The sequence below is a fragment of the Rhinopithecus roxellana genome, chromosome 8 (genome assembly GCF_007565055.1).
Source record: "Rhinopithecus roxellana isolate Shanxi Qingling chromosome 8, ASM756505v1, whole genome shotgun sequence".
Lineage (NCBI taxonomy): Eukaryota > Metazoa > Chordata > Mammalia > Primates > Cercopithecidae > Rhinopithecus > Rhinopithecus roxellana.
This window is the reverse complement of record NC_044556.1, coordinates 626,197-693,927: the sequence shown is the minus strand read 5'-3', so window position 1 is coordinate 693,927 and position 67,731 is coordinate 626,197. Positions and strand designations below refer to the sequence as shown.

Sequence of the window (67,731 nt, the reverse complement as noted above, 5' to 3'; positions counted from 1 at the left end):
TGGATGAGTGTGTAGTTTTCATTGGTGTGGTGTTGGATGTAGGCTGTGTTTCTATTGGTGTGTGTGTGGATGAGGGTGCTTCAATTGGTGTGTGGATGAGTGTGTGTTTCTATTGGTGTATGTGATGGTGTTGTGTGTTTCTATTGGTGTGTGTGGATGAGGTGTGTGTTTCTATTGGTGTTGTGGATGAGTGTGTGTTTCTATTGGTGTGTGTGTGGATGAGTGTGTGTTTCTATTGGTGTGTGTGTGGATGAGGTGCCTTGCTATTTTTGTTTATGAGTGGTGTTTTCTCTTTTGTATGTGTATGAGTGTGTGTTTCTATTGGTTGTGTTTGTGTATGATGTGTTTTGTGTTTTTCTACTTTTGTGGATGATTTTCCTTGTGTACTGAGTGGGTGTTTCTCTTGGTGTGTGTGGATGTGTTTTTCTATTGGGCTGTATGTGTGTGGATGAGTGTTTCTGTCGGAGTGTGTGTGTCAGTGACTGTTTCTGCTGGCGTGTGTGTGTGGATGTGAGGGGGGCTGTGCAGACCTGGGTGTGCGTGTAGGTGACGCTATGCCCCTGGATCAGGAAGCCTCCACTGTGACAGGAGCCCACAGTCTCATGGGCAGCTGCGCAGGAGATTGGCAGGGTGCTTGTGTGTGTGGTGGGATCCCAGGGCGGTGACCTGCTGCAGGGGTGACTGGGTGGGCTCTGGGGACTGGGATGGCAGTAGAGTTGACAGTGAGTCTGAGAATCTCAATATGTATGTGGGGTTGTCCCTGCTACAAGCCTGGAGGCCGGGGGAGATGGGCTGCCCATGGCAGACAGAGGACAGGGAGGCCATTTCTCATCTCCTGGCAGCCAAGAGCCCACACAGACCCAGAGCATTGGAGACAAGAGTCCTGGGAACCCTGGGAACGAGAGTGCATTGCAGTCCCAAGGCCATGGCCATGGTTTGGAGGAGAGCGGACATGAGCAGTGGGTGGGAGGAAGGAAGGGAGTCCCCTCCCACAGAGCCATGTTCCCCACAAAGCTTATCCACACGCCGAAGTCAACTGCCAAGCCCTGGGGAGCGTCCAGGTCTCCGATAAGCCCTGGGAGATGCCTAAGACCATGGCACCGAGTGCCCAGCCCCACCCAGGCTAGGAGCCAGGCCAGCCCAGCAGCTAAAGCGAAAGCCCAGAGCTCAGACTGGCCATGTTTGAGTAATGGCTTAGTCGCTGGGTGTCCCGGACGGCTGCCTGAGTGAGATCTGGAAGTGACAGTAGGGCCTCCCTCGCCGCCCCGTGACAGGATTAGAGGTGACTGTACAGGTGGAACCATTGGCCCAGTGCCTAGCTCAGAGTAAGCATTCAATAAATGTGGGTTGATTTCCTGCCCCACCCTACTTCCCCTTTGGGCCTCCCCAGCCCCCAGTGCCCTGGGGCTGCCCTAAGAGTCTGTGGCACATTCGCTTAGGCCAAGCCCCACCCCAGTGTTCCCTGCCACAAGCTCTCTCTGACTTTTCTGTGCCCCTCCCTGGCAAACACAGACATTCATCCTGTGCTGGGCCAGCTTCTAGCCATCATTTAGCTCTCACCATGAGGGACTTAGCCAGAGATTCAGAGAGAAACAAGTTTATGGCTCTAATTCTTACTAAGGTGTGAGTGGCTGTCTCCCAAGGCAGCCACAAGTTCAAAAGGGAAGGATCCTCAAAGCCTCCAGCCAGCTGCATGGCCAAGGAGGTGAGGACAGGTTCTTTTCATTATGTCTTTTTTGTCCCACAAAAATGCCCATTGGAGTAGACTTGGCTCAAAGCCAGTCTTCACAGACTGGCTTTGAGGTAACGCTCCATAGACTAGCACTTACTTCGTGTATGTCAGTCTTCAAATGTATTTTAATTTTTTAGAGATGAGGCTCTCACTCTGTTGCCCAGGCTGTAGTGCAGTGGTGCAATCAGCTCACTGCAATCTGAAACTCCCAGGCTCAAGTGATCCTCCCACCTCAGCCTCATTTTTCAGAGATAGGGGTCTCACTCTGTTGCCCAGGCTGTAGTACAGTGGTGCAATCACAGTTCACTGCAGTCTCAAACTCCCAGGCTCAAGTGATCCTCCCACCTCAGCCTCCCCAGTAGCTGGGACTATAGGTGCACGCCTCCACGCCGAGCTAGTTATTTTATTTTTTTGTAGAAACAGGGTCTCACTATGTTGCCCAGGCTAGTCTTGAACTCCTGGGCTCAAGATGATCCTTCTACCTCAACCTCCCAAAGTGCTGGGATCACAGACTTGAGCCACAGAGCCTGGTCTTTGTGACTCTCCTAGCTTCATGACTGAGGACACATTCCTGCACATCTCTGGGCCCTCAGTGTCCTCATCTGTGAAATGGGAACACATGAGGCCTTCTGAAGTTCAGGTGTGGAACCCAAGATCCCAGAATTCCCAAGCAGAAGCCACAGCCCCATGGGAGCTGATGGCCAGTCCTACTGAGGAATAGAGGCACTTAAGAGTGCCTGATGCTGCAGGAGGCCAGAGAGAGCGGCTCTCGGGCTCTCGGGCCAGCCTGATCCCAGTAGCCAAGCACTGATTTCTGGCCCTGCTTCCCCAGTGTGGGAACAGGACAAAGAGGCCCAGCCTGGCCGCTTCCTGCCCACTCCCCTCCCAGGGCAGCAACATCCTCCACCACTGGCCTTTGACCCCACATCCTGCCTCAGCCCCACCCCAAGGCCACATTTGCAGGGACTAAGGTAATCCTATGACAGGCTGGGAAACTGAGGCTCACAGAGGGACAGTGACGGGCACGTGCCACCACGCCCGGTTAATTTTTGTATTTTTAGTAAAGACGGGATTTCACCATGTTGGTGAGGCTGGTCTCGAACTCCTGACTTCGTGATCCACCCACCTCGACCTCCCAAAGTGCTGGGATTACAGGCATGAGCCACCACGCCCAGCTCTCATTTATTTTTTATACTCACTGCCTACCACTGAAGGATTTGGGGCTGTGTCATCGATTCATCCCAAACACTTCCTACAGTGTTCTGATGCTGGGGCCCATCGTGGCCCCAGACCTGACCCCCAAGGAACTCCAAGCTGAGGGAGACAGACCGTGAATGCCTCCAACTCAGAGGTCAGGGCCGGACCAGAGGGAGGGACAGAGGCTGGGAGGGCCGTAGGGGCGATGAAAGTTCTGCTCAGGGCAGCAGAGCAGGCCACCAGAGTTGGGGAGCCTTGGGACTGAGCACGGAGGGACAGTAGAAGACCTACCAGTGAAAAGCAGAAAGTCATTCTTAGCAGTGGGTCCAGCATGGTCTAGAAGTCGAGCAAACCAGCTTTGGAATCAGACTAACAAAGATTCAAATCCCCCATCTGTGTGGCATCAGGCAAGTCCCTTCCCCTTTCAGAGACTCAGTTTGCCCTTCTGTAGTATGGGGCTTCCCTGGGACAATATTTGTAACACGCCCTGGCCGGGCACAGGGCTCACATCTGTAATCCCAGCACTTTGGGAGGCTGAGGTGGGCGGATCACCTGAGGTCAGGAGTTTGAGACCAGACTGGCAAAACCTTGTCTCTACAAAAAATACAAAAATTAGCTGGGCTTGGTGGCATAAGCCTGTAATCCCAGCCACTAGGGAGGTTGAGGCAGGAGAATCACTTGAGTCCGGGAGGTGGAAGTTGCAGAGAGCCGAGATCACACCACTACACTCCAGCCTGGGCAACAGAGCAAGACTTCGTCTCAAAAAATATTTCAAAAAAAATTCGTAACATGCCCAATACATTCTAAATGCCAGATAGCCCCCTGCCGGCCTTATCTCCATCCTCACCTGTTCGTGCCCAAACATTGCCCCCAAAAAAGTAGTCAAAACCCCAAACCAAACAAACAAAAAACCCCAAACCAGCCAGGTGGGGTGGCTCACGCCTGTTGTCCCAGCTACTCAAGAGGCTGAAGTGGGAGGATCCCTTGAGCCCAGGAGTTCGAGACCAGCCTGGACAACACGGCGAGATCCTATCTCAAAAAAACAAAAACAAAACAAAACAAAACAAAACAAAACACCCAAACCACCTTCATACCCCGATGAGCTCAATGCTGTCAGATTTGCTCTCACTCTTCCTACATGTTAGGAGAGTCCTGTGCCGGGCACACAGTTGGCACCTAATAAAGGCTGTGATCCACAGATCTAGAAGGAAGTCAGGTGGACAGTATAGGTCAAGATTGACCTATGAAACGTCTTTAAGGAAACTGGCTCATTTTCTCAGTCAAGGCAGAAGTTCAAAAGCAGCTGCCGGAATGCTCAGAGACCAGCATGTCAAGGTTTCTGTTCTGCAGATGGAGAAACCAAGGCCAGAAAAGGGGATGGGGTGGTAGAGCTTGGATTTGGAGTCAGGCTTCCAGGCTCCCCACCTGGAGGTCAAGGTCACGCCCTATAGACTCTGACCTTGCCCTGATCAGCTGGCCGCCCTGGGTTGGGCCCTGTCACCTCCCCATAGCTTGGGATGCTCCTGAGGACTTCAGACAGGATAGCCCTACTTGCTCTCTGTGGCATCTCGGTTAGAGACCCTTGCAGGTCACCTCAGTGACTTCAGCTGAACCCCCAGCTGCCAGCCTCCACCCCCATCCTCCAGCTGACACCCAGCAGGCTGCAAGATGGGAAGCCTGGAGTTCACACTTCCCAGCTGCTCAGGAGGCTGAGGCGGGAGGATCACTTGAGCCCAGGGGGTCAAGGGAGTAGTAAGCTATGATCACACCACTGCACTCCAACCTGGGAGACACAGCAAGACCGTGTAAAAAAAAAAAAAAGGAAAAAAAAGCACACACACACACACACACACACACGGAGCACCTGGTACATTTTGCACATTCACTCAGGAGTGAGCATGTAACCCAGATAGGATTCAGAGCTCGGTCTAGAAGCCACGGGCACAGCAGCTTTTTTTTTTAACATACCCTCTTCAGGAAAAAAGAGAAGAGAAGCAAGTCAGAGAGGGAGGAATGGAAGCTGGCCTGGTGTGAGGAACAGGGCCAAGGGCTTTGTCTTTGTCAGCTCAGGCAGTTACAACAAAATACCATAGACTGGGTGGCTTCAATAATAGACGTTTGTTGTTTACAGTCTGGAGGCTAGATGTCCAGGATCAAGATGCTGGCGGATTAAATGTCTGGTGAGGGCTCTCTAGCTAGCTTACAGACAGCCGCCTTCTTGCTGTGTCCCCACACTGGAAGAGGATAACCAGGTTCTGGTCTTTTCTCATAAGGGCCCTAATCCCATCGTGGCAGGTCAACCCTCATGACTTCACCCAAACCTCATCATCTTCCAAAGGCCCCATCACCAATTGCCATCACATGGAGATGAGGGCTTCAACATACGAATTGGAGAGGGGGCAGAAGCAAACATTCAGTTCATAACATTCAGAAGACCTGGGCTCAAACCCTGTGCTGTGTGACCTAGGGAAAGTCATTCCACCTCTCTGAGCCTCCTGCTGTGGGGAGGAAGCAGGAGAACGAAGCTGGGCTCAGTGGGGGCTACCTGCCCACCCTGGGAGCAGGAACAAGATCAGTGTCAAACCATCTGAGGCAAAAGTCAGACCCAAGCCAGATGTGGTGACTCACACCTGCAGTTCCAGCAATTTGGGAGGCCAAGGCGGGCAGATCACTTGAGGTCAGGAGTTTGAGACCAGCCTGGCCAATATTGTGAAACCCCATCTCTACTGAAAATACAAAAATCAGCCAGGCGTGCTGGTATGCACCTGTAATACCAGCTACCAGGGAGGCTGAAGCAGGAGAATCACTTGAACCCAGGAGGCAGAGGTTGCAGTGAGCTGAGATAGTGCCACTGCACTCCAGCCTGGGCGACAGAGTGAGACTCTCCAAAAAAACAAAGGAAAGAAAGTCAAATCCAGGCATGAGCTGGATATAATCACCCTAATCCAAAGAGTTGGGGGCCCAGGGAAGGAGCTGCAGCCTGGAGGTGACAGGAAAGACTTCTTGAGCCAACTCTAGACCGGTGTGGCAGGGGGTGACAAAGACAGAGAGGTGATGGGGTCTGTGGTTTGTATCCCATAGATCTGAGCTTCTCAGACTAGGACTGGTGGGAGAATGGGGGCAGACTCTTGGGATAAACAGAGGACTGAACATTTAGGGAAAGTAGGGGACATTTTTATTAAAATGAACATGGCCTACATGCAAAAATTTTAAAGATTTAACCCAAGTCTTCAAAGAAAATGATCCTGTAGGGGCGAGTCTCTTCTAGCCAAGCCCCCAAAGCCCAGAAAAGAGGCACTAGGTCTGAGCCCTTCAGCCCTGCAGAGTATTTTGGTAAGACAGTCTAAGAACCACTGCCTTGGGCCATAGGGAGCCATAGCAGGTTCTAGGCAGAAGGAGGGCAGGCGTATTTGTTAGAAAGTTTCTCTGACCCCGTGTTGGGGTCAGAACCAGAGGGAGTAAGGCTGGGGACAGGGATGGGCGGGGGGATCCAGGCACGGAGAATGAGACTCTGCTTCACTCCAGATTGTGGTGAGGCTGCACCCCTGAAACTGGAATGTGTATTTCTGGAAAACATTAGGGGTCTTCAGTTTCCCAAAAACTGCTATCGATCTCCCTAGAGTACTGGGGGTCCCAATAAGGCTAAAACAGCTGGTCCTCAGGACGAATGTGAAAATCCTATTATCAAGTAGTTTGAATGGCCTGGTGCCTGCTATTGTAACCCCTGTTTTACAGATGAGGAAACTGAGGCCCAGAGAGAGCCGAAGGACTCTTGTGAATATTGGGGGCGGGACCACCCCTGCACCTCTGGGACGTGCCCGCCCCCAGGCTGACCCGTTCCCCGCTCTGTCGTCCCCAGGTGGAGGATGAGCTGACGCACCTCCAGAAGAAACTAAAAGGGACAGAGGACGAGCTGGATAAATATTCCGAGGACTTGAAGGACGCGCAGGAGAAGTTGGAGCTCACAGAGAAGAAAGCCTCCGACGTACGTGTGCAGCGATGCGGGAGCCTGCGGCGGGGCCAGGCCGGAGCCTTGGGGCCGGGCGGGCGGGGAGAGCCGCAGGGGGAGGAGGAAGAGGAGGAGGAGAAGGCGGTGCCTCCCAGCGCTTTCTCCAAATAAGTCCCGAAAAGGGGCACTTTCCAGCAGCTGTGGCCAGCGGTGCCGACGTCAGGCCCTCCCCCAGCGGTGCTGACGTCGGCGGCCCGGCCAGGTGACCTCATCGCCCCGACGGCAGCCGGCCCGGGGGGCGGGGAGAGGCGGGGGCGGCCCCCGCGCAGGCAAAGGCTTGGGGGGCCGGGGCGCGGCCGTGCAGCTCTCGCCGGAGCGGAGTCCAGCCGAGCGCCCGCCGCTGCCCGTGCGCCTCTGCGCCTCCGCGCCATGGCCGGCCTCAACTCCCTGGAGGCGGTGAAACGCAAGATCCAGGCCCTGCAGCAGCAGGCGGACGAGGCGGAAGACCGCGCGCAGGGCCTGCAGCGGGAGCTGGACGGCGAGCGCGAGCGGCGCGAGAAAGTGAGCGCCCCGGCCCCGGGCCCCGCGCCCCGCGCCCGCAGCCTCCTCCCCCGCGCGCCCTCTTTTCTTCCCGGCTTCCCGCGCTGCCCGCCCGCGCGCAGTCCTCGGGCCTCCTTTTTACGCCCTCGGACGCCGATCGCAGACCCACATCCCTGCGCTCGCAACCAGAACCCCCTTCTTCCTCCGCGGTCCTCCTTCCTGGGCCTGGGACAGGGGAGGGGGCGCCGCCTCCGGGTCGGGCGGAGCCGGCTGAGCGGGAAATGGGGGGATGGGGTGGAGGGGGTGCGCGATCTCCGAGTGGAGAAGTGGAGCGGCGGGAGGGGGCGCTTCGTGCAGGCTCCGACTCGGGGCTGCCTCCGGGGTCCCAGGCCGAGGGGAACCCGCTACCGGGCTTGTGGGCGGGAAGTGAGGATGGAAACGTGGAGCTTCCATTGTCTGGGATTTGACCGGCCGACAGGGATTTCGACGGGGGTCCGGGGATCTGGGGAGGGGGTCGCACTTTCTCGCCTCTTTCGCGGCTTTGCGGCTCCTCCTTGGACTTCCCTGACCGTTCCCAGGGGCGCGGCGGCGACGTGTCTTCTCCAGGCGGCGAGGGGGTGGGGATGGGGGGTGGCGGAAGTTCAGCCCCGAGCCGCCCGCCTTTCTCTCTCCAGCTGATTCCTGCGGGAACCGGGGCGGCGGGACCCTGCCTTCCTCCAGAAGGCTCCGGGAACGCAAGCGCGGGGCCCTGGACCCACGGTCGTTTGAGTGCCTGCTGTGCGCCTCCGCCGCGAGTCTCGGGCAGCGCCCGAGATAGACAATGGGTCTGAAGAAGGAGGGATTTTCACCATCCCCTCTGCATCATCCCCCTGGCTGTCCCTTGGGACAGATGGTGGCACCGCCGGGGGCTGGGGACAGATTTGGATTCTGGTCCCATCTCTTGCCACCCACCAGCTGCATGACTTGGTATTTTACTCTCTAGGAGCTGTTTCCCCATCTGTGAGTAGGACTGATAAGAATCCCGACCCCCAGAGTAGCAGGGAGGGTCCCAGGAGTGAAATCTCAGGCGTGGAGCCTGGCGCTTTGTAAATGCTCAATTGTGTTTTGTTTTTTGTTTTTTTGTTTTGTTTCTGAGACAGTCTCACTCTGTCGCCCAGGCTGGAGTGCAGTGCCGCGATCTCGGCTCACTGCAACCTCTACCTCCCGAGTTAAAGCGATTCTCCTGCCTCAACCTCCCGAGTAGCTGGGATTACAGGCGCCTGCCACCACACCCAGCTAATTTTTTTTTTTTTTTTTTTTTTTTTTTTTTTGTATTTTTAGTAGAGGCGATGTTTCACCATGCTGGCCAGGCTTGTCTCGAACTCCTGACCTCGTGATCTGCCCACCTTGGCCTCCCAAAGTGCTAGGATTAAGAGTGTGAGCCACCGCGCCCAGCCTCAATTGTGTTTTCTCTGACCTGGGAAGAGCTCATAGACAAATGGAGGCAGGGGAACTGACTCACTGATCAAGCGAGGTTTGCATTCCATGGGTTTTCTGTGCAGTTATGGGAGCATGATGGGAGGCTCCAAAATGGAGATTGAGCAGGGTCTTATAGAATAAGTTTGCTGGGACCAGAGACGGGTGTGCACAGACTCAGAAGCAAGAAAGTTGTATGGTGGGGGGTGGGGATGCGGGTAGAGGTTGAAGCCCAAGAGCCCTGAAAGCTAAGTGTTGAGGCTCAGGGTGGGGACCCTAGAGGGGCAAAAGATGCCTGGCCAGATGGAATTGGTGGTGTGAATTGCCGGGTCTGGAAAGAGCCCAGATAGGGGCTGCAGCATGGTCCTGGTTGAAGCCTCTACTCCTGTAAGGGCTGCTTTGGCCCAAAGAGGCCTTAGAAACCCAAACCCGGTGTAATCCTCAATCGGTAGCCGGTCTGGCCTCTTTCTCACACGTAACCGACACAGCTCCCGCTCTGATCTCATCCCAAGTCATCTCGCTGGAGGACAATTAACTCGGCTTCAAAATGGCCCTCAGCCTCGAGCCAAGACTTAGAAGCAGGACCGTCTAGTTGGGAGGGAAGCTGTTTTTGGAGAGTTGAAGACTTCTTGAAAAACTTCAAAAAGTTCTTGAAAAAGCAAAGGATGCTTCTCTCGGTCTGGACGAGGAAAAACCTCTCCCAGGGCAAAAGGAACTAAGACCAGGGGTGGGTTTAAAAAAATAAAATAAATAAAAAAATTAAAAAAAAAAAACCCTTTCACTCTTGTAGGATAAGCCAGGAGCCGGCATGTGGTAGACTTCTGGGCCTGTTTCCCGACAGCTGGTTTCGTTTAGATTTTTGTGTGATTAACTGACATCTTCCTGTTCCTTTGCCACATGTATCTAGCAAGCCTCTTTTACCTTATAAGGGAAATCCTTTGTAGCGTGTGGAAGGCTTTGATTGCAGGAAGGGGTGGAACCCAAAATGACTCGGCAGTGACTAGCAGTTTTTCAAAAATATATATGTATGCATGTACAGATATGCGTGTATCTCCCAACTCCAGACAGTTGAAAATCTGCCAAAAGCATTGTTTGCCAGGATTCTGAATTTCCCACGTAAGGGTTACTCACTTCTTAAAAGACAACTCATGAATCAAGCACCTCTGTTTGATCTTTAAAATCAATTCCTCGACTACTAATAGCTACGCAGTTGTTTGTTTGTTTGTTTGTTTGTTTGTTTGTTTGTTTGTTTGTTTTTGGCGGGTGATGAAAATGTCCTGGAATTCAATAATGGTGTTGGTTGCAGAGCTTTTTTGCAACATCAGTTCCTGGCTCAGTGACTGAAGGTGGTAGGAGGAGTTAAGATCTATGCAATTAAAAAGAATGAAAGGCACCCATTCATGGGAAGGCCTGAGTGACGTTTCTTAAGACAGTTTCATGGGTGGTTTTCACAATTCTCTGCTTTTGGTGTTTCAGAGGACGCTGCAATATGAAACACCCCCGTCTGCCTCTAGGAATCTGAGGCTAAGAGACCTTCCTGACTCTACTTGTGTTTTTCAGCCACGTTAGCCTCATTCTATTCGTGCCCTCCCCCCGCCACCCCCCCACCCCTGCCACCCGAATGAACTTAGGGCAGGAGAGGGAGTGGCTTTCCTAGTAATTTTTGTGTTTTTGAGACAGAGTCTCGCTCTGTTGCCCAGGCTGGAGTGCAGTGGCAGGATCTCGGCTCACTGCAGCCTCCACCTCTCAGGTTCAAGCGGTTCTCCTGCCTCAGCCTCCCAAGTAGCTGGGATTACAGGCTCCCGCCACCACACCGACTAATTTTTTTTTTTTTTTTTTTTTGTAGTTTTAGTAGAGACGTGGTTTCACCATGTTGGCCAGGCTGGTCTCCAACTCCTGACCTCATGTGATCCACCCGCCTTGGCCTCCCAAAGTGCTAGGACTACGGATGTGAGCCACCACGCCCGGCCTTCCTAATAATTGTGATAGCCTTCCCCAGTTCAGGGATTCTTCATTTGTCCTGATAGGAAAAAGCTAGTGTGGCTTCCCTTTTCCTCTCGGTGGAGGCCCATTTGACCCGTTCTCAATATTCCTTCCAAAGAGCGGGCATTGCTGGAAAACTCGCCAGGCCCTGAAGCCCTGGCAGGACCTAGGGGACAGGTTCTGACAAGGAAGAGCCCTGGGTGGGTCTTAAGAGGCCATTCATTTCTTACCAATTCTGAGTCACTGAACAAAACCACTTCCCCCAGTGGGGCCCCTCAGTTTCCTCACCTGTAAAATGGGTGCAATATGTGAGGATGAAATTGCGGTAAAATAAAACCATGGCAATAAGAGATGCCTTTCTCTGGCACATCCCACCTGCTGAGGCTAAGCAGCGCCATGTCCTGGAGTTACAGCCTCAAGGCAGTCCTGTAACTGATCAGGCTTTGGGATGGAGATGGCCGGCCGGGATGATGAAGCAACCTTCCCAACACCACATGGCTATGAAAATGACAAAACGTGGCTGGGCGCAGTGGCTCATACCTGTAATCCCAGCACTTTGGGAGACCAAGGAGGGTGGATCACATGAGGCCAGGAGTTTGAGACCAGCCTGGCCAACAAGACGAAACCCCGTCTCTACTAAAAATACAAAAAGTTAGCCGGACGTGGTGGTGCCTGTCTGTAATCCCAGCTACTCAGGAGGCTGAGGCAGGAGAATTGCTTGAACCCGGGAGGCAGAGGTTGCAGTGAGCCGAGATCATGCCATTGCACTCCAGCCTGGGTGACAACGTGAGACTCCATCTCAAAAAAAAAAAAATTAAAAAGAAGGCTGGGCATGGTGGCTCTCGCCTGTAATCCCAGCACTTTGGGAGGCTGAGGCAGGTGGATCACAAGGTCAGGAGTTCAAGACCAGCCTGGGCAAGATGGTGAAACCCCGTCTCTACTAAATATACAAAAAAATTAGCCGGGCGTGGTGGCGGGCGCCTGTAATCCCAGCTACTCCAGAGGCTGAGGCAGAGAATTGCTTAAACCTGGAGGGGAGGAGGTTGCAGTGAGCCGAGATTGCACCACTGCACTCCAGCCTGGGTGACAGAGTGACACTGTCTCAGTTTAAAAAAAAAAAAATTAAAAAGAAAATGACAAAGCAGGGATTCCAACCCAGCACTTTCTGGCCCTGGAGTTCCTGCTTTAATGCTTCCCGTTGTACTTCCTTCCTTGTAGGTAAAAACCCCTTGAAAAGCCAATAACACTATTGGGGTATGTCTTCCTTGCCTGCAACCAAGTTTTCTTTCCCTTTTCGTATCTTTTTGTACTGCCATCTCTCAGCCAGGCTGATTGAAGGATGGAATTCCAACGAGGCTGCCCGATCTCGTCCCACCTTGGTAATTGCATGGCCAGCATTTAACTGAGGGCTCCATAGTCTTGCATTTATCTTGCCGTTCAGGTGAATGGGAGCGGAACTCACAGGACACCGTGAGCCAGGTCACTGATGGCCTTGCTTTCTAGGAATCTCACAGTGAGCCCTAGAACTCTCTATGTGGTAACACTGTGTGCCTTTTTCAGAGAAGAGCCTATCTTAGATCTTAGCCTAACGTTGGGTCTATTGTGTTACTGGAGAGGCCAGCACTGACATTCATCTCAAAGCACATGTGGTATGTTTGCCACCAGGCTGGAGTGCAGTGGCGCGATCTCGGTTCCTGGCAACCTCCGCCACCCGGATTCAAGCGATTCTCCTGCTCAGCCTCTCAAGCATCTGGGACAACAGGCACATGCCACCACGCTCAGCTAATTTTTCTGTTTTAAGTAGAGACAGGGTTTCACCATGCTGGCCAGGATGGTCTCGATCTCTTGACCTTGTGATACACCCGCCTCGGCCTCCCAAAGTGCTGGGATTACAGGCGTGAGCCACCGCGCCTGGCGATGCTCACCTTTTGCTATTGAGTGGTGGATGTTTTCCCGGACATTTTCCGGGAAGATCATACTGAAATTTTGGTATGAGTGTAAATTCCCTATGGCCTGGTCTCCTGGGTGGGCTTTGATGGGGAAAATCGGGTTAACAGAGGGCAGGACATGGGAGAGGCTCCCACTGGTGGCTGGCCTGATACTTCTTAACATGGCTGCACCTGACTTCCCCCAGGCTGAAGGTGATGTGGCCGCCCTCAACCGACGCATCCAGCTCGTTGAGGAGGAGTTGGACAGGGCTCAGGAACGACTGGCCACGGCCCTGCAGAAGCTGGAGGAGGCAGAAAAGGCTGCAGATGAGAGTGAGAGGTAAGGACACTTTGAATCCGGTGGCATCCATGTTTGCTTTTGGAAAATAGGGATCGTGCTGCCGACCTCGCAGAGCTGGTGTGAAAGTAAACAAGGTCACGGGGACATGCATGTGTTCACAAAGAGATGCATGACAGCACTTTGTAAACCGTCACTCTGAGGGGTAGAGATGTTTATCCTTGGCCAGGCACGGTGGCTCACGCCTGTAATCCCACCACTTTGGGAGGCCAAGGCGGGCGGATCACCTGAGGTTGGGAGTTCGAGACCAGCCTGGCCATCATGATGAAACCCCGTCTTTCCTAAAAGTACAAAAAAATTAGCCAGGCGTGGTGGCACCTGTAATCCCAGCTACTCAGGAGGCTGAGGCGAGAGAATCGCTTGAACCCAGGAGGCAGAGGCTGCAGTGAGCCGAGATTGTGCCATTGCACTCCAGCCTGGGCAACAAGAGCGAAACTCCATCTCAAAATAAAGTGGGGGGTGTTTGCCGTTATGGTAACCATGAAAAGAAACTTCTGACAGACAGAAAGGCAAACAGAATGGGCAGATGTGAGACGGCAAGTATGACTGTCCATGGTGGTCGGTTTGCAAAGTGCTGCTTCTCGTATTTTCTCTGAAAGCCACAGGTGCCTCTTCTCAGACACCAAATTTCAGGGTAGGCCAGATGCAGTGGTTCCTGCCTGTGCACCCAGCACTTTGGGAGGCGGAGGTGGGCAAACCGCCTGAGCTAAGGAGTTCGAGACCAACTGGGGCAACCTGGTGAGACCCTGTCTCTACAAAAAATACAAAAATTAGGCGGGTGTGGTGGTGCATGCCTGTACTCCCGGCTCCTCAAGAGGCTGAGGTGGGAGGATCACTTGAGCCCAAGAGTTTGAAGCTGCAATGAGGCAAGATTGTGCCACTGCACTCCAGCCTCAGTGACACAGTGAGATTCTATCTCAAAAAAAAAAAAAATTCAGAGTACCGTGGAAAGGAAGAAAGGAAACTTGGAATGCATAGGTGATTTGCATAGGTGATTGTTAGCAGAGCTGTCAGGTAGGCTTCAGACTTTTGGACGATGACAGCTTTTTCAGGGACAGTTGCAAACCAGCATGGTTAATGTACTTGAAACTGACCATGGGCCGGGTGCGGTGGCTCACGCCTGTAATCCCAGCACTTTGCGAGGCCAAGGTGGGTGGATCACCTGAGGTCAGGAGTTCGAGACCAGCCTGGCCAACATGGTGAAACCCATCTCTACTAAAAATACACAAATTAGGGGGGCGTGGTGGCGGGCACCTGTAATCCCAATTACTCGGTAGGCTAAGGCAAGATCCCCCAGCTTGAACCCAGGAGGCAGAGGTTGCAGTGAGCCGAGATCGCACCACTGCACTCCAGCCTGGGTGACAGAGTGAGACTCCATCTCAAAAAAAAAAAGAAAGAAAGAAAGAAACTGTTCCTCGCCCCTCCATGGCATCTGTGCTGCATCCCAGCCACCAGTAGGGTGCCTTCTCCTCGGGAGCCGGATCATTCTCTGGCACACCTTAGCACAGGCTCTCTGGAAGACTGAGGGTAGATTGTGTAATTCACAGAAGCAGCAGTCTCTGTGTGATGGAAAAGGAGTTCCTTGTGTGGCGATGGTGTGGGCCTAACCAATGACCATCGCGTCTGCCCCTCACTTACACCGGAGTTCTCACTTGAGCCAGCCACCACATGCTTTTGCAATATAAACGCCTCCCAAAGATTCATTTCATTTTTTTTTTTGACACAGGGTCTCACTCTGTCACCCAGGCTAGAATGCAGTGGTGCGATCACAGCTCACTGCAGCCTCAATGTCCTGGGCTCAAGTGATCCTCCTACCACAGCCTCCAGCGCTCCAGAGTAAAGCTGGGACTACAGGCATATGCCATCATGCCTGGCTAATTTAAGATGCATTTCTGATTCTGCTGTTGTGACCACTAACCAGAGATTAGAAACCAGCTAGGGAATCTAGGAGATCGCATGTTGCCCAAGCTGGAAATTTCTTCCCAAGTAGTGGAACAGCCAGGGCAGAGGGAACAGACGCCACTGCAGACTCTGCTTCAGCCACTGAATTGAGGGAGAGAGGGGCAGTTCGGGCAGCCACGGGGCAGAGGAAGGATCCAGTCACGAGGGCTCCTGGCTGTGCCTGTGGCCTGAGTTAGCTGCTGTTCACAGTCAGACCAGCCTGGCTGGATGCTGACGTAGAGGGCTCCCATATTGGCAAACCAAGAGAGGCTGCGAAGGCCAGTCTCTTGTTTGCACCATGTCCCCAGAGGCCTTTGGTGACACCCCTGTTAGAGACTGCTGTGTCTCAGTAGAAAGAATTCTATACTTGAAGCTGGGGGATCTAGAGTCAGCTTCTTCCACTGGCACTTTCTATGGAGGCTTGGGCAAGTCACTTTGATCTCTTGGGTGCTACAAGGGGTTTGGGAACAATAAATATCCCAGCAAGCTTGCTCACATGCTGAGGGTGAGACCTCGTACAGGTGGGGAAGGGTGTTTTTAGACTTAGCTGAGAATGGGTGATACCCCATATGGACATATTTATTGGACAGCAAGAAGCATATGGTCTCTGTGCTGAGTGGGAATGATACATAGCAATGACACGTTACCCCAGGCTGGCCTCTTCTTTTCTTTTTTTAAATACACAAGGTCTTGGCAGGGTGCAGTGGCTCACGCCTGTAATCCCAGCACTTTGGGAGGCGGGTGGATCGCTTGAGCCCGGGAGTTTGAGACCAGCCTGGACAACATAGTGAGACCCCATCTCTACAAAAACATATTAAAAGTTAGCCAGGCATGGTAGTGCATGCTGGTAGTCCCAGCCACTCAAGGGGCTGAGGTGAGAGAATCACCTGATCCCAGGAAGTCAAGGCTGCATTCAGCTATGACTACACCACTACACTCCAGCCTGGGCAACAGAGTGAGAACCTGTCTCAAGGAAAAAAAAATAAAATACACAGCGTCTTGCTCTGTCACCCAGGCTGGAGTGCAGTGGTGCGATCACAACTCACCGGAACCTTGAACTCCTAGGCTCAAGTGATCCTCCTACCTCAGCAACATAGCAAAACCCCCACCTCCACAAAAAAATTATTTTTAGTTTAACCGAGTGCGGTGGTGCACACCTATAGTCCCAGCTACTCAGGAAGCTGAGGCAACAGGATCGCTTGAGCCTGAAAGGGCAAGGCTGCTGTGAGCTCTCAGGGCACACCTGCACTCCAGCCTGGGCAACAGAGTGAGATGCCATCAGTCAAAAGAAAAAGAAAGGGGACACTGACTCAGGAGTCAGACTGCCAAGGGCTACACCCCAGCTCTAACACTTACCAGCTCTGTAACCTTAAGGTACTTAACCTCTCTCTACGCCTCGGTTGTTTCATTTGTAAAATGTGGATAATGCACCTGCTCCATAGGGCAGTTGTGAAAGTAAAGGCACTTAGAAAAGTGCCTGCTAGTCAGTAAAGATGAAGGGAGGCTGTGCGCGGTGGCTCACACCTGTAATCCCAGCAGTCTGGGAGGCCGAGGCGGGCAGATCACTTGAGGTCAGGAGTTTGAGACCAGCCTGGCCAACATGGTGAAACACGCCCCCCCCTACTAAAAATATAAGTTAGCCGGGCATGGTGATGCATGCCTGTAGTCCCAGCTACTCTGGAGGCTGAGACAGGAGAATCGCTTGAACCTGGGAGATGGAGGCTGCAGTGAGCTGAGATCACGCTACTGCACTCCAGCCTGGGTGACAGAGCGAGACTTCATCTCAAAAAAAAAAAAAAAACAAGATGAAGGAAATGTGTGCACAGAGTTTTCATCTTCGCACTATGTTACAGTGCTTAGTAGATTTAGAGACTCAATTAGATGAGAGATGGCACCAAGGTGGTGTCTCACGCCTGTAATCCCAACGGTTTGGAAGGCCGAGGCAGTAGGATCACTTGAGCCCAGGCATTTGCAACCGGCCTGGACAATATAGTGAGATCCCATCTCTGCAAAAAAATTTTTAAAAAAAGATAGGCGGGGCACGGTGGCTCACTCCTGTAATCCTGGCACTTTGGGAGGCCGAGGTGGATGGGTCATTTGAGGTCAGGAGTTTGAGACCAGCCTGACCAACATGGTGAAACTCCATCTCTACTAAAAATACAAAAATTAGCCAGACATGGTGATGGGTGCCTGTAATTCCAGCTACTCAGGAAGCTGAGGCAGGAGAATCGCTTGAACCCAGGAGTCGGAGGTTGCGGTGAGCTGAGATCGTGCCACTGCACTCCAACCTGGACAACAGAACGAGACTCTGTCTCAAAAAAAAAAAAAAGATAGATAAGACGAGGGTGGATGAGTGAACAGCAGTCCTGATGAGATTGCTCCTTGCAGAGGAATGAAGGTGATAGAAAACCGGGCCATGAAGGATGAGGAGAAGATGGAAATTCAGGAGATGCAGCTCAAAGAGGCCAAGCACATTGCGGAAGAGGCTGACCGCAAATACGAGGAGGTGAGTGAGGCTGACAGATGGCGCAGCAGCAGGAAGTGGGAGGAAATGCATCTGCTGAGATAGGGAGGACGCCGGGGCCAACAAAAGGAAGTTCTTGGTTAGGTCAGCTGTCCTCCTGCGTGAACATATGTTTGTCCAGAGACAGCCACTTGGCTAGGAAGCTATCTCCCACGATGCCAGAAAGTCCGGCGGACGCTTGTCTAGTGTAATGGGAAAACCAAATGATCAGCTCACTTGTGTCGTTAGCTGGGAGTTTTGGCACAGTTGGGCAAAAATGGAGGACTGTGGTCCCAAGCCGTGGATTTTCAGACCATGCAAGCTCAGGCCCTCCTTTGCCTCCCTCGATGGCTCGGCTCTTCCTTCCCGCCTCTTGTCTGCTTCACTCCTCGGGCCTGAGGAAAAGAATCAGGATTCCCTCCAGGCCCCAGGATAACTCTTTCAGTTGAAGCGCCAGCAAAAGGCCAGGCGTGGTGGCTCGTACCTGTAACCCCAGCACTTTGACCCAGGCAGGAGCATCACCTGAGGCCAGGAGTTTGAGACCAGCCTGGGCAACATAGCGAGACCCCATTTCTAAACATAATAATAATGATAATTAGCTGGGCGTGGTGGCATGCACCTGTGATCCCAGCTACTTGGGAGGCTGAGGCAGGAGGATCGCTTGAGCCTGGGAAATCAAGGCTGCAGTGAGCTCCGACCATGCCACTGCTCTCCAGCCTTGGAGACAGAGCATGACCCTGTGTCAAAAACATAAAAAAGAGCTGGGCATGTAGCTCACGCCGGTAATCCCAGCAATTTGGGAGGTCGAGGCAGGCAGATCACCTGAGGTCAGGAGTTCATGACCAGTCTGGCCAACATGGTGAAATCCTGTCTCTACAAAAACTACAAAAATTAGCCAGGGGTGTGGCGCACGCCTGTAAGCCCAGCTGTTTGGGAGACTGAGACAGGGGAATCACCTGAACCCAGGAGGCGGAGGTTGCTGTGAGTCAAGATTGCTCCACTGTATTTCAGCCTGGGTGATACAGCAAGACTCTGTCTCAAAAAAATAAGAAAGAGGCGGGGGGTGGTGGCTCATGCCTGTAATCCCAGCACTCTGGGAGGCTGAGGCAGGTGGATCACGAGGTCAGGAATTCAAGACCAACCTGGCCAATATGGTAAAACCCCATCTCTACTGAAAATACAAAAATTAGCTGGGCATGGTGGCACGTGCCTGTGGTCCCAGCTACTTGGAAGGCTGAGGCAGGAGAATCGCTGGAACCCAGGAGGTGAGGTTGCAGTGAGCCAAGATTGTGCCACTGCACTCCAGCCTGGGCAGCAGAGGGAGACTGTCCCAAAAAAAAAAAAAAGAAACGCCAGAAAAACCCATGTTGCAGCTGGTCTGGGGGTCTGGGTGGGGCATCACTGGGGACTATCTGCAGTGGGTGGGAGAAGACACGGCTGGTGGGGATCGGGCTCAGCTGCGCCTTTCTGTCTCTGCAGGTAGCTCGTAAGCTGGTCATCCTGGAGGGTGAGCTGGAGAGGGCAGAGGAGCGTGCGGAGGTGTCTGAACTGTGAGTGGCAGAACAGGACTGAGCGAGGCTGGCTCAGTTCCTGGGAAGGAGTGGGAGGGAGCTGGCTGTGTTGGGAATTGCTCTGACAGGGCCTCTGCTGAAGTGGATGGGCGTCGGGGGCTCATGGCTCATCCTTTCTTTCTCTTGGCTTCCATGACAAAGAGAGGTGGTGACTTGTTCTTACTGCCATGGGAAGCGCTGCCCATGTGTTGACTCTTTCTGCAAAGATATGAGGAAATAGGAGTGAGACAGGAGGCAGCAGGGAAGCCCAGAAGTCCCAGAAAGGATATATCAGGGGGCTGTGCCGTCTTAACAGAACACTGACCTGCTCCAGAAGGCAGGCTTCCCCCCCAACTCCCCCATCAGTATGTAAATGCTTTGCTCCTACTGTCAGTGTTTGGCTGTGACACATTTCTGGGGGGAAGGTGAGAAGCTTAACCAGAATCCCACAAGCACGAAAACCAAAACGCCTGTCCTCTTGGCCCCGGGTAAGGAATTCAGCCCCACAGAGCATCCTGGAATGCTGAGAGAGATCTGGTTTCACAAATCCGCTCCGGGCTTCCTTCCCGGAGTGTCCCATGCAAACTCTCATTGCTGTCTGCCTGCCTCCTGCCTCGGTCCCATTCTTACACCTTCCGGAGTCGGCCTCATCAATCATAGATTTCACAAGTCCTTGTAGCCTCACCCTTGGCAGAAGACCAGAAGTGCTTTCCAAGCCCTCCAAATACTCCTTGGGCGCGCCTTGCCTCTGCCTGGTATGATAAGGCTTTGATAAGCCCATAGTATCGTACTACAGAAAAATCCATTAACATTCTCCCCCCACATTCCTTCTGGGGCCTGCCCCGGGGCTGTGTAGGTTTCTCCTTTTGAAAATTTATTGTAGGGGACGATTGCTATATTGCCGGCTGTAAGGGAGGATAAGACATAAAAATCATTTGTCTGTGCAGAAAATGTGGTGACCTGGAAGAAGAACTCAAGAATGTTACTAACAACCTGAAATCTCTGGAGGCTGCGTCTGAAAAGGTTGGTGGTTGGCTTGAACCGGAGGGTGGCTTGCTGGACTTCAGCCTATCAGGGTATTCGGAATCTGACTTTTCTTTAACAATAGCATAGGTGCCTGGCAGCCAGGGATTTTCCCCTACAGAAAGAGCTGGATTTCTCCTGCGCACTCTTGGCCCTCTTCCATGGGTCTGAGCACCATCTTTGATCTCTATCTCAGGAGGATAGAGATAGAACATGAGGCTCCTCTTAGCGAGATCTGAGCATAGTCGTATAAATACAGAGTCTCCCTCTCACCCGATTCCCCTGGTTCCTCCAGAAATACCATCTCAAAGGTATAGCAATGATCAGAGGTGGAATTGGGCTTTTTAGGTTGAAACAGCAGCCAAAGCAGTCGCTACGTGGCAGCTACATCGGGAACAAAGGACATACTTCCATGGCCGAACCCCACTGAATTCCCCAGCCTCTTCTCTTCCTCATTCTTGCTCCTGCTTTTGCAGTTTCACAGGCATTCTTTGTTCTCCCATCACCTCCACTCCCCCGCTTTTTTTTTTTTTTGAGACAGAGTCTCGCTCTGTTGCCCAGGCTGGAATTCAGTGGCACGATGGTAGTTCATTGCAGCCTTGAACTCCTGGGCTCAAGCCATCCTCCCACCACAGCCACCACCTGCTATTCACTCAGCTGGGTGTGGCTTTCCTTTTGCTTGATAAACCCCTATTAAGCCTTTTTTTTTTTTTTTTTTTTTTTGAGACAGGCTCTCACTCTTGTCACCCAGGCTGGAGTGAAGTGGCATGATCTTGGCTCACTGCAGCCTTTGACCCCTGAGTTCAAGCAATTCTCCTACCTCAGCCTCCTGAGTAGCTGGGATTACAGGCGTGGATCACCACGCCCAGCTAATTTTTATAATTTTTGGTAGACACAAGATTTCACTATGTTGGCCAGGCTGGTCTCGAACTCCTGATCTCAAGTGATCTGCCTGCCTCGGCCTTCCAAAGTGCTGGGATTACAGGCGTGACCCATTGCACCCGGCTTAAAGATGAGATCTTGCTCTGTTGCCCAGGTTGGAGTGTAGTGGCGTGATCATAGCTCGCTGCAGGCCCTAAACTCCTGGGCTTAAATAAAATCCTGTCACCTCAGCTGAGTAGCTAAGACTTGCAGGCATGTGCCACTACTCCAAAACTGTATTTTTAATTTATTTATTTATTTATTTTTTTTTTGTAGAGCGCAATCTATGTTGCCCAGGCTGATCTTAAACTCCTAACCTCAAGTGATCCTCCCACCTCAGCCTCCCAAAGTGCTGAGATTACAGGTGTGAGCCACCGTGCCTGGCTAATTTTTTGGTAGAGACGAAGTTTCATCATATTGGCCAGGCTGGTCTTGAACCCCTGGCCTCAAGTGATCCTCCCACCTCGGCCTCCCAAAGCACTGGGATTACAGGCGTGGGCCGTTTGCGCTTCTGCTTAAACATCACTTCTGAGAGGCCTTCTCTGATTTCTCATCTAAGTTAGGTATTTCTCTGCTGTGTAGCCCTGTCTATACTTTTCCTGGCATTATGATTTCTTACATTTACTATAATTACTCCATTAATTGCATGCCTTCCTTGCTAGATTATAAGTTGTAAGGACAGGAACCATGTCGTCTTGTTCAGAGTTGTGTCCCTAGTACTAGCATTATAGCTAGCATATATCTGTAGAGTGTGTGTGTGTGTGTAATTTTTTTTTTTTTTTTTTAGTAGAGACAGTGTTTTACCATGTTGCCCAGGCTGATCTCAAACTCCTGGCCTCAAATGATCCACCTGCCTCTGTCTCCCATATATGCCAGCCCTGGCATATATCTGATACTGGGATGTATAAGGAATGAATGCAGTTGGTGTGTGTGTGCCAAACACTGCCCTGGGCTAGGGGGATAGACGTGACACCACTGACATGGCATCTGCTTCTTTTTTTTTTCTCTCTCTCTTTTTGACACGGAGCCTTGCTCTGTCACCCAGGCTGGAGTACAGAGGCGCGATCTTGGCCCACTGCAACCTCCACCTCCTAGGCTTAAGCACTTCTCCCGCCTCCACCTCCTGAGTAACTGGGAATACAGGCGCACACCACCACGCCCGACTAATTTTTGTATTTTTAGTAGAGACGGGGTCTCGCCATGTTGGCCAGGCTGGTCTCAAACTCCTGACCTCAAGGGATCCACCCATCTCGGCCTCCCAAAGTGCTGGGATTACAGGCGTGAGCCACTGTGCCCGGCCTGGCATCTGCTCTTGAAGAGCTCACAGTGGCCGGGCGCAGTGGCTCAAGCCTGTAATCCCAGCACTTTGGGAGGCCAAGATGGGCGGATCACGAGGTCAGGAGATCGAGACCATCCTGGCTAACACGGTGAAACCCCGTCTCTACTAAAAAAAATACAAAAAAACTAGCTGGGCGAGGTGGTGGGCGCCTGTAGTCCCAGCTACTCGGGAGGCTGAGGCAGGAGAATGGCGTAAACCCGGGAGGCGGAGCTTGCAGTGAGCTGAGATCCGGCCACTGCACTCCAGCCTGGGCGACAGAGCGAGACTCCGTCTCAAAAAAAAAAAAAAAAAAAAAAAAAACGAAGAGCTCACAGTTTAGTCTAGTGGAAGGGATTGGCAAAGTCACACAGTGCTTTGGGAATACAATAGAGGGACCTTGGTCAATTGTGAACAGTGTCACCAAGGAGGCAGCATTTAAAACAGCTGTAGGTCCAGCACGGTGGCTCATGCCTATAATCCCAGCACTTTAGGAAGCCGAGGTGGGAGGATCGCTTGAGCTCAGAAGTTCGAGACCAGCCTGGGCAACATGGCAAGACCCCGTCTCTACTAAAAATACAAAAATTAGCTGGGCATAGTGGTGCATGCCTGTGATCCCAGCTACTCGGAAGGCTGAGGTGAGAGGATCACTTGAGCCTGGAGGGCAGAGGTTGCAGTGAGGCAAGATTGCCGCACTGCACTCCAGAGTCAGGCTTCAGTCATGACTTGATCACTTAATAGCCATATGACCCTAGGCAAAATAATAACTTCACCTTTCTGCGACCTTTTCCTCCCCTATAAAATGGGATTACAAATACCAGGCTGTGATGCCATTGACTATGTCTGGACCATGGTAAGCAGCTAATAATGTTAGTTATTCAGAGGCCAAGGCAGGCCGATCACCTGAGGTCAGGAGTTCGAGACCAGCCTGTCTGGCCATCATGGCGAAACCCTGTCTCTACTAAAAATAACAAAAATTAACTGGGAATGGTGGTGGGTGCCTGTAGGCCCAGCTACTTGGGAGGCTGAGTCAGGGGAATTGCTTGAGCCCAGGAGGTGGAAGTTGCAAGTCACAGTGAGCCGAGATCGTAGCACTGCACTCCAGCCTGAGTGACAGAGCAAGACTGTCTGAAAAAAAGAAAAGTAGAATTTCTGATAGGTCGTCATGGGGAGGGGAACATTCCGTGCTAAGGGCGCATTCATGGACAGGGACTGGGACTCAGGAGTGCACAGATTATGATCAGAGAGTGCCTGTCACCCTAGGGAAGGTGGTGGAGAACGGTGTTAGAAATACAGAGGGGGCTTTGAGTAACACAGATTTCCAGTTATCTCCCTTTCTTCGCCATACTTTTTATCTCAAGTTATCAGTTCAGGCCTTCTGATCAATACCATCCTAGAGAACTCTCCCCCACGTTCTCCGCATTTCATACATACTTCTTCTGCTGGGGAAAGGTGCCTGCCTCTACTCTGCCTACCTCTTTTTTTTTTTTTCTTTTTGAGATGGAGTCTCGCTCTGTCGTCCAGGCTGGAGTGCAGTGGCACCATATGGGCTCACTACAGCCTCCACCCCCTGGGTTTAAGCAATTCTCATGCCTTAGCCTCCCGAGTAGCTGGGATTACAGGCATCCACCACCACACCCAGCTAATATTTGTATTTTTAGTAAAGACAGGGTTTCGCCATGTTGGCCAGGCTGGTCTTGAACTCCTGACTTTGTGATCCACCAGCCTCAGGCTACCAAAGTGCTGGGAATCCAGGCATAAGCCACCATGCCCGGCCGGGCCCTCCTTTTCTTAAAGCGGTGTTTTGGTTTTTTCCCACAGTATTCTGAAAAGGAGGACAAATATGAAGAAGAAATTAAACTTCTGTCTGACAAACTGAAAGAGGTGAGTGTGGTTGCCGCCAGCGAACTCTGGTTTCTCCTGGGGCTGGTCATGAAGCCATGACAGTAACTTCTTTCTTCTTACCTAGGCTGAGACCCGTGCTGAATTTGCAGAGAGAACGGTTGCAAAACTGGAAAAGACAATTGATGACCTGGAAGGTATGAGGTTACCATCTAAATGTGTGCCCTGCCCTGCCTCCCACTCTGGGACACATCCACAGACAGTTAGGGAATGTTTGTGGAGGGATTGGGTTGGGCCTTGTTTACCTTAGGAAAGTAAAGCGTGTAGTGATGTCATATCTGGATGTCTTGGAACTCTGGAATAGGATAATGCAAATCATTCAAGGCTTGAATTGCCACTTTTTTGTTGTTTTTTTTTTTTTTACTTTTTCTTGAGACGGAGTCTGGCTCTGTCGCCCAGGCTGGATGGAGTGCAGTGGCGCCATCTCGGCTCACTGCAACCTCTGCCTCCTGGGTTCGAGCAATTCTCCTGCCTCAGCCTCCCGGGTAGCTGGGACTACAGGCGCCTGCCGCCACGCCCGGCTCATTGAATTGCTACTTTCAGGAGGTAAAATATCTCTGCTTAGTCCCATGAGCAAGTACAGAGAAACAAGGATGGCTCTCTCTGATTTAAAAAAGATTAATAATAAATAAAAACTCTCAGGCCAGGCGCAGTGGCTCAAGTCTGTAATCCCAGCACTTTGGGAGGCCGAGGTGGGCGGATCACTTGAGATCAGGAGTTTGAGACTAACCTGGCCAACATTCTATCAAAAATATAAAATATTAGCTGGGCGTGGTGGCAGGCGCCTGTAATCCCAGCTACTGGGGAGGCTGAGGCAGGGACAATCACTTGAACCCGGGAGGCGGAGGTTGCAGTGAGCCAAGATCGCACCACTGCACTCCAGCCTGGGTGACAGAGCCAGACTCCGTCTCAAAAAAAAAGAAAAATCTTCACAATTTCCTTCTGTTTGCTCATTTCTGATAGATGCCTTGCATTTTTTTTTTCTTTTTTTACATGCCTTGCATTTTTGCAGAAGCTCTGTCCCAGGGAACTCAAAGCTTGTCATAGTATTTAAAAAGAGAAAAAAAAAAAAAACAGAAATAAGGGAAATGTAGGAACTGCAATAAAGACTCTAATGCAAGTCTGGGGCCTACATCTCCCAGAATTTCTTCAAGAGTTCCAGTGTTTAACATTCAGTCACAGAAATTCCAGAATCTCGGGGTTCAAATGGAATCTTCCAAACTGCTCATCCCACCCAGAAAGGACACATTCTTCAGACCATGTGTTCCAATGTTTTTTTGGGGAGATGAGGTTCCCATATAAGGGAAAATGCCCCATTCCAAAATACGACCTTTGGACAGGGTGACGTCATTGGAAATCCGAACTATAAACTGGGGGGTGAGGACTGGTTGGGGGAAGCTCCGTCACTTCTGGTTACCACTGTTTTGAAGCTTCATTGTGGCTAATCCCCCTGCAGAACCTCAAACCACTTAGAAATCACTCCATACATCTTTGGTTTTCTTCATCTGTTCCACATGGAACACAACTTTCTCTTAATCTGTGCTTTGTTCGCTCACTTTTTTTTTTTCTTCCTCCTGCGGTTCATCTGTGGCCCTCCATTCCGACCCTTGCCTTCTGTCCCCTGTACTTCTTCTGAACTGTCTCCCTGGGGACCTGCGCCCTCTAGATGAGTTATACGCTCAGAAGCTGAAATACAAAGCTATCAGCGAGGAACTGGACCACGCTCTCAACGACATGACCTCTCTCTGAGAGGCAGCCAGGTCGCTGCCCTCGGTCCTTCTCACATGGTGCCTCCTATGCCCCTGTGGGCTTCTAGGAGCTCCGGTGGCCTGCCTCCTGGTTTAAACGTCAGAGCCTTCTTCTGATGTGTCTGTGACTCTACGACCGAAATAAAGACGGGCAGTCCTCCTCTTCACAGCCCCTCATTCTCATTTTCTCCACTTGCCGCCTTTGAGCTGTAGCTGTGTGCCCTTAACCATAGCCTGAAACAAAAAGTGGGTGGTCAGCCTCTCTCACTCACAAATGAAAAGCTTATTACAAAATGAAAATTATGCCTACAGGATGCTTTTCTGAAGACGTGAAAACAAGGGCCGGGCGCGGTGGCTCAAGCCTGTAATCCTAGCACTTTGGGAGGCCGAGACGGGCGGATCACGAGGTCAGGAGATCGAGACCATCCTGGCTAACACGGTGAAACCCCGTCTCTACTAAAAATAGAAAAAATTAGCCTGGCGAGGTGGCGGGCGCCTGTAGTCCCAGCTACGCGGGAGGCTGAGGCAGGAGAATGGCGGTAACTTGGGAGGCGGAGCTTGCAGTGAGCTGAGATCCAGCCACTGCACTCCAGCCTGGGCGACAGAGCGAGACTCCGTCTCAAAAAAAAAAAAAAAAAAAGAAAACAAAAGCGAGCTGGGCATGTGTTCTCAGATACCGCTGTTAGCTAATGGTATCTGCGTGCCAATAGTTTTTTTGTTGTGTTTTTTTGTTTCGAGACAGGGTCTTGCTTTGTCACCCAGGCTGGAGTGCGGTGGCACCACCATAGTTCACTGCAACCTCCACCTACAGGGCTAAAGCTATCCTCCCACCTCAACCTCCCAAGTAGCTGGGACTACAGGTGTGCACCACCACACAAGGCCAATTTTTGTACTTTTTTGTAGAAGCGGGAAGGTCTCACGATGTTGCCCAGGCTGGTCTCGAACTCCTGGGCTCAGGCAATCTGCCCACCTCCCCCTCCCAGTGTGCTGCAATTACAGGCATGAGCCACCGCGCCCAGCCCCAATGACTTTTCCTTAAATAGAAATTGTTGTGAATGGAGACTCATCCTTATAAACCGCTTAGGCAGCTTAAGAATCAAAAGGGATTTGGAAAAACGAGCAAGCCTGTGTCGAAAATGAGGCTTCCCTTGAATGGGGCTTGAGCTACAGATTCAAATAGCGGCAATGACATTTTGATCTCCATTTCCTCCTTTTCTCGTGTCTTTTCTCTGTGTTACACTGTGAGGGTGGTTACTGGAGCTTCCCGTAGCTTTGTTCTTCACTGTTCATCTAGCTCCCAGTCCTGGGAGGAAGTTCACCTCCACGCCCTGCCCTTAGAAAACTGACTGTACAAGGAGGGAACGGGCCTCCCATGAACAGGGAAAGTGTTGTGACATCAGAAGAAGTGAATTTAGAATTCTTTCCCGAATTCCAAAACTGCCTGAGACACTAACATCAATCTTCCTTCATATTTGAGTGAGTTATAACAGGAACCTTGCTTTAGTTTAGAATAGCTCTTAAGGTTGACCTGTGGGTATTAAAAGGTCATGCTTTTTCCTACATGAGGGTTATGGAGAAAACAAGGTCACACTTTTTTTTTTTGAGACGGGGTCTCACTCTGTTGCCCATGTTGGAGTGCAGTGGCACCATCTTGGCTCACTGCAACCTCTGCCTCCTGGGTTCAAGTGATTTTCATGTGTCAGCCTCCCGAGTGGCTGGGATTACAGTCGCACACCACCACACTCAGCTAAGTTTTGTACTTTCAGTAGAGATGGTGTTTCACCATGTTGGCTAGGCTGGTCTCAAACTCCTGGCCTCAACTGATCCATCCACCTCAGCTTCCCAAAGTGCTAGGATTACAGGTGTGAGCCACTGCGCCCGGCCCAGGCTATGCTTTGCTTTTTTTTTTTTTTTTGAGACGGGGGTTTCACCCTTGTTGCCCAGGCTGGAGTGTAGTGGTACCATCTCTGCTCACTGCAACCTCTGCCTCCCAGGTTCAAGTGATTCTCCTTCCTCAGCCTCCCAAGTAGCTGGGATTACAGGCATGCGCCACCACGCCTGGCTAATTTTGTATTTTTAGTAGAGACGGGGTTTCGCCATGTTGGCCAGGCTGGTTTCGAACCCCTGACCTCAGGTGATCCACCCACCTCAGCCTCCCAAAGTGCTGGGATTACAGGCGTGAGCTACTGCGCCAGGCCCAGGCTATGGTTTTCTAATGATCGAAAACACAGCAATTTATCAAAGATGATCCAAATTTCAAATAGTCCATCCAGTTCTCCCCTGCATCCTACCACCACTACCACCTCAAATTATCACAGATAATTGACATTTAGATGTCCAAGCCACATCTTCCAGACTACCCCTTGAACCTGGAAATAGCATGAAAATCTCCAACTAGATCCTGAATTTTCAGTATCCGTTGTTATTCCTCATCCTATTTTTTTTTTTTTTTTTTTTTTTGTACAGGTGGGAAGCTCTGACCCCATTACTCTCTATTCATTCATTCCTCCCAAATGCACCTCCCCTAAACTACCTACACTTTTCCACCCTCGGCCTCTCACTGCTCCTAACTGCCATCCATCCTGAACTTCTGCAAAAACCATTCCCCTCACACACTGCCATATATATGCCCTTGGAAAGATTACAGACTGTGTAGGGGGCTGGTTTTTGTTTGGAGTCTGTGTATTTGTCCCTGGAATTTTTCCAGACATTTCTGAACTCCACCCTTTGAAGTAACTATGCAGCCTGTCTATCCAGTTAGTCTACCTAACTAAGCACATAAGTGGAATTTCAGAGATTAATGCCATGGCCAGGCACGGTGGCTCATGCCTATAATCCCAACACTTTGGGAGGCCAAGGCGGGCGGATCACTTGAGGTCAGGAGTTCGGGACCAACCTGGTCAACATGGTAAAACCCTGTGTCTACTAAAAATGTAAAAATTAGCTGGGCGTGGTCGTGGGGGCCTGTAATCCCAGCTACTCGGGAGGCCAAGGTGGGAGACTCAATCGCTTGAACCTGGGAGGCGGAGGTTGCAGTGAGCCAAGATTATATTATTGTACTCCAGCCTGGGCGACAGAGCGAGACTCCGCCTCAAAAAAAAAAAAGAGAGATTAGTGCTATGGAGGTCTACACTATCTGTTGATAGTCTGTGAGCCTTGTCAATGATCCTCAAGGGCAGTTAACACTTTCAGGGAAAGTCATTTTATCTCAGACCTAATAACAAAATAGATGCTAGTGCATCCAAGTGACAAGATGAAGTAAAGTCAGGATTTGTAGTCAAGAGACCAGGGTTTAAGGCCCCGTGCAGTGGCTCACACCTGTAATCCCAGCACTTTGGGAGGCCAAGGCAGACGGATCACTTGAGCTCGGGAGTTTGAGACCAACCTGGGCAACATGGCAAGACCCTGTCTCTAAAATTATTCATAATAATATTTTATTTAAAAATTGTTTTTAATTTAAAAAAAGAAAATAAAGAGACCAGGGTTTAAAATCCTCGCTCTACTACTTTAACCACGCCAACATGAACAAGCTGCTTAGCTTTTCCACAAAATAAAGGTGATATCTCTGTTAATGAGGATTAAATGAGATAATGGAGAAACTGGCTCATGACAACATAGTCAGCATTCATTTAACTTCTACTCACCCGGACTGGATAGACCCAGGTCACTGATCTGTCTGATGAAATCATCCCAGGTCACAGTCACTTGACTTTGTGTGTGTGTGTGTGTGTGTGTGAGATAGAGTCCAGGTCACAGTCACTTGACTTTGTGTGTGTGTGTGTGTGTGTTAGAGTCCAGGTCACAGTCACTTGACTTTGTGTGTGTGTGTGTGAGTGTGTGAGAGATAGAGTCCAGGTCACAGTCACTTGACTTTGTGTGTGTGTGTGTGTGTGATGGAGTCCAGGTCACAGTCACTTGACTGTGTGTGTGTGTGTGTGTGTGTGTGTGATGGAGTCCAGGTCACAGTCACTTGACTTTGTGTGTGTGTGTGTGTGTGTGTGAGATAGAGTCCAGGTCATAGTCACTTGACTTTGTGTGTGTGTGTGTGTGTGTGTGTGTGTGTGTGTGTGATGGAGTCCAGGTCACAGTCACTTGACTCTGTGTGTGTGTGTGTGTGATGGAGTCCAGGTCACAGTCACTTGACTGTGTGTGTGTGTGTGTGTGTGTGATGGAGTCCAGGTCACAGTCACTTGACTGTGTGTGTGTGTGTGTGTGTGTGTGTGTGTGTGTGTGTGAGAGAGAGAGATGGAGTCCAGGTCATAGTCACTTGACTTTGTGTGTGTGTGTGTGTGTGTGTGTGTGTGTGTGAGATGGAGTCCAGGTCACAGTCACTTGACTTTGTGTGTGTGTGTGTGTGTGTGTGTGTGTGTGTGTGTGTGTGTGTGATGGAGTCCCACTCTGTCGCCCAGGCTGGAGTGCAGTGGCGCAATCTTGGCTCACTGCAACCTTCGCCTCCCGGGTTCAAGTGATTCTCCTGCCTCAGCCTCCCAAGTAGCTGGGATTACAGGTGTGCACCACCACACCCAACTAATTTTTTGTATTTTTAGTAGAGATGGAGTTTCACCATGTTGGCCGGGCTGGTCTCAAACTCCTTGCATCAGGTGATCCATGGTGGCTCATGCCAGTAATCCCAGCACTTTGGGAGGCCAAAGTGGGTGGATTGCATGAGACCAGCTTGGGCAACATGCAAAAACTACCTGGGCCCATCTCTACTAAAAATACAAGAATTGACTGGGTATAGTGGCATGCACTTATAGTCCCAGCTACTTGGGAGGTTAAGGTAGGAGGATCACTTGAGCCCAGGAGGTCAAGGCTTCAGTGAGCTATGATCATGCCACTGTACTCCAGCCTGGGCAACAGAGCAAGACCCTGTTTGTAAATAAATAAATAAGAAAGGCTGCCATCTTCTGCAGTCATTTTTTCTTTCTGTAAATTTCCAGGCTGATCATATCACATTTTGTGAGGCATTTTGCTTTCCCCCAGCATTTTAATGTACCTTGACCTTGTCCCTTATCAGCCATCACTCACCGCAAACTAAGTTCTCTCTCGTGCTCTGTCACGCATAACTCTAAATGTCATCTTTTTCCCCTCTCTCTTTCTTTTTTAAATTGTTTAATCAGCTCAGTCACTTAATAACATGCCTGTAGAATGGCTTAAATTTCAATCATACCGCATTTACCTGGGGTTTGTCTCCATTCCTCTGGACACATAGACAGTTACACAATTACGCGTGTAATTTAAACAACCATTCCCAGCAGCTCCCAAGGAAAGATGGGTTACAGGATTAGATGTAACTATCAAAGGCTCAGGGGCTACTTAATTAGCACTTGGGTGGAAATTTATATTAAGTCACGCATATCTAGGACTGAAATCTTTTCTTCATGTAGCACGTCATAGGTTCTGAAGTATTCCTCGTTTATTCCTCATCATTACCCCCACACCACACATTGATATCGTTACCCCCGTTTGACAGATGGGGAAAACAGATCTAGGAAGGTTAGATGCTTATTTTAGTGATACAACTGGGGCTTAAGTCCAGGTGTTCTGACTCTAGGGTTACCAGAGTTCACAAGGAAAAATACAAGACACCAACTTAAATCTGAATTTCAGAAAAGCAATGAATAATTTTTTTTTTTTTTTAATTGAGATGGAGTCTCGCTCTGTCTCCCAGGCTGAAGTTCAGTGGCATGATCTCGGCTCACTGCAAGCTCTGCCTCCCAGGTTCACGCCAATTTCCTGCCTCAGCCTTCTGAATAGCTGGGACTACAGGTGCCCACCACCACGCCTGGCTAATTTTTTTTGTATTTTTAGTAGAGATGGGATTTCACCATGTTAGCCAGGATGGTCTCAATCTCCTGACCTCGTGATCCACCCGCCTCGGCCTCCCAAAATGCTGGGATTACAGGCGTGAGCCACCGCGCCCGACCAGCAATGAATAATTTTTTAATCATATCTCATGCATAAGTATATCTCATGCAACATTTGGGATATACTTACACTAAAATATTTGTGGTTTATCTGACATTCAATTTAACTGGGCACCCTACATTTTATCTTACAACTGTGACTCCCAAATTTGGTGCTTGTTCCTTCGTATTCTGTGATGTTCTGCTGTAATTCAAAATACAAAGTACTGGACAGGCATGGTGGCTATAACCCACCTATAATCCCAGCACTTTGGGAGGCTAAGCAGATGGATTCCTTGAGCCCAGGACCTCGAGACCAGCCTGGGTAACATGGTGAGACCCTGTCTCTAGAAAAAAATGCAAAAATTGGCCAGGTGGTGGCACGCACCTGCAGTCTCAGCTACACGGGAGGCTGAGGTGGAAGGATCACCTGAGCCCAGGGAGGTCAAGGCTGCGGTGATTCGTGATTACGCCACTGCACTTCAGCCTGGACAACAGAGTGAGACCCTGTCTCAAAAAAAAAAAAAAAAAGTACTTTCTCTGTTGCGACTTTCACCCTGGCAGTTTCAGGTTTAGAAATCTTTTTTGGGGGTGCTGGGCAGGGTGGCTCATACCTATAATCCCAGCACTTTAGGAGGCTGAGGTGGGTGGATCACTTTGAGGTCAGGAATTCGAGACCAGCCTGGCTAACATGGTGAAACCCCATCTCTACTAAAAATACAAAAATTAACTGGGTGGTGGTGGCGTGCACCTGTAATCCCAGCTACTCAGGAGGCAGAGGCAGGAGAATTGCTTGAGCCTGGGAGGCAGAGGTTGCAGTGAGCCAAGATCATGCCACCTCACTCCAGCCTGGGTGACAGAGTAAGACCCTGTCTCAAGAAGAAAAAAAAAAGAAATCTTTTTTTTTCTTTCATTTAACAAAGATGCTTATTAATTTATCTTTCCCCCTACTCTTAATCCTCACCAGAGAAACTTGCCCAGGCCAAAGAAGAGAACGTGGGCTTACATCAGACACTGGATCAGACACTAAACGAACTTAACTGTATATAAGCAAAACAGAAGAGTCTTGTTCCAACAGAAACTCCGGAGCTCCGTGGGTCTTTCTTTTCTCTTGTATGAAGTTCCTTTTGTTATTGCCATCTTCGCTTTGCTGGAAATCTCAAGCAGATTATGAATACATGACCAAATATTTTGTATCGGAGAAGCTTTGAGCACCAGTTAAATCTCATTCCTTCCCTTTTTTTTTCAAATGGCACCAGCTTTTTCAGCTCTCTTATTTCTTCCTTGAGTTGCATTTATTCCTAAGGTAGGCAGGGTATTTCCTAGTAAGCATACTTTCTTAAGACAGAGGCCATTTGGTTCCTGGGAGAGTAGGCAGCCCCACACTTTGAAGAACACAGACCCCAATATCTAGTCGTGGATATAATTAAAACACTGAAGAGCATAACCTTTTGGGTCAACTGTTGGTCAAACTATAGGGACCATCACATGGGTAGGGATTTTCCATCCAAAGCCAATAAAAGGGCTGGTGGGGGCCGGGGGTGGCTATTGTGGGAAGTCATAACCCACAGATAGATTAACCTAAGAATCCTGGCCCTTCTCCACACTCCACCATGCAGAACAAACATCCTCTCAAGCAGTCAAGGTAGAATGCTTGGGTAATAGTCATAATTACCCACATATAGTAATTAATAGATGGTAATTAATAGATCCTTGATGTGATGTTCTTTTGCATATTTCCTTTATTCTAAAGTTGTTCTCTGGCCGGGCGCGGTGGCTTTCGCCTGTAATCCCAACACTTTGGGAGGCCAGATCACTTGAGGTCAGGAGTTTGAGACCAGCCCAGCCAACATGGCGAAACCCTGTCTCTACTAAAAATACAAAAATTATGGTGACGCCTGCCTGTAGTCTCATCTACTCGGGAGGCTGAGGCAGGAGGATCACTTGAACCCAGGAAGTGGAGGTTGCAGTGAGCCGAGATCGCACCACTACGCTCCAGCCTGGTCAACAGAGTGAGACTCCATCTCAAGAAAAAAAATAAAATAAAAATAAAGTTGTTCTCTGAAGAGCAAATGTCTCATTCCAGTAATGACCCACTCAGCCGGAATATGGTGGAGTTCAGTCCAATTCAGGTCAGCCATATCCAAAAGACTACAAGTCATTCGTGAGGTGAGCAAAAGAGTTCCTATCTATTAGCAGAAAGGGCCTCTCTAGCAGCAGAGATTAAAAATTGGCCCAACTTCATTTCCATACTTCAGAGAATAGCAAATTGAAGATTTACTTATCTAGGACTTGAATTCCTTCTTTGGGACCAAGTTAATAAAACACCAAGAAACTCCTGATTAAACTGGATAATGAAGGATTCTGTAGACAGGGCTGCACGTATCGGCTTTATTTGACTTCTCTTTTCTCAGTTAACATCTCAGAGCTGGAACATTCCACATTCCCCAGCAGCGTGTGGGGGTCGACTAAAGTTTACAATTCCGACTAAAAATCACCCTGCATCTGGCTTATCTGAATCCCTTACCCACCCCACCACCCCACTCCTATTTATTCAGCACCACACTACCCAGGAAATACACTAGCAAATTGTGCAATGGAATCAAATCCACACTTTTCTTTAGATTCTTGCAACTGTATCATATGTAATAGTATCACTTTTTCTACATTTTGGTCAAATAAATTTTTACATAAACTACAATTTGTGTGAATTTTAGAATGTGTGGGGGTACACAGAGCATTTTGGTTCAACAGATGTTAAAGGGATGGAAAGGTAAAATAACTGAGCCAAGAATGTAGACAAGGTTGTCTATTTGCTTTATACCATGACTTCATGATACAAGGATATTACAATCTCATTGCAGGTGAGAGCACTCAGCCTCGGTCACTCAAAAGCTCCTGGCCTTCCTTATCCTCTACCCTGCCTGAGCCAGGCTGTGAAGAATGAGTAGGAGTTTAAGAGATAAGAGCAGGGAAGATCATCTCTGTTGCCTGAGTTAGGAAGGACTGCCTGGCTAAGGCTTTCTGAGTTGCACATAAAAAGAAAAGCAGACCAGTGTGGGCACCATAGTGAGACCCCATCTACAAAAAATAAAAATTTGGCCAGGTGTGGTGGCCAAATTACACCTGTAAATCCCAGCACTTTGGGAGGCTGAGGCAGGCGGACCGCTTGGGGCCAGGAGTTCAACACTAGCCTGGCCAACATTGTGAAACCCCATCTCTACTAAAAACACAAAAATGAGCTGGGCATGGTGGTGCACACTTATAATCCCAGCTACCCGGGAGGCGGAGGTTGCAGTGAGCTGAGCTCACGCCACTGCCCTCCAGCCCGGGGGACAGAGCAGGACTCTGTCTCAAACACACACACAAATTAGTGGGGTGTGGTGGCGCATGCCTATAAGTCCCAGCTACTCGAGAGGCTGAGGAAGAAGGATCGCTTGAGTCCAGGAGACCAAGGATGCAGTGAGCTATGATCGGCCAGTGCATTCCAGCCTGGAGGAGCGTCTGAGCAAGACCCTGTCTCAAAATAAATAAAGCAAAGCAGAAGCAGAAAAGTTGGAAGGTAGGCTGAGCCCACACTGATGAGAGCCTGAATTTAATTGAGTCAGGAGTGGAGAGCCACTAAAGACTGGAGGAGGCCAGGCATGGTGGCTCACACCTGTAATCCCAGCACTTTGGGAGGCTGAGGCAGGCAGATCATTTGAGCTCAGGAGTTCAAGACCAGCCTGGGCAACATGCTGAAACCCTATCTCTACTAAAAATACAAAAATTAGCTGGGCACACACCTGTAATCCCAGCTACACAGGAGGCTGAGGCAAGAGAATCACTTGAACCCAGGAGGCGGAGGTTGCAGTGAGCCGAGATCATAACACTGTACTCCAGCCTGGGTGACAGAGCAAGACTCCATCTAAAAAAAAAAGACTGGCGGCAACAAGTCAAGCAATACATTACATTAGGAAAATCCACTTAGCATTTATCTTTGAGAAGGTCTAGCATTGGGGTGGACTAAGGCACAGGAAGCCCAGTTAGGAAAAGGTTTCAATAATCCAGTACGGGTTGCCATGGAATATGAGGGAAGAAGTGATTTGAAGGAAGTAATCTTAAAATTTAGCTGAGAACTTAGAGTGTCAAAGACCACTACAGTTTCACTACCTGAATTTTGGTATTTTGCCTCAAGATCTTTTGAGGAGGGGAGGCAGAGAATCAGAAAGAGAAATGAAAGCCTTTAAAACATTAATAGAGTCTGCAGACAACTTTCTGTTATCGAGAAAATAACAAGCCAGGTGCTGTGGCTCACACTTGTAACCCAAGCACTTTGGGAAGCCAAGGTGGGCAGATCACGTGAGATCAGGAGTTTGAGACCACCCTGGCCAATATGGTGAAACGCCATCTCTACTAAAAATACAAAAATTAGCCCAGCGTGGTGGCACATGTCTGTAATCCCAGCTACTTGGGAGTCTGAGACAGGAGAAGCGCTTGAACCCAGGAGGTGGAGGTGGCAGTGAGCCAAGATTGTGCCACTGCACTCCAGCTTGGGCAACAGATCAAGACTCCATCTCAAAAATAAAGCAAAATAAAATAAAATAACAGGCCAGGCATGGTAGCTCACGCCTGTAATCCCAGCACTTTGGGAGGCCGAGGCGGGCGGATCACCTGAGGTTGGGAGTTCGAGACCAGTCTGACCAATATGGAAAAATCCCGTCTCTACTAAAAGTCCAAAATTAGCCAGGTGTGGTGGCACATGCCTGTAATCCTAGCTACTCAGGAGGCTGAGGCAGGAGAATCGCTTGAACACAGGAGGCGGAGGTTGCCGTGAACCGAGATCCTGCCACTGCACTCCAGCCTGGGCAACAAGAGCGAAACTCTGTCTCAAAAAAAAAAAAAAAAAAAAAGCAGGTGGAGACAGGGGAGGATAACTTGAACCCAGCCAGGAGTTCGAGACCTGCTTGGGCAATATATCGAGACCCCATTCTCCAAAAATAAATTCATAAAAAGTAAATAACTGGCTGGGCAAGGTGGCTGACATCTGTAATCCAAACATTTTGGGAGGCCAAGGCGGGCGGATCACAAATTCAGGAATTTGAGACCAGCCTGGCCAACATGGTGAAACCCTGTCTCCACTAAAAATACAAAACTTAGCTGGGTGTGGTAATGGGTGCCTATAATCCCAGCTACTCGGGAGGCTGAGGCAGGAGAATCACTTGAACCTGGGAGGTGGAGGCTGCAGTGAGCTGAGATCACGCCACTGCACTCCAGCCTGGGTGACAGAGACTCCATCTCTAAGTAAGTAAGTAAATAAATAAATACATAAATAATCGAAAATGTACAGTTATAATAAAAGTATACAATTAAAGCATTTCCTTTAGACTAATCCAAACTTTAACTGACACTGGGCTGGTACAGACGGTCGGCACAGGGAATGAGAATGAATAAAGTCAACCCCTCCAGGAAGGGGCCCGCCATGACTTGAGCGCAGTTCCCACTTTGTGTGTCTGTTTCTCCCTCCTCCCTCCCCGCTTGGGTTGTAATCTCATCTCGGGATGCTGTTTTAGTCATGCTTATGGCCTCAGCACTTAACACTTCACTGTGTTCAATGGTTATTCAACGGACCTGTTCCAACTTTTGGGGAGTTTCCTAATGCCATGAAGTACGGCTGGAACACAGCATGAGGTTAGAACCAGATTGTAAGGGATATCAAACGCTAAGAGGAAGATTTCGGACTTTATCCGGCCCAGAGACCACGGATGGTTACCAAAGGAAGTGTGTTTTTTTGTTCTGTTTTGTTTTGTTTTTTGAGACAGGGTTTCACTCTTGTCACCCAGGCTGGAGGGTAGTGGCACAATCATGGCTCACTGCAACCTCGACCTCCTGGGCTCAAGCAATCCTCCCACCTCCGCCTCCCGAGTATCTGGGACTACAGACGTGTGCCCAGCTAATTTTTGTATTTTTAATAGAGACAGGGTTTCGCCATGTTGCCCAGGCTGGTCTCAAATGCCTGACCTCAAGTAACCTGGTTGCCTCAGCCTCCCAAAGTGCTGGGATTACAGGCATGAGCCATCATGCCCGGCCTAAAGTAAGTGTTTTAGAATAAGCACACTGCAGGGTGGAATCTGGATTAGAGAAAATGGTCAGGGAGACCAGTGGAGAAATGTAATGATTCCACTGTGGCAATGGAAATGGAAGAATGCAATTCAAGAGCCATTTTATTTTTTATTTTTGAGACAGAGTCTTGCTCTGTCGCCCAGGCTGGAGCACAGTGGCGCAATCTCGGCTCACTGCAATCTCTGCCTCCTGGATTCAAGCCATTCTCCTGCCTTCAGCCTCCCAAGTAGCTGCAATTACAGGTGCCCACCATGCCCGGCTAATTTTTTTAATTTTTAGTAGAAACGGGGTTTCACCATGTTAGCCAGGCTGGTCTCAAACTTCTTTTTTTTTTTTTTTTTTTTTTGAGACGGAGTCTCGCTCTGTTGCCCAGGCTGGAGTGCAGTGGCGCAATCTCGGCTCACTGCAAGCTCCATCTCCCGGGTTCCCGCCATTCTCCTGCCTCAGCCTCCCGAGTAGCTGGGACTACAGGCGCCCGCCACCACGCCCGGCTAGTTTTTTGTATTTTTAGTAGAGACGGGGTTTCACCGTGTTAGCCAGGATGGTCTCGATCTCCTGACCTCGTGATCCGCCCGTCTCGGCCTCCCAAAGTGCTGGGATTACAGGCTTGAGCCACCGCGCCCGGCCTGGTCTCAAACTTCTAACCTCAGGTGATCCGCCCATCTTGGCCTCCCAAGTACTGGGATTACAGGCGTGAGCCACCACACCCGGCCCTCAAGAGCTATTTAGAACCTCCTTAAAAACCAGAATGTGACAGATAAGAGATGAAAGGCAGCTGTCAAAGATGGCTTAAGTTTCACTCCCAAGGAAAATCAGGACAAGCCAGTCTGGGTATTAGCTGATGAGTTCAGTTGTGAACATGCTGAGCTAGGAGTATCTCACAAATGAAAAGGGAGACGTCCAGAACGCAGGTGGACGTGAAGAGACGGCTGGGCTAAGGATGAAAAACTGAGACTGGTCAGAATGGAGACATTAGGAGCCCCTCGAAAGTGAGAACAGAGACAGAACGAGGAACACAAACGCTAAGAGACAAGCAGAACCCCCCCGCAAAAAGACTGTAATGGGGTCTGAGAAAAAAAAAAACAACCAAAGAAGGGGAGGCAGAGGCAGAGGTGGCAGGGAGAAGAAATCAGCAAATAAAATAGGGACAGGGCCAGGCACAGTGGCTCATGCCTGTGATCCCAGCACTTTGGGGGGATCACTTGAGGTCAGGAGTTGGAGACCAGCCTGGCCAACACAGTGAATCCCCGTCTCTACTAAAATTACAAAAATTAGCCAGGCAGTTGGTGGCACGCACCTGTAGCCCCAGCTACTTGGGCGGCTAAGGCATGAGAATTGCTTGAACTCAGGAGGCGGAGGTTGCGGTGAGCCGAGATCACATCACTGCACTCCAGCCTGAGTGACAGAGTAAGACTCCATCTCAAAAAAAAAAAAAAAAAGGCCAGGTGCAGTGGCTCATGCCTGTAATCCTAACACTTTGGGAGGCTGAGGCAGGTGGATCACTTGAAGTCAGGAGTTCGAGACCAGCCTGGCCAACATGGTGAAACCATGTCTCTACTAAAACTACAAAAATTAGCCAGAGGTGGTGACGGGCACCTGTAATCCCAGCTACTTAGGAGGCTGAGACAGGAGAATTGCTTGAACCCGGGAGGCAGAGGTTGCAGTGAGCCAAGATTGCGCCACTGCACTCCAGCCTGGGCAACAAGAGTGAAACTCCGTCTCAAAAAAAAAAAAAAAAAAAAAAAAATGGTATAGGGCCATCCGTGGTGGCTCATACCTGTGATCCCAGCTTTTTGGGAAGTGGAGGCTGGAGGATCACTTGAGCCCAGGAGTTTGAGACCAGCCTGAGCAACATAGGGAGATCCCATTTCTACAAAAAATTAAAAAATTAGCCAGCCATGGTAGCATGCAGATGTAGTCCCTGCTACTTGGGAGGCTGAGGTGGGAGGATGGCTTGAGCCCAGGAATTCCAGACCAGCCTGGGTAACATAGCAAGACCCCATCTCTACAAAAAATAAACAAAAATTAGCCATGCGTGGTGGTGCATGCCAGTGGTTCCAGCTACTCTGGAGGCTGAGGTGGGAGAATGACTTGAGCCTGGGAGGCGGAGGTTGCAGTGATTGAAATCACACCATCACTCTCCAGCCTGGGCCACAGAACAAGACCTGTCTCAAAAATAAGTAAATAAAATGAGGATAATACCAAGAAAAAAGAATATTCAGAGGTGGTCAAGAATATTAAATACCACAGAGGCTGAGGCCTGTGGCTTTTCTTTTTTTTTTCTTTTTTTTTTTTTTTTTGAGGCGGAGTCTCTCTCTGTCGCCCAGGCTGGAGTGCAGTGGCGCGATCTCGGCTCACTGCAAGCTCCGCCTCCCGGGTTCACGCCATTCTCCTGCCTCAGCCTCCTGAGTAGCTGGGACTACAGGCGCCCGCCACCGCGCCTGGCTAATTTTTTGTATTTTTGGTAGAGACGGGGTTTCACCATGGTCTCAATCTCCTGACCTTGTGATCCGCCCGCCTTGGCCTCCCAAAGTGCTGGGATTACAGGTTTTTCTTAACCAGAGCTGGATTAGCAGAAAAATGAGCTGAAGTGGAAGGGAGGAGGAAAGGCTGGGCCCTCCTTCCACAGATCCTTAAGTGAGCCTCAAGGCCCTGGAGGCCCCAGAGTGACCTAAAACAGACTGGACCATCTCTAAGAAGCAGGGAGCCCTAGTGATCAAACTGCAGCCTGGGAAGCTTGGCACTCTGAGTTCAGATACCAAATTCCCACTTTTGAGCAGGGAGGGAGAAAAAGTCACTTAACCTCCTCTGGCTTCAGTTTTCTGACCATCAAACAGGAAAAAAACAATAACATCATTTTGCTGGGCTGGTACTGGGATTAAAATTTTAAGAGTCAGGGGCTGGGCATGGGGGCTCACGCCTGTAATCCCAATACTTTGGGAGGTGAAGGCAGGCAGATCACGAGGTCAGGAGTTCGAGACCGGCCTGGCCAACACAGTGAAACCCCATCTCTATACTAAAAATACAAAAAAATACACCACGCCAGGCGCGGTGGCGGGTGCCTGGAATCCAAGCTACTTGGAAGGTTGAGGCAGGAGAATCGCCTGAACCCGGGAGGCAGAGGTTGCAGTGAGCCGAGATCGCACCATTGCACTCCAGCCCTGGCGATCGTGGGAGACTCCATCTCAAAAAAAAAAAAAAATGTCAGGGTCTTGCTCCGTCGCCCAGGCTGGAGTGCAATGGTGCAATCACAGCTCACTGCTGCCTTGACCTCCTAGGCTCAAGGGATCCTCCCACCTTAGCCTCCTGAGTAGCTGGGACTACAAGCAGATACCACCATACCAGGATAATTTTTTAAAAAATTTTTTTGTTTTTTTGAGACGGAGCCTTGCTCTGTCACCCAGACTGGAATGCAGTGACGCAATCACGGTTCACTGCAACCTCCGCCTCCCGGATTCAAGTAATTCTCCAATTCTCGCGCCTCAGCCACTGGAGTAGCTGGGACTACAGGTGCGCACGACCACACCCACCTAGTTTCTGAATTTTTAGTAGAGACAGTGTTTCACCATGTTGGCCAGGCTGGTGTCGAACTCCTGACCTCAAGTGATCTGCCCACCTTGGCCTCCCAAAGTGCTGGGATTACAGGCGTGAACCACCTCGACTGGCCAAAAATTTTTTTTTGTTTTTTTTTTTTTTGCAGAGATGGGGGTCTTGCTATGTTCAGCCCAGGCTGTTCTCCACCTCATGGCCTCCAGTGAACCTCCACCTCAGCCTCCCAAAGTGCTGGGATTACCAGCGTGCACCATCACGCCCAGCTAATTTTATTTGTTGTAGAGATGGGGGTCTCCCTATATTGTCCAGGCTGGTCTCGACCTCCTGAGCTCAAACAATCCTCCTGCCTCAGCCTCCCAAAGTGCTGGGATTACAGGCCTGAGCAACCACACCCAGCTGCAAGCCCGATTTTCCTAATGTATCTCTCCTCTTTTTCTTTTCTTTTTATTTTTTATTTTTTTGAGACGGAGTCTCGTTCCGTCGCCCAGGCTGGAGTGCAGTGGCGCGATCTCAGCTCACTGAAAGCTCCGCCTCCCGGGTTCACACCATTCTCCTACCTCAGCCTCCCGAGTAGCTGGGACTACAGGCGTCTGCCACTACACCCGGCTACTTTTTTGTATTTTTAGTAGAGACGGGATTTCACCGCGTTAGCCAGGATGGTCTCTATCTCCTGACCTGGTGATCCGACCGCCTCGGGCTCCCAAAGTGCTGAGATTACAGGCGTGAGCCACCGCGCCCGGCCTTTTTCTTTGTTTGAGAGGCTTTTCGCTCTGTCGTCCATGCTGGAGTGCAGTGGGACGATCACGGCTTACTGCAGCCTCAAACTCCTGGCCTCCCAAACCACTGGGATCACAGATGGCAGCCACAGCCCCGGCCTGTTTTTTAGTGTTAAGAGTCCTGGCCCCTAGATAGGACCAAGCATCCTCACTGTTCTAATCCCCCCCACCCCCTCACCCCGGGCTGGCCCGGACAACTCCTAAGGCGGCCGAAGGCGGACCCTGAGGAGGCCGGTGCGCGCTTAGGGGCACAGCTTGTGGCGGTGAAGCCGCTCAGGTGGCGGAGGCCTTGGGTATCTGTAAGCAGGTCGCTAGGCCGCAGACCTCGGAACTCGTCTTGGGTCACTTTTATTTATTTATTTATTTTTGAGATGGAGTCTTGCTCTGTCGTCCAGGCTTGAGTGCAAAGGCGCGATCTCGGCTCACTGCAACCTCCGCCTCCCAGATTCAAGCAATTCTCTGCCTCAGCCTCCCAAGTAGCTGGGATTACAGGCGCCCGCCACCACGCCCGGCTAATTTTTGTATTTTTAGTAGAAATGGGGTTTCACCATCTTGGCCAGGCTGGTCTTGAACTCCTGACCTCGTGATCCACGCGCCTCGGCCTCCCAAAGTTCTGGGATTTCTGGCGTGAGCCACCGCGCCCGGCCCGGGTCACTTTTCGAGTATACAGCGTCTCCTCTCTCCTTCCTCCCTCGGCCCCCGCTGCCCCGACTCGCAGGCCGCAGACCAGGTTGAGAACGCTACCATGGTTTCCCGCGCTCGCCTCGGGGCCTATTGCGCCTGCGCGAGTTGTGCCGGCGGGACCCAGAGATACCCGCCCCAAGTACAGGCTTGCGCCCTCTGCCGTCGCCTAACGGAACTCCGGGCGCGCGTGCGCACGCACCCCAAGCCCCGCCCCCCAGGCTGCCGGCGCGCGAGGCATTGGCGACGCTCCCTGCCTTCCCTCTCATATAGTGGGGCTGGGCCGGGCCGCCCGAGTAGGGGGTGGAAGGCGGGGGCCACATAATGCCACGCCCTCGCCTGGTCCCCATTTGAAGCCCCACGACTCTTCACTGCTGGTCAATCAGAGCCCGTCCTCTCCCTAGTGCCGGCCAATGGGAGGTGCGCTCGGGCTGCTTCCGGCTCCGCGCTCCATTCGCCCCCTCCCCAGGTCTCCCCGCGACTGGCGGGACGCAGGGGCGGGCGTCGGCCGCGGTGACGCGCAGCGGGCCTGGAGCCAATAGGGGACGGGCTCGGCGCTGATGGACGGTGCTGGTGGCCAGTGGAGAGGCGCTGGCCGCACTTCCCGTCGGGGAGAGAGTGTAATATGGCGAAGACCTACGATTACCTGTTCAAGCTGCTGCTGATCGGGGACTCGGGGGTGGGGAAGACCTGTGTCCTGTTCCGCTTCTCCGAGGACGCCTTCAACTCCACTTTTATCTCCACCATAGGTAGCGGGACCGGGGAGTGACTGGGGGCGCCAGAGGCCCGGGCTGGGCGGGCCCCTGAGGGACTGGGGCTGAGGGATCTACCGGGCTGGACTGGCCGAGGGCGCTGAGAGGGTCGAGGGGGCATAAGGGGAGAAGAGCAGTCGCCTGTACCGCCGTTCGGGGGCTCTTGGGCCGTGGTGGGGGAGACCAGGTGCCCATTTTGCAGATGGGGAGACTGAGGCTCCGACCCTCAGCCCGCTCGTTAGGGAGTGTTATGTCCTGGGCTGGGGTCTTCGCGTCCGTCCTCGATCTGCCCTAGCAGCAACCCTCGAAGCGGTTCTTTTGAGGCTTCTGCCTTACAGAAGTGGAAACTGAGTCATGGGGAATTGGCCATGGGAAAAAGATGGTGACATCTCACCTTAATGAGCATTTACTATGTGCCAAGTGCTTCCCGTGCATTTTCACACTCCAGTTCTCGGTGTTCAGTGCTGTTATGAGCTCGTCTCACAGATGAGGAATTTGAGGCTCAGGGAGGGCCTGGAACTTGCCCAAGGCCACACAGTCTGCAGGTGGTGAGAATGGGATTTGATGGAATTTGAACCTGGCTGTGTCTCAACCCAAAACTCGAGGCTTAGCTATCCTAGAGAGATGGCACCGCACACTCCCAGCTGATGACAAGCTCAGCTAATGCACCTTGGATCCGGGACTCTAACTCACACCATTCCTGCTCTTTTCTCTGGAGCATTCAGAAGTTGAGCCCCTTTCCATGACCATTCTTCCCCTGAGAAGTGTATTTTCCTCCAGAAGGAATGATAAGAGGAGTCAGGACCTTTTCCCTGCCCACCTTTCATCCTGCTCCAGGATGACAGCAATGGCAAGTGACAGCACTGCCTGCGCTGGGACCTGTCATCCGCAAGAAGATGCAAGATAAAAGCCTCAGCGAGCAACTAAATCAGCCACTGCCACAGACAGCCTTGACTTCCCTATCAAAGGGCCCAAGACTCCAGTTGTCACTTTAGAACAGCTTTTCCCGTAAGGCCAGCCCACATTGTGGTTGAACAGAATTGGCTTGGTGCATCTCAGTTGTGCCGTCTGCAGAAGTGGAGCTGACCTCTCTCAGTGCCACAAAAGCAGTCCTGGCCCACAATGAAAAGGTTAGACCGGGGAGTAACACCCGTCTGAGTGGCCTGGGAGCTCTGTAGCCCTGCTAGGGATGGGGAAAATGGGGGAACGGTCACTAAGTCAGGAGTTTATTCCAAGTCACGAAAACGTAGGGAATGGCCTTTGCTTTACTGTGTCACTTCAACAGAATCATGTTATCTCCCTGAACCCCACGATAATGTGCTAATTCCATTCTTGCCCCCCTCCAGGAGCTGTGCTTTTTTTATTTTATTTTATTTTATTTTATTTTATTTTATTTTATTTTATTTTATTTTATTTTTTGAGACGGAGTCTAGCTCTTTCGCCCAGGCTGGAATCCAGTGGCACGATCTCAGGTCACTGCAACCTCCGCCTCCCGGGTTCAAGCAATTCTCCTGCCTCAGCCTCTCTAGTAGCTGGGACTATAGGCGCCCACCACCACGTCTAGCTAATTTTTGTATTTTTAGTAAATATGGGTTTCACTATGTTGGTCACTGCTGGTCTCAAACTCATGACCTTGTGATCCACCTACCTCAGCCTCCCGGAGTGCTGGGATTACAAGCATAAGCCACTGCACCCAGCGGAGCTGTGCTTTATAAAACAGTTATATGCCTGATGTAAAGTAGAGAGAATTGACTGGAAATCGTTATGTCTGGTTTCCAATTGCTGTTTGCCCTTGAACGTGCACTGCCCCTCTCTGAGCCCTGCTGTCTTTAGAGCAGGAGTGACGCTGTCTCCTGGGCTAGTGCCCTGGTGGCTGAGGATTAGAATTAGACAATAAGGGGTTGTCACCGTAACCAGAGGCCATCTCGAAGAAGCAAATGAATGGCTCCTGCAGTGACGGCCTCCAGCCTCTGAAGACAGATGGTTCTGAATTCTTCCCCTCCCCAACTCCAAGGCCAAACTTTAGGGTAACTCTTGTGCCCCAACTGATCAAGAAGTAACGTTAATTCAGCCTGGGCAACATAGCAAAACCCCATCTCTATACAAAATAAAATTAGTCAGTCATACTGGCTTACCCATATAGACCCAGCCACTTGGGAGGCCGAGGTGGGAGGACTGATTGAGCCCGGGAGGTCAAGGTACAGTGAGCTGTGATGGCGCCGCTGCACTCCAGCCTGGGCAACAGAGCGAGACGCTGTCTTAAAAGAAAGAAAGAAAGAAATGATGTTAACTGTGGGCAGACTGTGGCTTGCATTCACTCAGATCCCAGTTTCCTGGCCTCAGCACCTTCCCCACAAACCCCCCTCTTTTTTTTTTTTTTTTTTGAGATGGAGTCTCGTTCTGTCACCCAGTCTGGGGTACAGTGGCGTGATCTCGGCTCACTACAACCTCCGCCTCCCAGGTTCCAGCAATTCTCCTGTCTCAGCCTCCCGAGTAGCTGGGATTACAAGTGCCCACCATGATGCCCAGCTAATTTTTGTATTTTTTTTTTTTTTTTTAGTAGAGACAGGGTTTCACCATGTTGGCCAGGCTGGTCTCGAACTCCTGACCTCGTGATCCGCCCACCTTGGCCTCCCAAAGTGCTGGCATTACAAGCATGAGCCACTGCGCCCAGCCCAGACCCCCCTCTTTAGAGTTACTTTGAGCTTTAAAGAGGCTGTCTTCCATTTGCAGATGAGGATGTGACTTGGTGAAAGTTACCTAGCAAGGTGGAGGTGGCACCTGACCCCAAGATCCCTCCCTCCCACCCCTTCATTCCCCTCCTTCCATTTGTAGCCTTCTGTCTTCTCGGAATTTCTAATTCACCATGACCTTGAAATTCAGGCCTCATAATTCTTAGGCCTCATAAAGTTTACACTTCGTAATTAAATTTGGCATGTTAATAAAACCCAGAGGAGTGTAGGGCGGAGTGCTGCTGTGGAGCTTGGCCAACCTGACAGTGCTCCTTGATTTTGTGTGTCCCTGTGCATGCGTGACAGGAAGTGGGGAATGTTTTAGGAAGCCTAGGCACACTGGGCTGTCTAGTCCTGAAGCAGAATCACCTTAATGCTTAAAGGTGATTCCATAAATTAGCCAGACGTGGTGGCGCTTGCCTGTATTCCCAGGTACTCGGGAGACTGAGGCAGGAGAATCGCTTGAATCCAGGAGGCAGAGGTTGCAGTAAGCCAAGATCGTGCCACTGCACTCCAGCCTGGGCAACAGAGCAAAACTCTGTCTCCAAAAAAAAAAAAAAAAGGTGATTCTATATTGGCTGAGGGCACCTCTGGGTTTTCTTTATAGACAAGGATTGAGTGGCTGTTCATTTTCTGCCACTCAATCCTTAACATTTTGCCAAAAGTTCCATTTCACCAAAGCCTATTCTCAGAAGTCCCATCGATAATTTCTGGTGTGAACTTGGCCCTGTAGCTCCCTGGAATGGGTTCTCACCAGACTGGCTCGGCGCCACTGCCTCCTCGGGAGTCCATTCATTCCTCCAGTGAGAGGGTTGGCATTTGAGAAAGTGCTTTGTGAACCACTCAACACCGCGTAGACCCTGTTGCACTTTAATTCTTTGATCCAGCCGTATTTTGCCAGTGCCTTCTGTGGGCCAGGCAGCCACTTTGGCGCGAGGGCTGCAGGGAGGACACAAGTGAGTCAAGGTGCCTGCAGGACTGGGGTACCAGCTTCTAGCAAATGCACATTCAGCCTCTGTGTGTTCAGTCACTGGAGGTAATAGCAGTGGATGAGACTTGTCAGGTACCTGCCCCCAGGGAGCCTACGTTTGAGAGGGCGAAATTCCAGTGCTGAAGCTGACTGGACGGAATTACCATTCCCACCCTGGGTTCAGAGAGGCCCCAGCCAGGCCTGGGCCTCGAGTCTTCTCCGGCAGGGATTTGACCAAACTCCTGGTGGCAAAGGCTGGGTCTGGCTGTTTCTCATCCACATGGGCCAGTATGATCTGCAAGCATTATGCCCAGGTCCATGCAGCAGATACATAAATGTATGTCAGCTATGTTAACAAATAGGTAAAGGGAGAACGGATGAGGATGGTCAGGAAGGCTCCCCTGAGGAGGGAACTTGAACGGGAACCTGAATGAAGGGATAGCCAGGTAGCTACAGAAGGAAAGAACTTTCCAGGGCAGGAAAGAGCAAACATCAAAGCCCCCAGACAGGAGCGTGCTTGGAATGTTGAGGAAATCGCTGTGTGGATGGTGTGACCAGAGAGAGCAGGTCATGAGCCAGAGTGCTGAGAGGTGACCAGATTAGGCAGGACCTCTACACACACGGGCACCTGTTTCCACTTTACTCAAGGGAAGTGGGGCAGGGAAACCACTGAAAGATGCCTTAAAAAAAAAAAAAAAAAAAAAAAAAAAAAACCACTTTGTGAGGTAGAATTTGCATACGACCGTACAGTTCACCCATTTGCAGTGTACAATTCAGTGGCTTTGGGTCCATTCACAGAGTTCCACAACCATCACCACAGGCAATTTGGGAACATTTTTATTATGCCAAAAAGACGCCCACCCAAGGCCAGACACGCACAGTGTTACAGTGGCTCACACCTGTAATCCCAGTACTTTGGGGGGCCAAGGTAGGCAGATCACGAGGTCAAGAGATTGAGAACAGCCTGGCCAACATGGTGAAACCCTGTCTCTACTAAAAATAGAAAAATTAGCTGGGCGTGGTGGCGCATGCCTGTAGTCCCAGCTACTTGGGAGGCTGAGGCAGGAGAATCACTTGAACCTGGGAGACAGAGATTGCAGTGAGCCGAGATCGCATCACTGCACTTCAGCCTGGTGACAGAGAAACTCTGTCTCAAAAAAAATAAATAAATAAAGACACCAACCCTTCCAATTTCCCCATGTTCCCTCCAGCCCCAGACAACTGCTAATCAGCTTTCTGTTCTATGGATGAGCCTATTCTGGGCATGTCTGTTAATGGAATCTCATACTAAGTGACTGGCTTCTCTCAGCATCCTATCTTCAAGGCTCATCCATGTTGTGTAGCATTGAGAGTATTCCGTTCCTTTTTATGTCTGAGTCGTATTCCGTTGTATGGTTGGACCACATTTTGTTCATCCATTCATCTGTTGGTGGACACACTAGAAAGTTTGGAGCAGAGGGCCGGGTGCGGTGGCTGATACCTGTAATCCCAGCACTTTGGGAGGCCGAGGCAGGCAAATCATTTGAGGTCAGGAGTTCGAGACCAGCCTGGCCAACATGGTGAAACCCCATCTCTACTAAAAATTAAAAAATTGGCTGGGCGTTGTGGTGGGCACCTGTAGTCCCAGCTACTCGGGAGGCTGAGGCAGGAGAATCACTTGAACCCGGGAGACGGAGGCTGCAGTGAGCCGAGATCATGCCACTGCACTCCGGCCTGGGTGACAGAGCGAGACTCCATCTCAAAAAAAAGAAGAAAGAAAGAAAGAAAGTTTGGAGCAGAGGTTAGCTGTGTAACGTGGTTAGGGTTATATTTTTGAAGGCTAGGGAGGGGACTGAGGGGGAACAGTGGGAGCCTGGGGAACATCAAGGTGGCTGCAAGGTCACCATGGGGAAAGGGGATGAAAGCAGGAGGTGAGAGACAAGGAGGATGGGATCAGGAAGGCTTGTTAGGAGGTGCTCTTCAAGGAGGCCTTAAAGGAGGGGAATTTTGCCCAGGTGACGGGCGGGTGGGACACAGACCACCTGCAGAAAAGGAACAGCGTGTACAAAAGCTGGGGCAAGAGAGAAACTGACCATGTGCATGGACGCATCGTGGGACCCAAGGCCCTCTGTGCTTGGGGGTCAGCTGCAGGGTGGTGGGGAGCGAGGGACTCAGGCCTGCAGAGGGCTCTGCTGAGACCCACTCTGTACAACTGCCTGGGGCAGGGAGGCGGGTTCAGCTGGCAGCAAGGGACAAGAGCAAGGCTTTGCCACCCACGCCCCCTGGGTTTGCTCTGCACTGCTCCCATCGGCCCTTGGAGAGGGAAAGTATCTCCAAGTGTTTCCAAATCTGGATATTCCGACATCCTGCATGCCCAGTGCCAGGCAGGGTCTCCATAAGCCACAACAACTGTCACCTACACAGGTTGGTGGCACCCAGTTCAGACACAGCTTGGGAAATGGGCTGACAGTGATGCGCCTTTTTTCCTTTTCTTTCAGGAATTGACTTTAAAATTAGGACCATAGAGCTCGATGGCAAGAGAATTAAACTGCAGATATGGTAAGAGCCATTGTTCTCTGTCATTCTCTCCACCTGGCGATGGCTTCAAGCCAGAAGCCCTTGGCGTTCTCCCTCCACCCTCCCTGTGACCTTGGCCTCCGTTTCTTGGTGCCCAGTCCTGGCACATGGGGCTTTCTCCAGAAGCTCCTGGAGTTTTATACTCAGCCCAGAGAGCTGTGCTCTGCTGGCTGCGGGGCGCCAGGGCCTATGACATCATAGGCACAGAGCTGCCCAGCCCCGGCTAGCTCAGTGTTCTGCTGTGGGCACCATCTGGGTCTGGGCTTCAGAGTGGGCTGCTTCTGTTGAACAAGGAGAGAGCCCTCTCGGTGCCAGGTGCTGGTGACACCTGCAGGGACTGTGAGATGCCCTAGCTGACGGTTTCCTTTTCAGCCTCCTAACCCACTCAGAAGCATAAAGGTCCAACTTCACTTCCTCTTTTCTCTCCTGGGGCAGGCCTGGCCTCCCTTCCTAGCATACAGACCGAAACCCTGAACCGAAATTAAGCCAAGTCCGGGCCCCCTGGTGAGACCTGTTTCCATTCCTGAGAACTAAGGGTGACTTCCCGTGCACATACAATTAGAGAAGTGGGGAGACTCCAAGTCGCCATTGCTGGCCTGACTAGTTTGCTGAGACTGAGTTCAGGTGGCGGGTATGGTGGGGTCCTGCCCTGCACACATGCCACTTGCATAGAGTCACTGGCCCTGAGCAAAACAAAGAGAAGTCACATTTAAGAGCATGGTGCAATTTCTCTGTCACCCAAACCAGGCAAGTGCCTTTGAGTGGGAGCAGTGTGCCAGGAGATGGGCCGTGAAGCCGTCCTCCCTCAAGTCTCAAAGTGTGACCCGTCACCCCCCTTGCCAGTTTCAGGGAGCCCCACAGGTACCCTTGGCTCCAGGTGCTATTCATCTCTTTTTTTTTTGAGATGGAGTTTCACTCTTGTCACCCAGGCTGGAGTACAGTGGTGCGATCTTGTCTCACTGCAACCTTCGCCTCCCCGGTTCAAGCGATTCTCCTGCCTCAGCCTCCCTACTAGCTGGGATTACAGGCATGTGCCACCACGCCTGACTAATTTTGTATTTTTAGTAGAGATGGTAGAGATGGGGTTTCTCCATGTTGGTCAGGCTGGTCTCGAACTCCCAACCTCAGGTGATCCACCTGCCTTGTACTCTGAAAGTGCTGGGATTACAGGCGTGAGCCACCACGCCCAGCACTACTGTTTACCTCTTAATCTGACTTTGGCAGTCTGGGGTAGGTTTAACGCACAGTCCATCCTACAGACTTTGGTAGTAAGTTAAGCTCTGGCTGCCTTGTAAGTTCCAAGCCTTGGGTGTTTCTCCACTTCCAGAACATTGGTGCCACGTCACCCTTTGTTCCCAAGTCCAAAGTGACACTGCACTGGCAAGCAGAAGTTTCACTTTCCTCCTGCCTTCCTGCTTCTGCTCTTAGCAATCGTGGTGAGGTTAGTGACTCAAAACTCTTCTAAGGACTGTGGTTGAGAAAAAAATGACTGGTTTTTTTTTTTTTTTTTTTTTTTTTTTTTGAGATGGAGTTTTGCTCTTGTTGCCCAGGCTGGAGTGCAGTGGCACGATTTCAGTTCACTGCAACCTCTGCCTCCCGGGTTCAAGCAATTCTTCTGCCTCAGCCTCCCAAGTAGCTGGGATTACAGGCGCCTGCCACCACACCTGGCTAATTTTGTATTTTTAGTAGAGACGGGGTTTCGCCATGTTGGCCAGGTTGACTTCGAACCCCTGACCTCAGGTGACCCACCCACCTCGGCCTCCCAAAGTGCTGGGATTACAGGCGTGAGCCACCATAGCCGGCAAAAATGACTGTTCTTAACTACTCATGTCTCCTGCGGCTGGTGTCAGAAAGTCAGCTTAGCTCCAAGCAACGTGTTTCTGCACAATCCAGACATACTGAGCCCTCCGGGTCCCTGCAGGGTTGTGGGAGGAACCCTGGGCTTGGAGACAAAAGACCTGAGTCTTGCCCTGGCTCTGCCACCAATCAGTTAGGTCACCTTTAATTTTTTTTTTTTTTTTTTTTTTTTTTTTTTGAGACAAAGTCACTCTGTCACCCAGGCTGGAGTGCAGTGGCATGATCTCAGCTCACTGCAACCTCCACTTGCTTGGTTCAAGCAATTCTTGTGCCTCAGCCTCCTGAGTAGCTGGGATTACAGGCACCTGTCACCATGCCCGGCTAATTTTTGTATTTTTAGTAGACAGGGTTTCACCGTGTTGGTCAGACAGGGTTTCACCGTGTTGGTCAGACTGATCTCACACTCCTGACCTCAGGTGATCCACTGGCCTCAGCCTCCCAAAGTACGGAGATTACAGGAGTGAGCCATCATGCCTGGCTTTTTTTTTTGTTTTTCTTTCTCAATGGTGCAGAGTAAGACAGTCTTACTCTGTCACCCATGCTGGAATGCAGTGGCACAATCTCAGGTCACTGCAACCTCCGCCTCCCAGGTTCAAGCGATTCTTGTGTCTCGGCTTCCTAAGTAGCTGGGACTACAGATCTGCGCCATCATGCCCGCCTAATTTTTGTATTTTTAGTAGAGATGAAGTTTGACTGTGTTGATCAGGCTGGTCTCGAACTCCTGGCCTCAAGTGATCCACCCACCTCGGCCACTTAAAGTGCTGACATTACAGGTGTAAGCCACTGCACCAGGCCAGTTAGGTTACCTTTTTTTTTTTTTTTTGAGACGGAGTCTTGCTCTGTCACCCGGGCTGGAGTGCAGTGGTGCAATCTCAGCTAACTGCAGCCTCCGTCTCCCAGGTTCCAGTGATTCTCCTGCCTCAGCCTCCCAGGTAGCTGGGATTACAGGCATGTGTCCCCACAACCAGCTAATTTTTGTATTTTTGGTAAGGACAGGGTTTTACCATGTTGGCCAGGCTAGTCTTGAACTCCTGACCTCAGGTGGTCCGCCCGCCTTGGCTTCCCAAAGTGCTAGGATTACAGATGCAAGCCACTGCGCCCGGCCAGTTAGGTTACCTTTGAACCAAACACTAAGTACCCTTCAAGCCAGGTGCTGGGCTGGGCATGGGTGCGTCTTACCCAGGTATCAGCTCCTGGGCAATAGGCCCTGTGTTCCTTGTCATACAGATGAGGAGGGACTTTCCCCACCATTCAAACCAAGATGGCAGGCCTGAAAGCTTTTCCTGAGTCCCAGCCACCCCCAACAGCAAGAGCTATGTTCCTGAGCCACATGACTGGCTCTTCTGTGAACCAGAAACTCCAGGGAGAATTCCCTGGAAGCAAAGGTGCAGAAGAGGAGAAGATGCATGGGCCAGGGATCCCATCATGGCTCTGCCACATCAGATGACCGTAACCCCTCCAGGCCACAGTGTCGTTCCCTATAATAACAGGGAGGTTAGAAGGTGTCGCCTCAGCAGAAGAAGGCGTGACAGCGGGACGACCCGTGAGAGAGCCAGGCATCCCGGGTGGGCGCTCCTTGCCTCCTACCGGGGACAGTGACTTTCCTTTCATGTTGCTAACATCCCTTCTCTTCGTGTTCAGGGACACGGCTGGTCAGGAACGGTTTCGCACGATCACAACGGCCTACTACAGGGGCGCAATGGTAGGAATGTTTTGTTTGTTTGTTGAAGTCAACATGGGAGCGTCACTGTGCATTGGTTACCGAAGCCTAGATGTTTCCGTGGAGCCTGTGCCCCAACTCCTCAGGGCTCCTTGGTCCCAAGTTAGTCTTAGGAAGAGGCTTGTGCCCCAGCCCACCCCCATGTACATACCTCGCCTTCTGGCTGCAGAGACAATGCAGGGTTTAAATAAAGTGGAAACATAATTCTTTGGGAATGAAGGAAGACACAGGAAGCCGGTTCTTCCAGGTGAGCTCAGTGCGGTCGGAGCCGGCATGCCCCAACTTTTAGGAGCGGTCACATGACCCGTATCTGTCTCTATGGAATTTGCTACCAAAAGCTCGAAGATCTTCCAGGAGCTGACCTGCCCTGGATTGTCGGCTGTTATATCCATCACCCAGGCCTGAGGCGGGATGACGTGACGGGAAGACTCACTCATCATCCCTCAAAACATTTCTCAAGCACTTTCTCTGGGCCAGGCCTTAACTAGATGCAGAAGGTGGCCAGGGATGGGAGGAGGTCCTTTCTCGGGGCCCTGTGTGTACACGACAGGGCATTCAGGGGTGGAGGGAGCAGGAGGTGGAGCCCCTGGACCTAAGGGGCTCAGCCTAAGACCCTGGCTTGCCCACTGAGCTCCATCTCCTGACTTGGAATATGGAACAGAGCATAGCACTGTGTCTCAGGCTGTGCTGAGGATAAATGGCCGTCTCTCCCCATTCCCAGGTCCCTCTGCTCCCCGCTCTTTCCTCGGCACACCCCATCATTTAATTGCTCAGGAAACTGCCTGTTTCCTCGTTGAGGGCAGCACCACATCATGGTCCCTGTCATCTGCCTGGCCCCGGGGAACCTGCTGGGTCTGCAGTAGTTGCTCAGGAAAGACTTGTGGAGGGTGGAGACGAATGGAGGCATTATGTATTTAGAGCATCCCACGCGGCATCTGAAGCCTCGTGGAAACCCACTCGTGTGGGTTGCAGCCTTAGTATCCCTCAGTACAATTAATGTATTTCTTTCCCCCCCACCTGACAGTGCTCTGGTGGAGGGTGGGCAAGGGCCTGAGGGCACTGGGGTGTTGGGGAGCTTCAGCCTCTGGGGAAAGCTGTGTGACCTGGGGCCTGTCCCAATATTCTCTGAGCCAAAATAGCCACCTTCCACCCTGCCCTGATGACCAAGCCCTCCCCTGCACCAGACAGTGGGTCCGGGTCTTAGCTCAGATTATGTCATTTGCATTTTGGCTGTGAACCCCTTTTCGCAGGCGCCATTGTCATCCCTGTTTTGTAACAAAGAACCTGAGGTTTGGCCCGGTGGCCTTCCCTGCTGAAGTTCACTCAGCAGGTAAATGGCTAGGCTGGGCTGGGCTGTTTGTCTCCAGCACCCACGTCCTCAACCAGCACCAAGATGATTATGGCTTTCCATCCTCCTAGACCCAGGCTAACCTGAACAGATGCCACCACTGGCTGCATGTGGCTATTTGAATTTACCCAATTAACATTGAAAATCCAGCCAGGCACAGTGGCTGATGCCTATAATCCCAGCACTTTGGGAGGCCGAGGCAGGTAGATCTCTTGAGGTCAGGAGTTGGAGACCAGCCTGGCCACATGGTGTAATTCCATCTCTATTAAAAATACAAAAATTAGCCAGGCGTGGTGGCAGGTGCCTGTAATCCCGCTACTCAGGAGGGTGAGACAGGAGAATCGCTTAAACCCGGGAACCGGAGGTTGTGGTGAGCCAAGGTTGCACCACTGCACTCCAGTCTGGGCAACAGAGCAAGAATCCGTCGCTTAACTACTTAATTAATTAATTAATTTTTTAAAAACGTTGAAAATCCAGCTCCTCGGGTCAAAGCAGCTATGTTTCTGGTGCCCTAGAGCCTTGTGTAGCCAATAGCAGTCACGTGGGACAGCGCCACCATTGCCGCTGTGCCCTCATCTCTATGAGCATGCTCCTAGACCCTTGGGCCTCAATATCGCAAGTTTGGGAAGCATTGGATGCCTAGATACCCATTGTGAGGTTTGCCCAGACGGGGGCCTGGAAAATAGTCACTTGGAGCCCTGAGGGGTGTTTCCAGGAAAACCTGGAATAGGATGGCTGGCTCAGTGTCTTCCAGGTGCTTCTGCTTGATTCTAAGAGAGAGCTCTACCCACTGCCCCACTAACGTCCAGGTTCTCTCCCCTCAGCTCCCTGAAATAGGTACAAATCCAGGAATTTGAGTCTTGGGCACATGTCACAACTTAGTGGTGAAGGCAGGAATCCTGGGCCTTCAGAGGGTCCGGTCCCTGGATAAAAGGCCCCGTGCCCCCTGTCCCTGACCATGTCACAGTCACAGGGTGTGCCCACCGTGGCTGGGACATGGCAGACGTCATGGGCCACTGCAGCCTTGAGGTTCTTCTCCATGGTTGCGGCTGACTGTGAGGCCATTATTCATGTCCCCGAATTCCCGGAGGGATTTGAGGTTGCAGTGACTTTCTTGCCCCATCTGTGTGGTTTTGTCCCACACTCTCGCACCCACACCTGTCTCACCATTACCACATGGCCTGTGTCCTTATTCTGCAAACTTGGATGGCCTCAGACAACTTGGCCAGCAGCGGAAGTCATCAGTGTCCTCTGAGTTGCCACAGATGCAGAGCTGGGCCTGGGGAGCAGGTACGAGGAGGAAGGAAGAAAGCCAGGCCTGGACGTGAGCAGGCCACATGCCTTGGAGCCCAGGATGCCCGGCAACAAAGGGGAACTTGTGATGGCACTGCAGGCTGGCCCACTGTGGGCGCTTCACAAGGACATCGAGAACCACACACAGACCGTCAGAGGGTGGCCCCCGCATGTGGGTTCTGGGGCTAAAAAAGGCCCAGGGACATTGCTGAGAGGATAGGTGTCATCAGTGCTTTCGGAGTTAGCCCCCCCAGGCTTGAATCTTAAAGGTCACTTCTCTGTGCCTCAGTTTCCCCTTGCATCACATGGGCATGTTTGCCCTTGTCCACAGCAGTGGTGAGGCTGTGGACCCAGGCTGAGGCGGGGCTGCCCCGAAGCTCTTTCAGGACCCACGGGCCGTCTCCCAGTTGCTCACATCTAGGTTAGGGAACTGGAAGGGCCTCAGTGCTCCCGGCTCCATCTTCACACAGCCGGTTCCCTCTGTGGTGGGGTCACTGGAAGTTGCGTGGATGTCGGGTCAGGACTCCCTGGGCTCAGTTGTGCCTGAGAGGTGGCTCAGGCAGAGCATGGGGCGAGCAAGGGGTGAAGAGGAGGCCGATTGCAGGGGAGGGTCAGTGTGAGGGGAGCACTGCTGGCAGTGGGCCTGCGGAGCAGCTCCCAGCATCAGGCTGCACCACCCCGTGGGCCATGAGGGGAGCCAGCCGGGCTTGTGAGCGAGGGCGTGGCAGGGGCTGGCCTGTGAGGCAGAAGGGTCACTTCAGAGGCCCAGGGGGCGGGACAAGGCTGGTGCCAGAACCCAGCAGAAGGAAGGGCCACAGGGATGGAGAGGAGGGGGCTGGCTGCCGGGGCTCCACAGAGGTGGGGAGGGTGGCAGCTGATGGGCCTGGCTGTGTAGTGGGTGCTGGGCTCCCACCACTGTTCTCTGGTGCCACTCGAGGCCTCCCTTCCAGAGCCTGCAGCCGATCAGGCACCTGTGTCTTCTCTGTCCACTCAGGGCATCATGCTGGTCTACGACATCACCAACGAGAAGTCCTTCGACAACATCCGGAACTGGATTCGCAACATTGAGGAGGTGAGGCCCACCAGCTCCCCCCACTGTCCCTGCTTCAGTCCTTGTCCCAGAGCCTTCTGGTTTACCCATGAGAAGGCCAAGGTGCAGAGACACACACAGGCCACTTGCCAACAGCCTCCTAGTCAGGGACATGGTGGGAGCAGGGACTGAGATGCAGGCAGCCGACCCCAGGGACCACACACTGGCCTGACCCCATCCCAGAGCCCCTTGGATCCCACCCCTCCAGCTGGGCTGTTGGATCTGGCCAGTGTCATGGTCATAAGAGAAAGGATATCCAAGCTTGTGGTCACCATGAGTGTTGGGTGCTTTCTAGAGAAGGAAGGGTCTAGCACAGGTGTGACTCTTGTAGTTGGAGGGTGTGGTGAGCAGGCGTCAGTTGTACTTTGAGCTATATCGGAGCAGGGTGTGACCTGGTGCAAACGACCTGTGTTCAGACCTTGAACCATAGAGGGGTGAGAAGGAGGCCAACCCCTCCTCCCCTCCGAAAGCCAGCATCTTCATCTTCCTGCTCCCCAAAGAGCTGACCTCACTCCCAAAGCCTTCCTGGCTGCCGGCACCTGCAGCTTTCGATAACTAACCAGGTGGGGCTTCAGGTCTGAGGCACAGCCAGAGAACTTTTCCCATCTATAAAGCCACAGCAAAAGGGCATATCACTGTCCACCCAGGACTCATGGACCTCCCAGGCCAGGCCGAGAGGCCACCCCATCATTTATGAGTCATTGCATTGGGCTTACCTCCCCAGTGAGCCTGAGAGGGCTGCGCCCCAGCTGTCTTCATCTGTGAAGAGGGGAGCCTGGTCTTTGTGAAAGGTCTCTGTTTCTGGCCAGCGGGCAGGAGCCACCTTCTGGTTCATGGGAAGTAAGGCAGGGAGTGGCGCAGTAGGTTCCAGAGACCAAGTCTGAGCTAGTGGAAGAAGACAGCAGTTTCCGGTGTCCCTGTACTCCAGGAAGTGTGGTCCGCTCCATGGGGACCCAGGGAGGCTTGACAAAGGAGCCACCTTTGGGTATGAGGGCAGAGTTAGGGCAACACCACACAGTGTGGTGAAGTGCCTGAGGCCACCTCAGGCACGGCCTAGCCCAAAAAGAGAGTTGAAATGTCAGGGCCAGGCGCGGTGGCTCACGCCTGTAATCCCAGCGCTTTGGGTGGCCAAGGCGGGCGGATCACCTGCGGTCAGAAGTTCGAGACCAGCCTGGCTAACGTGGTAAAACTCTGTCTTTACTAAAAATAGAAAAAATTAGCCTGGAATGGTGGCAGATGCCTGTAAGCTCAGCTATTCGGGAGGTTAAGGATTGTTTGAACCTGGAGGCAGAGGTTGTAGTGAGCCAAGATCATGCCACTGTACTCCAGCCTGGAGGACAGAACGAGACTCCATCTCAAAACAACAACAACAAAATAATGTCAGAGCAGAAGGTCCCAGGACAACAGCTGGGGCCTCTTGCAGAGGAGCCAGGGAGGGAGGGAGGGAGGAAAGCAAAGGTAGGGGGTAAATATCTCAGCCTCACTCACCTCCCATAGGCTAGACCTGCCCAGCAGCCCAGGTGTGGGGGCCTGATTGATATAGCCATAGAAGCTGCCAGAAAGCATTTCAGAAAATGTGCATTTGCTCAGAGTAGCAGCTAGAACTCTGGCCCCGGCCCTGGCATTGACTATGTGACATGGGGCCGGCTGCTCGGCCTCTCTGAGCTTCAGCTTGTCCCTTAGGCCAGGCTGTACCTAGCAGTCCTGACCCCACTGCTCTGATTTCTGGGGACAGGCTGTGTGTTGGCAAAGGCACCTGGCCTGTGTCATCCAGTCTGATCCCCCGTCTGCCCCTCCCTCAGCACGCCTCTGCAGACGTCGAAAAGATGATACTCGGGAACAAGTGTGATGTGAATGACAAGAGACAAGTTTCCAAGGAACGGGGAGAAAAGGTGGGCATGGTGGCACAAGGGGCAGAGGGCCTCGGGGTCTTGGGGTTCTTGTGCGGAGGCCTTCCCCTGTGCCTTCCCCTGTTCGCTCTCTGCCCCAGGGGCTTGGGACAAGTTGGTCACCCCAGTGGGGCACGTGCCGTGGGCTGGCAGAAGCACACACCCAGCCGGGGCTTCTTGGGTGCGCTCTGCGGGCATCTCATCAAAGCCTGCCGTGGTCCCACTCCAGGCTTTTAAGACCACAGGAGTGGGAATGGAGCCATGGTTTGATCCCAGCAGGCCCCCGCCCCCTCCCGTCTCAGCTGCCATCCCCAGCGCTCCATACCCTGCGTGGCACCGTGGAGGGGTGTTCACAATGGGCTCCCCACTATGGAATCAAGGGAGCGACCCAGGAAGTCACTGCCACAGCCCCAGCCCCGTCGCTGCTCCCTCTTGGCGCCAGCCCCGCCTTCAGCCCCTGTTTTGGGCAAGCTCAGATGCGCCCGGCAGCTGGTGTGCTCACGGCGTGCCTCCCTCTCTCACAGCTGGCCCTCGACTATGGAATCAAGTTCATGGAGACCAGCGCGAAGGCCAACATCAACGTGGAAAATGTGAGTCCTGGGCCCTGCTGGGAGACGTGGGGCCTGCAGGATCGGCCCCTTCAGGCTGAAGGGGGAGCTGGTGTCCTCCGAGGAGGTCCTGCCAGAGGGACCAGCCTCGGGCTCGGGGCTGCCAGTCAGTCCTCTGAGGCACATTTCCTGGGCAATGTCACATGCCAGGCACAGGCAGCCCATGGGAATGTGATGCCATCAGCACGGGCAGGCCCCACACAGGGCACCTAGGATGCATCTCACGGGCTTCTGGGCAGCCCTGGGGAACAGGCACGGTTTTACAGGTGAGAACGCTGAGGCTCAGAGAGACCCAGCCCTGTGTTTACACTCTTAGCCACACCACTTATTGTGGAGAGGTCCCGGTCAAAAGCCCTAGACGCAGCAGGGAACCCTGATGGGATCCGGGCGCATGCCGCCCTCCCCTCTCCACAGGTTGATCCTAGCCCTCCAGCTGACCCTGTGATGTTTCCCCATCCTAGTCATGTTTCCAAAGCAGATCTTCCATGTCACTCCTGACCTAAAGTCTCTGTGCTGATGTGAAGACAAAGGCTAGACTCCTCGTCTGGCATGGAAGGCCCTCCCTCGCCGGCTACAGCTGGTGTATGCCACCCAGGACTCAGGCCTTGCCCACCCCCTCCTCCCTCCCAGGGCCACCTGGGCTGCTCCCTTCTCCAATACTTCACTGCATTCCCCTCCTGTGTGCCCCCTTTTCTGCCTGCCAGGTTCTCTTTTCTAGTCAGGGCCCGGCCCTGGGGGCCCCTCCCCAAGAACACCTTCAGCCTTCCGTGGGCCTTCCTCGGCACCCCAAGCCACTCTCCTCTCCAGAACCTCCCACGTCATGGGGATGTATGTTGGGATTAGCCTCCCGCTGTCTCTGTATGTCCCCTCCTCAAGACTGTGCTAGCAGCTCAAGCCTTGGCTGTGCTGGGAGATGAACCTGCTCCCGCTCCCAGCCCTGCCAGGCAAGGACTCTGAGTGAAGCTTGTTTGGCCACAGAGCTGCTTGCCTTTTTCCCTGACCATCAGAAGGGAGGCCAGAGCTGACAGAACCTAGGAGTCAGAGATGAAGAACTGGGCACTCCTTCTAGATTCTTCTGGATCGATCGGTTAACTGCTGGGTGCCTTTGGACAAGTCACTTGTCCTCTCTGAGCCTCAGTTTCCTCTCTGGCCAACTGAGTGTCGCCCCATCTCACAGGGCTTAGGGGAGGTGGCACATGGGTAAGTCCTGTCAATACTAAGGTGCTCTGCAGAAGTGAGAGTTGGCATCGAAGAGCTGGCATCAGAGAGTAAGGGTGGTTGGGAGGCAGAAGGAGCCAGGGAAGGACAGGAGATGGGGCCGGACAGGCCAGCTGAACCCACTGCCAGAGGCGGACATCAAAGGGCCAAATGGGAGGCCCATGCCTGGGAAGCTGTCCTGCCACATCTGCTATACACAGGCGGCTAAGGACTCAGGGTCCTGCCATCCCGAGGACTCACAGTGTGCTTATTCCACAGGCATTTTTCACTCTCGCCAGAGACATCAAAGCAAAAATGGACAAAAAATTGGTGAGTGTGTGTCCTTCCCAGATCCCCGAGTGGATCTCTGGGATCCGGCCATCGTCGTTAGGAGCAGTGACATGACGCGCCCTAGATCCTGCTTTTTAGGGCCCAGCCAGACCCCATGGGACATTGCTGGGAAAGGGGGAAGAGTTTGCAGGTGTGGCTGGGACATCAGCAGCACCAGGCAGTGCTGGCCTGGGGACACTACCCAAGCAGACAAGGCCATGCCCGGTGAGTCCCCAGGCTAGCAGGGGGCCCACGGCCCTTTGCATTCCACTGAAGATGAGGGCCAGAAAGACAACACGGTGTGCAAGGACAGAGAGCCACGCCTCGGAGAAAAGCTTCCTAGGTTGCTTGGGCAGGGCCAGGGCTAGTGTCTGGTAACTGCTGGCTCACTGTCTTGATAAGCATGGCAGATCGAGAACTTGCCCCCGCCCCACCCCAGCCCCAGATGCTACAAGTTGTGACAGCTCTGTGACTTTCATTGTGTCCCAGGGTTCTCTGAGGCCTCCAGGGAAGTCTGCGTGAATCCCTCCCCATCCACGCTCTCATTCGTTTCTTGCTTTTTTATGATTACCATGCTAGCGATTTCCTAGTCCACTGCGCTCAGTATCAATGGTGCTTTCTTGACGGAATCAAAACACTTCCCTGTACTTTGGGGGCATTTAGTGCCTAAACACCGTAGCGACCCTTCTTCCCTCACCCTGATGCCAGCAACTGCCCTTTCCCGGCCATGTTACATTGGTTGTCCAATCGAGGAGCACACGGCACTCTATTTGTGGGTTAAGTCTCGTCACTCGAGAATGCACGTAAAATACAAAATGCCATTCAAGTAGTTTACATCTGATGTAAGCAAATCTGTTTTATAATTCTAAGATGCGGTGAGTTGAACAATGAGGCACTTGATTGATTTAATAGCAGCTCTTTGGCCATTAAATCAAAATGGGAAACAGCTCATGGAAACCAATGCACTAACCAACAACAGTTTGGGATTTTCTTGTAATTTTTTTTCTTCAGTATAGCGGTCAAGGTTTGATTCTTTTTTCTTTCAATTTTTTATTAGTTAAAAAAGAGATTTTTTTTTTTTTTTTTTTTTTTTTTTTGAGACGGGGTCTTGCTCTGTTGCCCGGGCTGGAGTGCGATGGCCAGATCTCAGCTCACTGCAAGCTCCGCCTCCTGGGTTTACACCATTCTCCTGCCTCAGCCTCTCGAGTAGCTGGGACTACAGGCGCCCGCCACCTCGCCCGGCTAGTTTTTTGTATTCTTTAGTAGAGAGGGGGTTTCACCGTGTTAGCCAGGATGGTCTCGATCTCCTGACCTTGTGATTCGCCCGCCTCGGCCTTTTTTTTTTTAAGAGTCTCACTCTGCCACCTAGGCTGGAGTGCAGTGGCACCATCACAGCTCACCGCAGCCTTCAACTCCTGGGCTCAAGAAATCCTCCCACCTCGGTCTCCCAAGTAGCTGGGGCTATAAGCACATGCCACCATGCCCAGCTAATTTTTTTCTTTTTTTTTTTTTTTTTTTTTTTTTGAGACGGAGTCTTGCTCTGTCACCTAGGCTGGAGTGCAGTGGCCAGATCTCAGCTCACTGCAAGCTCCGCCTCCCAGGTTCACGCCATTCTCCTGCCTCAGCCTCCCGAGTAGCTGGGACTACAGGCGCCGCCACCTCGCCCGGCTAGTTTTTTGTATTTTTAGTAGAGACGGGGTTTCACTGTGTTAGCCAGGATGGTTTCGATCTCCTGACCTCGTGATCCGCCCGTCTCGGCCTCCCAAAGTGCTGGGATTACAGGCTTGAGCCACCGCGCCCGGCCTCTTTTTTTTTTTTGAGACGGAGTCTCGCTGTGTTGCCCAGGCTAGAGTGCAATGGTGCAATCCCTGCTCACTGCAACCTCTGCCTCCCAGGTTTAAGCAATTCTTCTGACTCAACCTCTCGAGTACTTGGGATTATAGGCACATGCCACCACGCCTGGCTAATTTTTGTATTTTTAGTAGAGACGAGGCTTCACCATGTTGATCAGGCTGGTCTTGAACTCCTGACCTCAGTGATCCGCCTGCCTTTGCCTCCCAGAGTGTTGGGATTACAGGCATGAGCCACCCCGCCTGGCCATTTTTTTTCTTTTTTAAGAGGCAGGATCTCACTTGTTACCCAGGCTGGTCTCAAACTCCTGGGCTCAAGCAGTTCTTCTGCCTCAGCCTCCCAAAGTGCTGGGAAGGGTATGATGGGGTGGGTGGATAAGTGAGAGACTGATTGGAAGGGGTGGTAGATAGCAGATGGAAAATAGATCTGTTTTTGAAAAACAAACTATCAGTTGTAAGAGAATTGGATGGATGGGTAGAAGATAATGGATGGATGGTTGGTTGAAAGGGGATAAATCAGTCGTTGATTTGTTGGAAGGAGATGGTTGGATAGATAGATGATTGGTTTGTTGGTTAGTTGGAAGGGGATGGATGAATGGTTGGTTGGAAGGAGGTGGTTGCTTGGAAGGGGATGGATGGATGGTTGATTGGTTGGAAGGGGTGGTTAGAAGGAGATGGTTAGTTGGAAGAGGGTGGATGGGGGAAGGAGATGGATGGGTAGATGGATGGTTGGAAAGGGATGGATGGATGGTTGGTTGGTTGGTTGGTTGGTTGGTTGGTTGGTTGGTTGGATGAGGTGGTTAGAAGGGGATGGATGGTTGGTTGGTTGGAAGGGGATGGATGGTTGGAAGGGGATGGATGGTTGGAAGGAGAGGGATGGTTGGAAAGGGATGGATAAGTGGATGGTTCTTGGAAGGGATGGATGGTGGGTGGATTGGTTTGTTGGTTGGAAGCAGGTGGATAGATGGAAGGGAATGGGTGAGTAGATGGATGGATGGTTGAAAGGATATAGATGGATGGTTGATTGGTTAGTTGGATGGTTGGAAGGGGACAGCTGGATGGACTGGCAGATGATGGATGGATGGTTTGATGGCTGGTTGGTTGGTTGGATGGTTGGAATGGGAACGGATGGATGACTTGGCAGATGATGGATGGATGGTTGGATGGCTGGTTGGTTGGTTGGATGGTTGGAATGGGAACGGATGGATGACCTGGCAGATGTTGAATGGATGGTTTGATGGCTGGTTGGTTGGTTGGATGGTTGGAATGGGAATGGATGGATGACCTGGCAGGTGATGCATGGATGGTTGGATGGCTGGTTGGTTGGTTGGTTGGTTTGGTTGGTTTGGTTGGTTGGTTGGATGGATGGCTGGATGGATGGTTAGATGGATGGTTGCTTGATTGTGAGACATAGTGCTGTTCAGTGATAACCTCGGAAAACCTCTTGTGATTTCAGGAAGGCAACAGCCCCCAGGGGAGCAACCAGGGAGTCAAAATCACACCGGACCAGCAGAAGAGGAGCAGCTTTTTCCGATGTGTTCTTCTGTGAGGAACACCGCCTTACTCTGAGCCTCGCTCGGCCCAGCTGACTGTGCCTGTTCTGAGTGAGCCCCTCACTCAGCCGGGGCCCTCCCACCTCCAATGCCCCACCCACGCCGTGGCCACCGGGCCCGCGGCCACCAAAATGCAATTGAGAAATCGTTTATTTTAGTAACTGTCTGATCTTTTTCAACTTTGGAGATGGAATAAGTTAAAAATTTGCTATTTTTCCTGTAACGTCTGCTGAATGGGCCCATCCACACATTGTATATCCAGAGAGAGAGAGGGAGTCAAAAGTGCGACTGTCGACCATAGCCAGTGTCAGGCCTCTGCCTCTGGGCCTTTGCTTTGTGGCCTCACTGCCACACAAAGCTTCACCAGGAGGCTCGTTCACATCCCCCACCACGGAAGCGAGGTCCCAGGAGGTCAGCGGTGGTTCCAGGAGCAACAGGTCCCAAACCCTGAGCAAGGCAACCGATCGCCAGGCCCAGGAAGCATCACCCAGGAGATCTGGCGCCCACTTCCACCTCTTCTCTCAGTTTTGGACAAGTGACAAACCATTTTGCCCCCTCACTCTTCTTTGTTAACTGTTAAACCAAAGGAAAGCACAAATGAAGGAAATCCTGTGTAAAGCGTTGAGAAGGAAAGAAGCCTGGAGCAGCCTCTCCTGTCCACATCCAGGGGTTAGGTCCGCAGGCCCATCTGCGGTCCCCATCGAGCATCAAAGGGACGCTGTGTGTGCTACAAGTGACCCGAAAACAACCACAGCCGTCACATGGTCCTCCTGAAGTCGGGGCACCCTCCTCTCAGCACCAAAATGGCCCCCTCACTCCTTTGTGTCCTCCCACTGTCTCCAAATCGGACGTTCTTTCTAGCTGAGATTTTTATTTTTCCAGATCTGTAGTGCCATGAAGCGATTCAGTCTTTGACTTCCAATGGCAGACCTCGGTGATCGGGAACAAGCATGTCATACCCCTGGCTGGACATGGCCAAGACACGAGGCATTCCACAGCGGCAGGCTGACCGCACAGCAGTCTGGATTGATTTTCAGCTGTCATCATTGGGTTCTGTTTTGACAGCTTTGCTGTCCAGTAGAGACTGCGATTGGGACCAGGTCAACCAAGCCAGAGGGGTGTCACCAGGGAGCCTTTTCTTTTTTCTTTCTTTTGTTTTTTTTTTTTCCCCCTCCCTAAGCTGCTGTCAATCCAAACTATTGGCATCATTGTTTCTTTTGAATTAAAACCAACATATCAGCAATAGTCTGCTCTCCCCGGGAATCTCCAACATGCTCTGTTTACATCGATAAATGCACTTAAGGAAAACAAACAAAGCTCATCTTAAAGTCCAAGGATTTTTATGTCCACATTTTCCCTGTAGGCCACACGGACATGACCAGGTGCTGGGGGTGGGTCTGGACAAGATGGTAGAGCCCACGGGTTACCCCATCGAGCGGCCACCTCAGAGGAGATGCCACCTGTCATCAAAAGACTAAATTGGGAAGCCTCCTGGCTTAGTGCAGTGGCTCACGCCTGTAATCCCAGCACTCTGGGAGGCCAAGGCGGGCAGATCATTTGAGCTCAGGAGTTCGAGACCAGCCTGGCCAACATGGTGAAACCCCATCTCGACTAAAAATACAAAATAAAATAAATTAGCCAGGCATGGTGGCACGTATACCTGTGGTTCCAGCTACTCTGGAGGCTGAGGCAGGAGGATCACTTGAGCCAGGAGGTTGAGGCGGCAGTGAGCTGAGATCGCACCACTGCTTTCTAGCCTGAGTTACAGAGTAACAACCTGTCTCAAAAAATTAAAAAAAAAAAACCCAGCCCTTCCCACCTGCAGCCACAGCCCTACCTCCACCCCTCCTTTGCAGGAAAATGGAAAGGTGTCTCTCCCTGCTGTTTTACTCCTCTGCTTGACCTGCTCAGCCAACATCAGCCCCACCATGCCATCAAGACTGTCTTGCCTTGGTCCCCAGTGGTACCCATCTGGCCAAGTTGAGTCCTTGCTTCTGCATCCCTCAGCTCTCATAAGCACCCCATCCTCCGCAAGAGCCTGTGTCACCTGGCTTCTGGCACACGGCTCGGCCACTGTGTCCCTCCTACCTCCCTGGTAGGTCCTTCCAGGGGTTCTCTCCTGGCTGGCTTTCCAGGGCGTTCCTTCCATTCTATCCAGGGTCCTTCCCAAGACCACCTCCAGGTCCAGCCATTCCCTAGGACTTGGCAGAGAGCTGTACTCACAGCCAAGATCACAGCAAAATCAGCAAAGGGAAAAGGCAGGCAGAGTGAAGTCTAGAGGCAACCAGACAAGCTTCCAGAATCCTCTCACAGTGGGGTCACACACCCCATCCTTAACCCTCCCAACGAGTTGTAACAACACATGTGTGATGTGTCTCTCGTGAAAGCTGGTTGGCAGTTCTGTGCCCATGTGTTTATGGGGCCAGTCACATAGGAACCCTCTACCTGGCACTTACCAAGGTTCCAGACTCCTACAAAGAAAGCAGGGGTTTAGCATAAACCGCATCATTTGTACAGAAAGTGTAGGCACCTGTCATGAGCCACGCATGTAGGGAAGTTTTATATCTGTAGGGAACTTTACCAGCTGCAGGCCCAACCAGCAGGCCTTTCTCAGGAAGCAGCCTCAGATCTGTTCATTCTTTTCTGCACATGCTATGCCTTTAGGGAGGCCAGTGACTTCCAAGCTGCAAATCCAAGCCAGACCCAAGTCTGGGTTTCTCCCGCCACTCTGTATTCCAATTTGAATGTCTCATCAGTACTGTAAGTGTAACCCAGCCCTGACCCTGGACTCCATCCCTGCCTTCCCCATCGTGCCCACAGCTGACCCCTCCTGAGTTGTAGCCACGACCACCTGGACCTCTGCGACCACTTCCTCATGGGTTTCCGGTCCCCCCGCTCTGTCTTTCAAACTATTTTCAGAGTTT

At 51.6% G+C, this 67,731-nt stretch overlaps 2 protein-coding genes across 5 annotated transcripts; both read left to right on the top strand.

Annotated features, from left to right (window-relative positions):
* The first annotated feature begins 6,791 nt into the window (after window positions 1-6,791).
* Window positions 6,792-34,652, top strand: TPM4 (tropomyosin 4). 4 transcript variants are annotated; one of them, XM_030936544.1, is made up of 8 exons: window positions 6,792-6,914; window positions 12,991-13,124; window positions 17,472-17,589; window positions 19,066-19,136; window positions 20,084-20,159; window positions 24,217-24,279; window positions 24,365-24,434; window positions 32,919-34,652. In XM_030936544.1, the coding sequence occupies exons 3-8, from the start codon at window positions 17,476-17,478 to the stop codon at window positions 32,999-33,001; spliced, it is 477 nt and encodes a 158-aa protein (XP_030792404.1). In that variant the 5' UTR covers window positions 6,792-6,914; window positions 12,991-13,124; window positions 17,472-17,475; the 3' UTR covers window positions 33,002-34,652. The 4 variants fall into 4 exon arrangements, with proteins under 4 accessions (XP_030792404.1, XP_010359805.1, XP_010359807.1 ...); XM_010361503.2 differs by lacking the exon at window positions 6,792-6,914 and adding an exon at window positions 7,049-7,439 and having other exon boundaries at window positions 32,919-34,505; XM_010361505.2 differs by lacking the exons at window positions 6,792-6,914; window positions 32,919-34,652 and adding exons at window positions 7,049-7,439; window positions 25,964-26,046.
* Window positions 34,653-43,239: 8,587 nt separating this feature from the next.
* RAB8A (RAB8A, member RAS oncogene family) lies at window positions 43,240-66,141 on the top strand. The gene is made up of 8 exons (XM_010361501.2): window positions 43,240-43,811; window positions 49,994-50,054; window positions 53,571-53,631; window positions 57,285-57,362; window positions 59,183-59,272; window positions 59,794-59,859; window positions 61,354-61,404; window positions 64,711-66,141. The coding sequence occupies exons 1-8, from the start codon at window positions 43,688-43,690 to the stop codon at window positions 64,801-64,803; spliced, it is 624 nt and encodes a 207-aa protein (XP_010359803.1). The 5' UTR covers window positions 43,240-43,687; the 3' UTR covers window positions 64,804-66,141.
* The last annotated feature ends 1,590 nt before the right edge of the window (window positions 66,142-67,731 follow it).

Excerpts from the sequence above, each read along its gene's own strand:
- TPM4 (XM_010361503.2), top strand. The coding sequence starts at position 7,308 with ATGGCCGGCCTCAACTCCCTGGAGGCGGTGAAACGCAAGATCCAGGCC. Across the intron at positions 20,160-24,216 it reads TGGAGGCTGCGTCTGAAAAG|TATTCTGAAAAGGAGGACAA; the intron begins GTTGGTGGTTGG and ends TTTTTCCCACAG. Across the intron at positions 24,435-32,918 it reads GACAATTGATGACCTGGAAG|AGAAACTTGCCCAGGCCAAA; the intron begins GTATGAGGTTAC and ends AATCCTCACCAG.
- RAB8A (XM_010361501.2), top strand. The coding sequence starts at position 43,688 with ATGGCGAAGACCTACGATTACCTGTTCAAGCTGCTGCTGATCGGGGAC. Across the intron at positions 53,632-57,284 it reads CCTACTACAGGGGCGCAATG|GGCATCATGCTGGTCTACGA; the intron begins GTAGGAATGTTT and ends CTGTCCACTCAG. Across the intron at positions 61,405-64,710 it reads CAAAAATGGACAAAAAATTG|GAAGGCAACAGCCCCCAGGG; the intron begins GTGAGTGTGTGT and ends TTGTGATTTCAG.